At 40.0% G+C, this 72089-nt stretch overlaps 1 protein-coding gene across 1 annotated transcript; it reads right to left on the reverse strand.

The window, feature by feature from the left end:
• Positions 1–4485: 4485 nt before the first annotated feature.
• Positions 4486–58418, reverse strand: LRRC38 (leucine rich repeat containing 38). The gene is made up of 2 exons (XM_063437054.1): positions 57715–58418; positions 4486–4924 (listed from the first exon to the last, which is right to left on the reverse strand). Exons 1-2 carry the CDS (start codon positions 58340–58342, stop codon positions 4689–4691), a joined length of 864 nt encoding a protein of 287 aa, XP_063293124.1. The 5' UTR covers positions 58343–58418; the 3' UTR covers positions 4486–4688.
• Positions 58419–72089: the final 13671 nt, after the last annotated feature.

Here is a 72089-nt window from a genome sequence, read left to right on the forward strand (position 1 = left end):
AAGAATGGAAAACAAGTTTCTTTTGTTCCCATACCTTGCAGATGCCCCCAGGTATCTACCTAATGTGAGATTTGACCCTGGTGACAGCATAGCTACACGACATGCTCTATTAAATTTTGTTTCCAAGCAGGATCTCTACGGAAGGCAATCATCGGATGTGACCAGCTAAATCAACAAATGCCTCGAGAAAATATTTAATGTAACAATCATTGGAATGTTAGTTGAACCGTGTACTTTCTCTTCAGTATGCAATGAGCACCTTCAAAATATCTGTCAATCTACTGATTTATTTTAAAATAAATTACTTTGAATATCCAAGTGCAGTAACATACTATAAAGTTTTGCCAGAGTTAACAAGTGATGCTAACTTTTAGGGATAACATCGGGAAATGGAATTATATTTATAGTATTCATAATGGAACCTAAAAATATTTTTGCTTTTTTTTATACTAATAAACTCTCAAAGGAAAACTGACGTAATTTTTTATCATTAGTGAAAAATATAGAAACTTATTCAAACTTATTGTCATTTGCTTTTCCTGTATATTTTCAGTGGCATTATCGCCATTAGTTTGCTCCTCCCATCAGTTGCAAGGACGGAATTATCTAAAACCTAATGAATTAGGTATTTTACAAGATACCCTCTACTCATAGCGTTCCCCGGACTATTAAAAAGCTAAAAATCCCCAGATGGAAGGGAGAGTGATGTTGCCATGGAAAATAGCCAGGAAAAGAAAAATATGATCAGTAGAAAAAAAATCTATTTTCTGGGTAACCATGGCATCATTACCATTGGGCAATATCCAAGCTAAAAAAAAAAAAAAAAGGCAGGGAAACATGATTTACTGCAAAAATATTCATTTATTTATGAACCAGTCAGAATGTTTCTATCAAAGGAGAATTCTGAGGAAGTATGTGATAGTGTGCAAACATCTTCAAAGAAGTCCAAGTGGCTGCTGTACAAATATCCCCATCCGGTTAAAAGAATGCCCCATCCTGCATTAAGGATAAGGTCAATAGTTCAGCTATGTTCTTAGTGTTATTGGTGGAGCTGATGCCATATTCACAGTAATCATTGCTGTTTGCAACACTGTCTTGAGTGTGAGAAGGTTTCAATATAATCCAAATAGCTAACATGTATTTTTCATATAGTCTGTTTAGGGATTTAAACTAATGTTAACATTTTTTGCATCAAGCAAGAGGATTAAAAAATGTGTTTTCAGGACCCGTGGCAGCCATTAATAATTAGGGTTAGAAACCAGTCAGGAACCAGTCACTAATTATTGGTTAGCACCTCCCATAGAGAATAATGGAAGCGGTTAGCCAATACTTAGTGACTGTTTTTAAGTAGTGTCATCCAGTTTCCTGATATAAGATATAAGACTTACTTGTATCTTGGAGAACACTGTTGGTGCCTGGCTAAACCCAAACCGTGGACCTCAGAATTGGTAGTGCTTCCCAAAGACAACAAAAATCTTAGGAACTAGGAACACTGTGGAATATTTGGCACATGACAATATCTGTCCCTGAGATATGCTGATGAATAGCCATGAGGATGGCTGCCATGGGCTCCATCTTGAAGTTTTCTTTTATCAGGAATTGTTTTGATTCACTTGAGATCCAGAATTAAGCTCAATTTTCCCTGGGGATATGACATCTTTCTGAAAGATTTTCATGTTCCTCTGGTTCCTCTTCCTCTCCATCTAAAGGTTAAAGAGAACTGTCCTGATCACCATAGATTTAATTTAGAAAATGCCTTCCCTGTATGATAAACATTTTTGATCTGTCTCAAAAACCTTTGTCTCTAGGATTACACATTCTTTCATTTTCTTTCCTGAAATAGAAACACCTTCTTTTCATTCTCCATTTTCATTATGGCCTCATCTAAAACTTTGCCAAAAAATAAGTCTTCCTGGAAAGTCATCTTTTTGGTTATCTTTTTGTAGCCACATGACCCTTCTGACAAAGCCATTTCTCTTCAAAAGATCCTGGAGAGATCAAGTTCGGCAAATAACTTAATAGCAAGTTTGATTTTTTTTAATGGTTTCTGCTAATCATGCTTTTTTTCACTCCTTCAACAATGTCCTTCTTCAGGTTTGGGTTCCATATTATTAGTGCCCTGGAAAGAAAAGAGAGGCCATAGCAAATGCTGGATGAAGTTTAGGGAAGGATCAGCCATTACGTGACTTTAGGCAGATGCTTAGGGCCTGGGGGGTTACACAAGCCCAGGAACCATGAAATTTCTTGGACCTATTCACCATCTCTATGTGAATAATGAAGTGGGCCCAAACTGGTAACCTGCCTAAGTTTTAACCCTTATCTGCTGTAGTCCAACATGTGTAGCTATGTAAGTCTTGCTTAAGTTATTATCTAGTCCCTTTGATATAGGCTCGCTGAGCAAAATGACACAATCTATCGGTAGAGCAATCTATTTGACCATCTAAAAAGCAGCAGCATCCACCTTTAGTGTGGAGACCCAAGGTTTGGTTTCTTTATTATAAAAAGGGGCTCTCACCACTATTTTGACCACTCTTCTAGGATAAGACCATTCGTATTGTCATGTGAAGGAAAAGATGACCTATTTTACTTAAGGTCTTCAGAAATATATCAAAAGATGAACTAAAGCAACTAGGTCTAAAAAAATCTGAGTACTCACTCTCAGAAACTGAAAAATCCCAGTAATGAGTTTAATCATACTCTATAGGTATTGAATGCATCCTTTGAAGATGGAATCTCTTTACTCAGCAGACCCTACGTCTTATTATTTCATCCTGTTACATCTACTTAAGCAGCCTGTGTACTACATCCCTCAAAAACAACGGGCCTAAAGTTTGCTGGAATTTCTTTGTTATAGATGGCAGTTGATTCATTAAAACAAAATATAAAAAAATATATAAAATAAATCTAAATCTAAAAAAAAAAAAAATCTTACTCTATGACATCTGTCTTTATACCTGAGGCTTCATGATAAAGGGTTGTATTTGAGCACAAATGTGATTGTTCTTTTCCAATAAATCTGCCTTGAACTACATTCCTGATTCCAAACACAGTCCTTTCTACTGTGAGGAACACATAGCTTGGACTGTTGCACCCAGGAAGTCCTCACTGAGAGTGCCTTTTCATTTTTGTATGTTCTTAGCTGAGAGGAAAAAGATAGGGGATCTCACAGAGTTTAGGGAATCTTACAGAATACTAAATTCATTATCTTTAGGCAAAAACAGTCTTTGCAAATGAATGGAGGGGCCAACCCACGGGAGCATGCATTGGCAATAATTAAAATATTACATGCATTATATGTGAAAATTATTTTGGGATGCATACATGTAAGTAAATGCTTATTTTCTGTGCTTTTCGTGGCCTGCTCTGCAATGAGTACTTCTGTTTTTAAAACCAGCTCAGGGTGCATTTTTGAAATGCCCATCATTTGTGTGAAACATCTGGATTTGTAAATGGGGACAACCTCTGATTTTTCACATGGTCTTTAGTTGGACAAGTGGTGTTTCTGCTCAAAAGTATTTAAAGTTTGCTGCCCACATTTGTAAGCTAGGAGAAGCACTGCAATAAGGTTTATGTATGCATTCTAAAATAATACACAAGGAGGCTACATGTTATATCATTTTGTTATTCTAAATTATAAAATAAAATATGCTGAATACAATACTCCAACTGTAATCAATTGAGCATGACTAAAAAATACTTTTGAAAACTCTGCGACATAATTTTCCAGTGTGATGGTACTAAAACAACAATAGATGTGAAAATGCTTATATTCAAAGTACTGGAATTTTTAAGACTGGTCAGTACCTTATTTATACTTGACTATTAACAATTCTTTAGCATCTTAGCAGATGAACCTATTTCAGTAACACAATATTTTTTTTTTTAATTATACGGAATCTCTTTATAATTCTCATAATCACATTTAGAATTACCGTTCTTAAAAGTTAGGTACATTTCTCACTCTACGTTATACATTTTTGGATATTGCTTCAATACTCAGAGAAGAGACTATTATGCCAGTTACTTAACTATGTATAGCAGAAATTTAAAACTTTAATGTATCCCATAACACCAAATGCTTTCCATTTAAATGGCTTGAATATGGAATGGCACACTGAGACAAGTTCAAATTTTTATGGAAAAGTTGACACGTCTATTATATTTTGCAATGCTGCAAAAAATGATTAACATTCTAGAAAAAGCACGTAATAATGGTTTTACGGCGAGATCGGAATAAAATGCACTAATTAAATAAATTAAACTATGGTTGTATTTTGATTGGCCTCAATTTCCTCTAGGCCAATTAGAATCCAGCTATCATTCAAATTATGATGAGTGACTTAAAAAATACACAGATGGAAATAAATTAATGGCAGCATTAATTTTAATATAAAATACAGACTTCATGGAGCAATAAATATGCAAAGCAGACACGTTCTATAACTTTTACACATCCATTTGAATTTCTCTTTGTGAGCCCTTGAATGTGAATTGAACTTAGGATAAAGTACAATAAGGAACCTAAAAAGCTTTTCTATAATAAAAAAAAAATTCAATTGTAAAAGTTTGGTCATTCGTATAAACTTAAGGTATAATTTAACCTAAAAGCTCCTTTAAGAAAATCTATTGCACGTTAACACTTTCGTAAATGCTGTGTCCATTTGACTACTTAGGATACAATGAGATCCTCATTCATCTTCATCATCTTCCTCTTTGCTGGGTGCACATCGATGGAAACAATGAACTGTTGTAGCCAAGAAGAAGCTCGAGAATATAGCAGCAATGGAAACAGCGACTCCGGAAAAGATGATAATTAAAAAGTCTGTCAATGACAAGCTGAATTTGCATTCGCTGAAACTGATGTCAGACAGCTCGTGTAGGAAGATTTTCCGTTCATCTAAGGTGCACTGAATTTCTTCTACGCCTAGGGGAAAAAATAAAAATAAGGCCAGCAATGTCAGTTTGATTTTATCCAGAAATGATTGATTGTCAAAGATGACTACTAAAGGGACTGTTAAGCCATGAATGTTAGCAATAGAAATGAAGTATTTGAGATGTAAATTTTGCACACTTAGGGATTTATTATTCACAAAAATCCATGGTTTATTCACAAAATTGCAAGTTCTAGTGAATGGAATACCGAATTCCAAATCTAAGGAAATAGAGCCAAGCTGAGACAGACAATTTACCCATATCAGCTGTTTTATCTGAAATTTTGCTTTCAGGGTTTTAATTTTTTATAATTTTGCATTTAGTGAATAAACCAATATGAAATATATTGATCAAAGTGATGTATTATGAAAAATTCTATAAAATGTATAGATAACTTTTAAAAAGGTGTATATATATATATATATATATATATATATATATATATATATATATATATATATATATATATATATATAAAACAAACACAAAATAATTATATTGATTAAAAATAATTTGAATAAAAATAAGTTTGCATAATATAGGCCAAAGTATTCACGTTGGCAAAATAACAGAGATGGCGAATTTTCTCATTCATTCTGGAAACTTTGTTTAATCATCAAGGAATCTTACAAAGAAAGGGAGAAACGTTGTAAAAAGAATACTTTAAATCAAGTAAGTTGAGTATTCTAAGAGTTATATTTACTCCTGATATTGATATTATACGTCTTGTTTTTATTTTATGGAATGCAATGTGAAGAAATACATACAGTCAGTGGTTTGGTATCTCTTTCACATCCCCACAAACATATTTCAGAATTATATACTGAAGTGTGGACCATCTGGAATTCAAAGTGACTTCAAAGTGAGTTTAACATTTTAGAACAAAACATGAAATTGAACTAAAATATGAAATTGACTTTGTATCACCAGCAATTCGCACTTAAGTAAGTAACCCTGAAAAGACTCTTCCCAAACGTTTCTGTACTATGAAACTGCACTGAACAAACTTTTGTTTATCATTCTGTAGTCCAGTTGCTAATTCCTATCACTAATGCACTAATACCATAAATGGTGAAATAACAATCAAGACTGACCTCAGGAAAGTAGGGTCACTCTGGAACCCAAGTGTTGTTCAGTGTTATCATCTCTTTAGTTTACAAAAAAAAGGGTTTGTTAACAAATGATAACATATATTCCCCTTCTATTGTCCCATAAACACCTTTTTATGCGTAGAACTCTGATAATAGATAATCAATGCAATGCGTCATTTAAATACAGATAATTCAAATCAGTAATTCAAAGTGCAATGCAAATTTCGGACCAAATTAACTCGCTTTAGAACTATTTTCATTTTTGCTATGTTGTCCTATCACTGGAAATTCACTCTTAATTCCTAAGAATTCATAGTAATCTTGCCAAACTTGAATCATCAGTAAAAGCAAAAAAAAAAAAGTGTTTATAAACAAATGAAAAATATATATTTGGGATTTTAAATTTTTGACCAGGATAACAGAGCTGCAGTATATCATAGGTGAGTAGTTTTGGCCTAAACTCTGACATTCCTCCTTCATCAATTTCCAGATTACTGAATTACATTGGATCAGTGGTGTTCAGACTTAAGTGTAATATGTTACATCATTTGTATACCATACATACTCCATTTGAACAAACCGTAACTAGTCCATGTGGTGTGATAAATTAGAATCGCTTCCTGTGCCGTAATCTGCTTTATAGTTTACAAGATTTAAACTGGTAAAAAAAAAATACTACCAATGATTGGGTGATTCTACTGTTTAGTGAGGCTGCCTGTATCTGCAGACAGAAGTGACACTGGAGCCACACTCAAGCATTTCATTGTGGTCTGTTGGTTGTTATTATAATTATTGCCATTTAGATAGCGCCAACAGATTCCGTAGGGATTTACAATATTATAAGAGTGTGGATTTAACTATAAATAGGACAATTACAAGAAAACGTACAGGAACGATAGGTTGAAGAGGACCCTGCTCAAACGGGCTTACAGTCTATAGGATTCTATTCTTATCCCATACACTCTCGTGTAGCAAGGATTTATCCCCCAAGAGAAGATCAACTCAGCATAAGTGAGCAACTCTGTAAACTGATAAAAGTCAGACAGAAGCTGCGTTGTGGCTGCATCAGTTTGCACAAAACCTATGTCACTATTTAGTGAACTGGGCTGTGTGCAGCAACTGGCAGCGTATCTTGGCAGTAGATAGAGCCTAACATAAAGAGTGAGTGTGGTGTGTCCATGACATATTCACTAATTTGATATTAGGCAGACAGAATTATCCTCATCAAAAGCTCTAAGAGGATAGTTGCAATTCTGGCCCATAGAGGGTCCAGGTGGGTCTATGGTATCCATACATCACAAACCGCTCAATGATCCAAACTGGCATGGTGGACATAACTGCACCCTTCGTAATGGTCCATCTCTATGGTCCGTCATTATTATGAGCAGGCCTTTTCTAATACTGGCAAATGAAAAAATAAAAAAAGTTATAGCTGGATTACATCCTTGTGTTCTCCTACTATCAATTAACTTGTAAAAAAAAAAAAAAAAAGTCTTTAAATGTTGTTCAAAAAAGTTTGAAGGCCAAAGTAGGTGTAGCATGAAATTCTGGTTGTTGGCTGGCAGAGAATACAATTAATATATAATATAATATAAGAGCTCCTATTTATAATAAGGTCATTAAACGACAGAATGAACCAATATATTCTTTCTGGAGCAGATCAGTCTAAAAAGAGAAATGATGCATAGTTTTATGAAATAATGCAAGTTCTATTACTAGTAATGGAGCACTACCCCCACCTAAGAGCAGGAAGAGATGCATGAATATGTTTACAATAGAATCAGTAGTGTATTTAGGGTAGGGGAGATCATCCCTTCGTGACATCTGGGAGGGGGTGGATTGTATTGTAGTAAAGCGGAACTGTGACAGAGGCTGTACATACTTATGGTAGACTGGGCCAAGGATCATGCATAGTCTTTGCTGTGATCCCGTTTGCCCACGCTACAATTTGGATAGGTGAGGGTATAACAAGGCACATAACAAGTAGGGAGTAGAGAGATAAATTTGGGACGAGAATAAGTATAAAAAAAACATATAAGTGAGCAGGGTGGATTTAATTAAAATCAGGTGGCTTTAGATAATAATTTAAATCACTAGTCAGTGAGTCTCGATTTAAATCTTGATTTGACAATGTAAAGACCTGATAAAGATTTCATATTTAGAATAACTTCTCAGATTAGTTTAATAGTGAGATCAGAACTGATTTTGTTATATAGCATCATAAATGTATTTATTTATTAATTAAATATTTTACCAGGAAGGATGCATTGAGATTTATCTTGTTTTCAAGCATGTTAATACATAGATAAGTAATGATGAAAGTATTGCAAGGTAAATTATTTCCAGTTTAATAATTTGATTACCCCACTCCCCCCTCCATTAATTAAAGGTGATTTTACTCACCTTTTTTCAATCAATGTGCCGGTCTCGCCGTGGTTGGCTCTGCCTCCATGGCTGAGATCAGGAAAACACAGCCCTGGCCAATCAACATCTCCTCATAGAGATGCATTGAATCAATGCATCTCTATGGTGGACCTTTAGCACCTCCATGAACACCAATGCTACACATTGTGCAGTACTGAAATAGGTAGCACTGCCACTAGAGGTGTTACTAGCTATCAATGTAAACACTGTCATTTCTATAAAAAGGCAATGTTTACAGTGCTAAGGCTGCAGGGACATGCTATAGACACCAGAACTACTACATTAAGCTGTAGTGGTTCTGGTGACTATAACGTCCCTTTAAGTAAAACCATTTTGTATGTGGATATCTTTTTGCCTTCACTGATGCTGGGTAATGCGCATCTGGCTTCTGCCGGTCACTTGTTGGCTGAGAGCGTAAATTCTGAATGACACTCTGTGCAAGGAATATGCACAGTACTTACATTGGCCAACCTGGAATGACGCAATAATGACGCTGTCAGAGGTGGGATTACACCTCTGACAGCAATATAAAATATCTTAATATGTGTGGAGCTGCTAATAGAGACTCCAAGCAACATGACTATTTCAAATCACTGAAGTGGTCATGGTCTTAGAGTAACCCTTTAGGGCAAGGTGTTCATTGTGTGTATATAGATTTACAGAATAACAATGGGATTAAGGACTTTTCCTGAACGTAGCAGGTTTATTTTCTAACATTTTCATTGAGAAAAAGTGCATGTTATCGAGGCAGACAGAAGTTCAATTAACTTGGATTAACGGAATTAATTTAACAATAATGTACATATTGTATGAATACACCGGTCCCTTGGTACTTAAGCAATCCCTATTTCATGCTGAAGAACCTTTGGACAACAAAAAATCTTATATAGAAAACAATATTTTGATAAATGTTTTCTGCCACAAGCTTTTTATTGAAAAAAAATCTAATTTAAATAAAAATATAAAAACTTGCTCAAATCAGAAAAATACAATTTAAATATATTTTAAAAACATATTTGTTATTTATTAATTCATCACTTGGGGATTGAAGAGACACACATAGGGATGGTGAAATTAGGACAAAATAGACAAATGTAAAGGGAATAGACATAGGTGGGTTATGAGGGACACATGTGGACTGGAGAGATGGAGCACAAAACATAACTGAGGTGAGAGAGAGCACAGTATTATGGGGAGAAAAAAAGAGAAGAAAGACATAGATGGCAGACACAAGTGGGGTTCAGGACACGGAAAGGGACACATGGGGGATAAAAAGGTATGAAGCCACAAAAGGGGGTCAGAAAGAGGAAAGAAACACTAATGAGGGAGAGTGAGAGATATACAGCAGCAGGGTGCAGACCAGGAAGGACAAAAATACATTCAGACTCACATACAAAATTCACATATGCATTCACACACTTCACCCAATCCATCTATATTCACACACTAATGCAACAAATTAAGAGACCCTGTGTCAAGTCAGTGACACTAACAAAAATTAAAGGCATTTTTCCTGTCACTCTAAAATGTAATGGGGTTGATAGCAGAGAAATCGGCCAAATATTGTAAGTACGCCTCTAAGTAGGATCAATAACAAAGGGAAAACAGATTTATTCTTTAAGAATTTCCCTTTTGATCACTCGCTGAAAGGTGTTCAGATCAGTAAATAATTTCATAAGTGCCGCAACAGTTACTTCACTGCTGTAATGAAGACGGAGCCCGTAGCAGGTGGTAATTAGATTTTGTAATTATGGATTTCAAATGGCAAATTATTATTTTTACTCAGGCTTGTAACCCATTATAGGATTGCCACATTAATTTAATTAGGGGTCAGATGATGAGGTAATGGGTACTTTCATTGATTTAATTTAACGCAATCTCGGTAGGAAGTGATTATTTTAAAATAGTCTAGACCAGAATATAGAGACTTAATAGAATTACTAACATAAAATACATACAATAAACCAAACATCAAGGCAAGACTACCACTGTCAAATGAAGTCTATGTAGCAAATTAATAATAAAATTGAATTAGTGTATACTTTACTAGAATGCACTCAAATTGATAAGACATAAATTTCCATTATTTATTTATTTTATCTCTGACATTTACACCGAGGAAGGGGAGGGGACAAAAAACAGAGTTTATGTATTTTTCTTTATCACTAAAGAGTTTCCCCCTGGAACAACTAAGAAAGGGGGAGCATGACTGCTGCCCAAGATTGTGGGCTGGGTCAATAAGGCAACAAATGTTATCAAAGTTGGGGTTCTTAAGGAAAGGGAGAGGGAGGGGACTTACCAGTCGGCAGGATCAGTTGAGAGCACCTGACTGTTTTCCCACCCTCCCAGCCCGTTTTTGGTGTTGTGGCTTGTGTCTTGTTTTGTTTTTGTGTTGTCACAGCTTGGTGGGTTTTTCCTGGACAGCACAGCTGGAAAAAGGCACTTTGGGGAGATGACAGCCTGCACGGAGCTGATGGTGAGTAGCCGGCTGTTGAGACTCATGGAACACAATTTGGGAGAACTGTCTGTTGGGCAACCACCCAACAGCTGACAGAGTTGGACAGCGTTTTAAAACTGGTTATGTTAAATAAAGCTATGGCCGTTGCCCTTATCCACTATAATAATGTGTCATGTGTGTTATTGGGGGGCAACGGTTGGGGGGACTGGTATGGGTCAGCAGTCAAATTAAATTGACTGTGTGTTGAGCAACAGGACTTATGACGCTCTGTATAACTTCCAGATGGAGTTGACAGCCAACATGTCAACTTTAAGCCAGTAAAATTACGTGTTTATGGTGTTTATAATGTCCATTCAACTACATTTTTCCCTCTGATTTTCCATCGTATCCCCAGCCTTACCCTCCATACAGTTTCTTAACTATCCCTTCCCACTTTCTTTGCAGAGAACACTTTCTTTGGTCTGCAAGTACATTAACATCTTTCATGCCAAATAGTTTATATTTTGTTGGTCAGAGGGAATGGGCAATCCTCTGCACTGCAATAGTTAAACTTGATATCAAAAACACGATTTAATAGAGGATCTGCAATGGAACTCCCACTAACTGTTTGAGATATATGAATGGCTGCTGTTCAAATAAATGATTTCCCGTGTAAACCCTTTAGCAGCAGTCAAATAGACTGTGAGGACACATCTAATATTTCTAAAACCTCTCTTAAGGCAAGCCTGTTAGAGTGTATATATATATTTACACTTGCGTTGAAAATATAACAAACAAAGAAAGGGGTGCACTCCGAGGTCTTCTAATCAAAGTTTGTGTTTAATCTGGTTTTAAATCAAATTAAAAATCATCTGTGTAACAAAATTGACGTTTCGACCCGATAGGGTCTCTATCAAGATAAAGATACAATTCTTCATAAAGAACTTATTTCTAGTGTTGGTAGGTGGGGAGCCTAACATTGCAAATTGCTGTGGATTACTTCACCAAGATAAAAGGTAACAGAAAGGACACCGGGGGCAGTTATTAATTAAAGTAGCTCGATTTAGGTAAAGGATACATTTCTAAAGCATCATTCATGCATAGAACACCCTTTCATTGCAAAAGGTTTCCAATTTTTCATCTAATTTTTCTACTCTCTGACACGAGACTCTGACCTCTAGCTATGGATATGATAGCCTGTAAAAAGGCTCCCTTCCCCGTATGAAATAAGCAAGATTCAATGATTAATATTCAGTTGCAGCTTAATCAGGGTAAACTATTGATATACAGGAAAGAGGAGACTGCGTGCGACCAAAAGTAAAGTTTTTTTCTAGATCCTCAAATGTCTATTTACAATAAAAGAGGAGAAACGTGAGCAATGTGTGTTTAACCTGACCTGATCATGTATTTTTTGCAGTTCCCAATGGACGTGAAGTCCTAGAAGACATCACGAGGTCAAGAGTGGATATGTCTGTGTTTTCTAGGAATTATTATTTATTAACAACAACATAAGCCGGTGTTTAAATACCAGATAAGGACAGCTGGAAAAAGCTGTCACTCTCAATATCCTCTCTCAGTTGTGGTTGCTCTTTTAAAAGTAAAAATCCAACAAGTTTTACAATAGAATTAATTATAAGCAGAGTGCTGTTTACGAGAGTCAATAGATAAAATTTCTCTTTTAAGGAAAAAAGCGTATTAACAAAATATCAGTTATATGTAACAATATTGATTTTAAAGCATAGTTATAGAATTTGGTTTCATTCTTTGACCTAATCAGATCACCCTAGATGGAATTATGCATTCATGAAAATCAGACTATGGCTGTTTAATGAAAGGACAAGTAACACCTCAACGCTATTTTTAACATAATGATCTTTATCAAGTTTTGAAAGGAAATAGATTCTTCGTTAAATTAAATATAGGTAAAAAAAATACGAGGGTTGTTGGGCTGATATTAGGAGGGGCTTAAGTCCATATATGTAGGAGGGCCAATAAAAATGTACCCTTTGTTAAATTAAATATAGGTAAAAGAAAATACGAGGGAAAACTCAACCTTATATTTAGTATATGACAGGATCCTTCAGCCATGTACATACAGAACACCCTGGGATCAGAAATTGTACAATATAGGAAATATTTTAAGAAATATTTTTTAAGAAAAGCTACTCTTTACCATATGTATATCAGCCGTTTAGTCGTGATTAATTAATCCTTGCTAAATCTCAAGGCATTCATGAAAAACTGTCATCTTAAAAAAAAATGTAGATCTGACTAATAAAGCATGTATTTGTCAGAGATTTTTTTTTTTTTTTTTTTATAAAGGGATTGAATTGTGATAATTGCCAATGGCATAGTTTGCTATAAGTGTAAATTTACATTTCTAAAAGTGGAATAATAAATGTTGCACTTCATGAAAAACAAATTTCTAATATGAACAATCAAAGCATTATTGTTAATGAAATGCCGCTGATTTGAGATGACTGAAGGAAAAAAATAAGGAAAGAGAAAGAAAGTGTATAACACACAATCAGCAATCGAGTTATTAATCTTATAGATTTAAAAGGACAATCAAGGCTGGAATAGACAATATATATGTAATGTATTTAAATGTGAAAAAACAATAAAGAAAAATAATGATAAGGGAAAAACATATTAAGATTTGACGTTCCTGAAGAAATATAAGATCTTAACTATAACTCGTGGAAATGTAGGTATTGGCATTCATATCAATTCACTGGTTGGCATTGAAACCGCTGTAGCTGAGGGAATGAGTTACGATCCTAAGTTTAAAGATCCATCATGTTTGCTATTACAGCTTGCAGGCTGGATTCTATGCATATGGAGCAAATAACCAACTCCTTAAAAGAGCTTTTGCGTTTCTCATCTGTATTAAACAGTCCACCCATTATTTTATTAGAAATCAAATCTTACATACAGCCTTACAATCCATATTGTTGTAAACCCAATACAACCTATTGTTATGAATTTCATACTGGTTACAGTTACCAATTCAATAAATTCTACTATTAAAAGCTTTACTCTGCCTATTAGAAATTCTAAGCTGCCTCTAGCAGGGCTGCCATCAGGGGATGACAACCATGACTGTTGCCACGGGCCCGGCAGTCCTGATCGCTGTATATATGTGCAGCTGCGGGCCCCTGGCTCCCTGTACATGTAAATTACAGCTCCTCACGCTCATTAACTCTCGTGAGTTAACTCTCCCCTGCAAGTACAGGGAGCCGGGAGCCCCACCATGCCACTGGACCACCAGGGAATGGAATCTCCCCCTCCCTAGACCAGGTAAGAAGCAGTGAGGGGGGAATAACATTTATTACATTTAATGTGGAAACATTTACACAACATGCATACACTAGTACAACACACACTCTGCATTCACTACACACTAACACACACTCTGCTTTCATTACACTAACACACACTCTGCATTCATTACACTATCATACTTTGCATTCACTACACCAGCACATACTCTGCATTCACTACACCATCACATATTTTGCATTCACTACACCAGCACATACCCTGCATTCACTACACCAGCACATACCCTGCATTCACTACACCAGCACATACTCTGCATTCACTACACTATACACACACTCTGCATTCACTACACTGATACATACTCTGCATTCAATACACTATACACACACTCTGCAGTCAGTACACTGACACATACTCTGCATTCACTACGCTAGCACACACTCTGCATTAACTATACACACAGCATCCACTACACAAACATCCTGCATTCACTATACACACACTACATCCACCACACATTCAAACACTCTGCATTCACTATACACAGACACTGCGTCTAATACACACAAACACTACATCCATTAGACTTGCACTCTGCATTCATTACACTCATTCTAATTCACATCCACTATACACACCACATTTAGTCCTGCATCAGTGAGCGGACTCGGTAGGAGCCCTGTGGGTGGACTCGTGGGTGCGTCCCAGGAGCCCAGACCGTAAACTTTGACAGGGCCCAGGCCTCTAGATACCATTAGGGGTGTAGCTAGGTTGGGGCTTACAAGAACTGGTGCCTTGAATGGTTTGCTCAAAATCCCTAGGTATACTTTTAACACCATCTCATTGTAAGCTCTACGTTTCAACTACTGAGAGAATAATAACGTCTCTAATAGCATAATTTGTGACTGCCTCTGTGATGTACCATACGAGAGCAAATTATGCAGAACAGTGTGGGGTATTGTTGTGGGTGCAGAGTTTTAATGCAGTGAGGTGAAGGGTTAATACACCAGATATGGACTTTGAAAAGTTTATGCAATACTTATTAGGAGGGGCTTAAGTCAATATATGTTGGAGGGCCAATAAAAATGTACCCTTGGGCTACAGCCCTAGGTATTATTGCCACCTTCCATTGCCCCTGGTTACTAATCTCATAATGCCCATTTTAATAAACCTAATGCTACCATTCTCATACTGCGTATTACTATCACCCCATACTGCCTATACACCCTCTTCTAAATTATTATGCAAATGATATTTTTCTCATTTACCTAAATAATTGATGTAAATAACAGTCAGCATAATTTTCATGTTATCAACTATTAGGAGTACAATTCAAATTTTATTGAACAAACCTCCTAATGATAACAGTATTTTTAAACATAAAAAACGTACAATGCACTGTCAGTGGTGTATCTTGGTTTTGTGCTGCCCTAGGCAGGACAAAACTCAGACACCCCCCCCCCCGCGCGCGCACGCGCGCCACCCCCACCCAACCCTTCCCCCCTGCCCCGCCTTCTAAATACACACACATTCACTGACAGATACGCATACACTAGCTAACAGACACACACAGTCAGACACACACAGTCGGACACACACAGTCGGACACACACAGTCGGACACACACACACACACACACACTAACAAACACACACAGTCGGACACACACACCAACAGACACACACAGTGAGACACACACACCAACAAACACACACAGTCGGACACACACACTAACAAACACACACAGTCGGACACACACACACACACACACTAACAAACACACACAGTCAGACACACACACTAACAAACACACACAGTCGGACACACACACACTAACAGACACACACAGTGAGACACACACACTAACAAACACACACAGTCTGACACACACACTAACAGACACACACAGTGAGACACACACACTAACAAACACACACAGTCGGACACACACACACTAACAGACACACACACTAACAGACACACACTGTCGGACACACAGTCAGACACACACAGTCAGACACACACACTAACAGACACACACACACTAACACACACACTAACAGACACACACACACACTAACAGACACACACACACACACACTAACAGACACACACACTATCAGACACACACACTATCAGACACACACAGTCAGAGACACACACACTCACATTAACACATTTTTTTTTTTTATTATTTACTCCCCCCCCCCCTACCTTTGGGAATGCTGGGGGTGGGGGGGTTCTCCAATTCCCTGGTGGTCCAGTGGCTGCAGGACGGCACTGGCGGGCAGGCTGGGCGGCCGGCGAGGGAGCTCTTCCCCTGAGCTCTCTGCTCAGCTCCCTCGCGCGCCGCCCGCAGAGTGAGGCTGGGAGGCGGAGCCGGAATATGACATCATATTCCGGCTCCCAGTCTCACTCTGCGGGCGGCGCGCGAGGGAGCTGAGCAGAGAGCTCAGGGGAAGAGCTCCCTCGCCGGCCGCCCAGCAACCAGCAACCAGCCCAGCATGTCTGTTAGCCGCAAGGCTAACAAGACATTTGCCTTGGGCATTTGGGGGCGGCGTTTTTTGCCGCCCCCTGGAAAATGCCGCCCAAGGCAAATGCCTTGTTTGCCTCGCGGCTAATACGCCCCTGTGCACTGTTCCAAATTATTACACACAGTAAGTTTCAAAACACTTTATAGGTTGTAAAAAACTGAAAATTGTCATGTGTTGTGTTTGCAGCATATTTACTGAAATCAAAAGCTATTTCAATCAAACTTATAACAACATTTTAACTTTTTATACATTTTAACAGGTCACGTTCCATTTTAACATAGGACCCCTTATTTGATAGCAGCTTCACAAGTCTTGCATCCATTGGACTTGTGAGTTTTTGGACAGTTTCTGCTTGAATTTGTTTGCAAGCTGTCAGAATAGCCTCCCAGAGCTGCTGTTTGGATGTAAACTGCCTCCCACCCTCATAGATATTTTGCTTGAAGATGCTCCAAAGGTTCTCAATAGGATTGAGGTCAGGGGAGGATGGAGGACACACCATGACTTTCTTTCCTTTTTTCCCCATAGCAGCCATTGATGCAGAGGTATTCTTTGCAGCATGAGATGGTGCATTGTAATGCATGAAGATGATTTTATTACGGAAAGCATAGTTCTTCCTTCTGTACGAGGGAAGAAAGTGGTCAGTCAGAAACTCCACATACTTTGCAGAGGTCATCATTACACCTTCAGGGACCCTAAAGGGGCCGACCAGCTCTCTTCCCATGATTCCGGTCCAAAACATGACTCCACCACCGCCTTGCTGACGTCGCAGCCTTGTTGGAACAGGGTGGCCGTCCACCAACCATCCACTAAACCATTCATCTTGACCATCCAGGGTTGCACGGCACTCATCAGTGAACAGGACTGTTTGAAAATTAGTCTTCATGTATTTTTCTGCCCAATGCAGCCGTTTCTGCTTGTGAGCATTGGTTAGTGGTGGCCGAATAGAAGGTTTATGCACAGTTGCAAGACTCTGGAGGACTCTACACCTTGATGTCAGTGGGACTCCAGAGGCACCAGCAGCTTCAAATATCTGTTTGCTGCTATGTAATGGTATTTTAGCAGCTGCTCTCTTGATCCGATGCATGGATCAGGCAGAAATCTTCCTCAATGTGCCTTTATCTGCACAAACCCGTCTGTGCTCTGAATCAGCCACAAATCTCTTAATAGTGCGATGATCACGCTTAAGTTTTTGTGAAATAACTAATGTTTTCATACCTCGTCCAAGGCACTTAACTATTTCACTCTTTTCGGCAGCAGAGAGATCCTTTCTCTTCCCCATATTGCATGAAAATGGTGTTCTGCTTAATAATGTGGAAAACCCTCCTTTAGTAGTTTTTCCTTAAATTGGGCTAACCTGACAATCTAATTATCAAAGGTGTCCAAGATTGTTTTCAGTGATCAAAAGAGCCCTGAGACACAATACCATCCATGAGTTAAACTGAAAAACAAAATATTTAAGCTTTGTGACACTTAAATATAATTTGCATAATCATTTGGAACAGGGTGTAGATACCAGCGTAATATTGCTAATTACTATCACCCCATAATGCCCATTGTTACCAGCCTCATACTGCTTACTACTATCAACCCATAATAGTCCATACTGCCTATTATTACTATCCATATACTGCCTATTATTACTATCCCCATACTGCCTATTATTACCATCCCTATACTGCATATTAGAGATGTCCCGAATAGTTCGCTGGCGAATAGTTCCTGGCGAACATAGCTTGTTCGCGTTCGCCATATGCAATGTTCGGTCCACCCCCTATTCGTCTTCATTGAGTAAACTTTGACCCTGTACCTCACAGTCAGCAGACACATTCCAGCCAATCAGCAGCAGACCCTCCCTCCCAGACCCTCCCACCTCCTGGACAGCATCCATTTTAGATTCATTCGGAAGCTGCATTCTTAGTGAGAGAAGGGACAGTGTAGCTGCTGCTGATTTAATAGGGAAATTGATAGCTAGGCTAGTGTATTCAGTGTCCACTACAGTCCTGAAGGACTCATCTGATCTCTGCTGTAAGGACAGCACCCCTAAAAGCGCATTTTAGGGCTAAAACATCAGTCTGCTTTTTTTTTCTGTTGCCTGACTGCCTGCCAGCGTGTGTGTCAGGCTCACAGCGTATACTGTGCCCACTTGCCCAGTGCCACCACTCATATCTGGTGTCACAATAGCTTGCATTTAAAAAAAACTAACTTTTTTGACTGTAATATAATAGCAGTCAGTTTCCTTCACACGTGTGCGTTTCAGGGCCTGCCAAGGCACAGTGTCACACCAGTGCAACTCATATCTGGTGTAACAGTAGTGTACATTATAACAGTAGTGTATTATTTCACAGTCAAATTTCTAGTTTTTTTTTTTAAATGTACACTACTGTTACACCGGATATGAGTTGCACTGGTGTGACACTGTGCCCTGGCAGGCCCTGAAACGCACACGCATGAAGGAAACTGACTGCTATTATTTCACAGTCAAATTTCTATTTTTTTTTTTTAATGTACACTACTGTTACACCAGATATGAGTTGCACTGGTGTGACACTGTGCTCTGGCAGGACCTGAAACGCACACGCGTGAAGGAAACTGACTGCTATTATTTCACAGTCAAAAAAGTGTTGTTTTTTTTAAATGTACACTACTGTTACACCAGATATGAGTTGCACTGGTGTGACACTGTGCCCTGGCAGGCCCTGAAACGCACACGTGTGAAGGAAACTGACTGCTATTATTTCACAGTCAAATTTCTAGTTTTTTTTTTTTTTTATGTACACTACTGTTACACCAGATATGAGTTGCACTGGTGTGACACTGTGCCCTGGCAGGCCCTGAAACGCACACGTGTGAAGGAAACTGTAGATGAGCGTGAAGAGGAAGAGGAAGAGTTGTGGTCACTATCACCACCAGAAACAGCCTTATCAGCATCGCTTGCTGGACCTGCGGCAACGCTGGAAGAGGATTGTGAGAAAGAGGAATCAGAGGAGGAATGTGGCTTTGAGGAGGAGGAGGAAGACCAACCACAACAGGCATCCCAGGGTGCTCGTTGTCACCTATCTGGTACCCGTGGTGTTGTACGTGGCTGGGGGGAAGAACATACCTTCAGTGAGATCACTGAGGACGAGGAACGGGACATGAGTAGCTCGGCATCCAACCTTGTGCAAATGGGGTCTTTCATGCTGTCGTGCCTGTTGAGGGACCCTCGTATAAAAAGGCTGAAGGAGAACGACCTGTACTGGGTGTCCACGCTACTAGACCCCCTCGGTATAAGCAGAAAGTGCCTGAAATGTTACCGAATTACCGTAAGTCGGAAAGGATGCAGCAGTTCCAAAATAAATTAAAAAGTATGCTTTACACAGCGTATAAGGGTGATATCAAAGCACAATGAGAATTTAACAGGGGAAGAGGTGAATGTAATCCTCCTCCTCCCACGACCACGCCGGCAAGGACAGGACGCTTTACAGACGTGTTGTTGATGGAGGACATGTGGAGCTTTTTAAGTCCTACGCATCGCCACAGCCCTTCGGGGTCCACCCTCAGAGAACGACTCGACCGACAGGTAGCAGACTACCTCGCCTTAACTGCAGATATTGACACTCTGAGGAGCGATGAACCCCTTGACTACTGGGTGTGCAGGCTTGACCTGTGGCCTGAGCTATCCCAATTTGCAATAGAACTTCTGGCCTGCCCCGCTTCAAGGGTCCTGTCAGAAAGGACCTTCAGTGCAGGAGGAGGTATTGTCACTGAGAAGAGAAGTCGCCTAGGTCAAAAAAGTCTAGATTACCTCACCTTTATTAAGATGAATGAGGGATGGATCCCGAAGGGACTGACAGTGGGCGATACATTCGACTAAACAAGGCCTGATGAGGGGGGCGTAACAGGGGTGAAACTGATAAGAATAGTACTACTTAACACACCACTCCTATCTGGTGGCACATTAGATTGCACGCGCAGTGCCCCAAATTTGAAATAGGAGGACCGACCAATCTTATTCCATCTCCCGGTTCCTAAAATCGATGCCATATACACGTCCCCTGATAGTAGATGTAACAGGGATTAAACTGATAGGAATAGTACTACTTAACACACCTTATAATAACGCAGAGAGAGGCAACGCAGAGAGAGGAGTCTGAAGAAGAGGAGTCAAAGGAGGAAGGTGGCTTTGAGGAGGTGGAAGACCAAACACAGCAGGCGTCCCAGGGGGGTTGTTGTCACCTTTATATAAAGGTGTTGGTGTTGTACATGGCTGGGTGAAGGAAGAGACCTTCAATGACATCAGTGAGGACAAGGAACAGGACATGGCTAGCTTGGTATCCAACCTTGTGCAAATGGGGAGTTTGCGGTTGTGCAAATGGACTGTTTGCGGTTGTCTGCGGTGCGTTAAACGGGGAGTTTGGTCTGTCACTGTGAAGCGGGCATAACCCTTACACTACCTGATCGATACAACATCATACCTGATGTTTTAAAGCACGTTATTCCAAACAATTTAGGAATGTTAGGTGATTTATGCCCTTTATGGATTAAAACCAGACTCTGCATCAACTATGTAATTTTCCATGGGAGTTTCGCCGGTTCGCCCGTTCGCGAACATTTGTGGAAATTTGCGTTCGCCATTCGCGAACGGAAAATTTTATGTTCGTGACATCTCTACTGCATATTATTACCATCCCTATACTGCCTATTATTACTATCCCTATACTGCCTATTATTACTAACCCTATACTGCCTATTATTACTATCCATATACTGCTTCGCGTCATGACCGCATTACCACCTCAGGTGTGCATTATTTTTCTAATAATTCAATGGCCTGCCATCAATTATTCCTTACACATTTGATGTCCAGTCCATTAGAGCTTTGATATATGGAATAATGCTGGTGTATTGGCCTTCTTGTTACTCATAACAATCAGTATGTGAAGGGACCTGGAAGCACTTTATGTATCATGTACACTATGTTCACTTTCATACAAAGTACATGCATGCAGTCACATAACTGACAGTATTATGACTGAGTAGGGGAATAAATGAAAACGGAGATGATTGTAAAGAAAGTGGCCGTGCTGAGGAAGGGGTCAGAGTATTGACGAATGGGCTTGACTAGGAAGAGGAGGAAGGATTCATGAAGAGTATAAAGTTAATCGGATGTATGGGCATTAATGACATGAGTTAACAGCAAGGTAGAATGGGCATGACTAGGTAAGGGAAATATCTGGCAAGACTAAGAAGGAAAGAGCAGAGGAGTATGTGTATAACTGGAAGATATATGGGGAATTCATTGTGAGATATATCATTGGAAAGGATGAATTGGAGAAAAAATGTTTGGGAGGGATGCATTTGGAGTAATATGGCACGTGTGATATACATGCAGAATGGAAAAGGGAGATAGCTGGAGAAATGTAATGTGACTCATAAGAGATGAATTTGAGGAATATGTCTCAGAGTAATACATAATAGGTGAAATTAATATTGAACAAAACATGGAAATGTGGGAGAATTTGAGGGAACTGTACCAGGGATATAAGAGGTTGAGAGCAGTAGTCTATTCAATGAACTGCAGGTCAGTGACCATTGATATTAATTGAATCTAGAGTTAAGGGGCTGGTAGGCTATATCATTAGAGAGGAGCATTGGAGAGGAGCAGCACAGAAAGTGAAGTATGAAAGATTAAAGAGTGCAAAGGACATGTTTCATTATATTGTAACAGTTTTTTTATAGTGCACTGTGTGGGTGTGGAGGGGGTTGGGATTTTATGGAAGGTCATGGGCATCACTATGTCCTTGGATCCAGGCAGCACAACGTTTTGGGTAAGTGTGGTGCTAAAGGTAGTATCCCATAAAAATCTGGTACATGATACATACTGGCTGAAGAAGGTTGCTGGATAAGCAAGGTAACAAAAGCAAGGGTTACAGTAAGCTTTAGGGTTAGGGGGTGCTTTGCAGAACATAAATTTAGGGAATTTAGGGTAAAGGTTAGATTTAAAATTAGGGTTAGATTTAGAGAGGAGATTTATAGTTGGAGATTCATGACACTTATAGTTATAGTTACGGTTATAATAACAATTCATTTCAGTGCTACATATGGGTTTGGGTTAGAATTTAGGGATAAGCTAAATGAAACCATAATTTTGAACCTCGCCTTAACTTTATTATTTTTCAATTTTTATTTATAGGAATTTTCAATGTTTATACAAAGACTCTATCAGGAATACAGACAGAAAAGAAATGAGGAACTGCTTTTTTTGTCTCAATAAAATCAGTGGTAGGACGGCGAGATTCAATGTAATACACAAAGTCATGTTCGAGTCATGTTCAGTTTAACAAGTCAGAGTAGCAGTACAGTTAAATCCACCAAAGGTAAGAGTCTAATTGACCTGTCATCAGTGAGGAGACCATCAGACAATTATTTCTGCTTTGAAGCGGCATCATTGGAGGTCATACTAAACAGAGGCTGCTATCATGTTTGCGGTCTGAGACAAGTGATTACTTCTAAAGGAAGAAGAATATAAGTAGGAGAGAAGTCATGTCCAGATATGAGAAGATGGGAGGAAGAAAAAGAGAGAAAAAAAAGAGGTGGAGAAAGAGACCCTGTTAGCTGTGGGTGGGCACACAAAGGATCCCGCAGCCACATACTCCCATGCTGCCCATCACTCAAGACAGCAGATGTAGAACTGACAAGTTCTCCATATCTCATTGTGGCATTCCAGGTGCCCTTTGAGCATAGCAGTGTTTTCCTCCAGCCTCCAAATCTTATCTATCCTCCCCATTCAATCCTGGAATGGGGGGAGGGGGGAAGCTGAACTTCCTCTTAACACTACATTTCACAAGTCCTTGTTGGAACATTTTAAATAAAGTATATGATATTCAGTTGTTCCTTCACTTGACGCAGGGCACAAGCTGAAGATTATTAGCTTTAGCTTACTTTATAATGCTAATTGAATGTTAAATGTGGATAACGCACATGTTTAACACTGTTTAAACACGACACCTGCATGTAATACCAGGCACTGCAAACAGCACAAAGCATAATTTGAAAGATGTTATACCGTGAGCTCTGTCAACCACAGAGGACACTGCAACCTAAAGTTCACCTACGGGCACCTTCCAATGCATAACACAAAGCAATGAACATGCACAGAGTTACAGCCATGACAACAGAGACACCAAGAGAACAAACTAAACAAAACGAAACAGCAAAGAGAACAAAAGCCAGGTTCGGACAGGTTTAGTTGTCCTTGCTACAACAGATACAGGCGACATCCCAACTTCTAACCCTGTATAGAACATTACACATTTTTCAAAAACTATAGTCATACTCTCTACCTCCCAATAACCTTACATACTCATTTTCCCCATTGTTATTGATCCAATGTGCATCTTTTTATTTTTCAGCTTTAATTTTCTTAGTTGTGTTTGCACTTTAAAACCCCTTAAGGACCAAACTTCTGGAACAAAAGGTAATCATGACATGTCACACATGTCATGTGTCCTTAAGGGGTTAAAACAGCACTGAGAAGATTGCAGTCACCACAATACTAGATTTCAATGGACGAGATTTGCCAGCCTTCTGTCAGCAGTGTCTGTGGAATTCTGATTCAGCTATTAGGCTAGGCATTTAACAGTATCCGTGTAACTGACAGCCAGATCCCTGCCAACACCTGAAATGAAGCTGGCGTGCAAGTCATGTGCGCAACGAGAGGACTTTCACAATTGTTTTCTATTATGTTTCCACACAACACAGAGTAAGGATGGAATAGGGCCAGAATCAACTTAATGGGCCTGATTTTAAGCATTAAAATAGCATAGATAAAGATTTAGAGGCAACTCTTTCTGACGTATCAGAAAATGTTTAACTATCAAGTCAGTTTTAAAAAGATCAAAAAAGATTTTTAGTTACGTAAACATACTGTCATATTCATCTAAAAGACAAGACGACTGTAGTTCTGTTTATACATAGACGTGAAGACTAATCATTTAAATTGTGTAGCAAACAGTACGAACATTATTCAACTAAAATAATAAACACAGATCCTACTACTGTGGCAAAGCAAACAGATATATAATTATGAGGCTAAGGAAGAAAATAAACAAACAAATTAATGGAGTAACTAATTTAAAAAGAGAGCACATACCAGAAAGAAGGTGCATAGTATTTAAGACCCTCTAAATTTACAAATATATTTTTTAGTTATAAGTTATATTTACACAATTATAAATAATTCTCCTAAAATATTACCGAGAGTCCATAAAATGCATATAATAATCAGTCTCCTAATCCTTTGGGAATCCTTGTTTTCAATAAGCTTTTCTTTTGAAGAAGTATGGAGGAGAAGTTATCATTATGACTTGGTGGGGGCACATGATCAATCGCCTTGAAATGTGACAGTTGGAGTTGATGTCAGTGAGGAAATGCTTGACAACAGGTGTATCTTTGTTACCATCCCAGCAAACTCTGACTGAACTCCCATCAGGTTCAGCCACCACTGAACCTTAGGGAAGTCACCCACCTGCATCTAAAATGTAGGAAACAGGAGGGTGGCTTAAAAATGTTGCATGTGTGTGTCTGTCTGTATGTGTGTCTGTATGTATGTGTCCCTGTGTATGTGTGTGTGTCTGTATATGTGTGTATGTGTCTCTGTGTATGTGTGTGTCTGTGTCTGTGTCTGTGTGTATGTGCCTGTATGTATGTGTGTGTCTCTGTGTGTGTTTGTTTGTCTGTATGTATGTTTGTTTGTCTGTATGTATGTGTGTGTTTGTGTGTCTGTGTGTATGTATGTAGGTACACACAGGCCACATGGAGCCCAGTCACACTGTTAAATAGTTGCAGCACCTATTGGCAGGCCCCATGTGTGAGAACCATCTAATGGGCTCCCTGCAGTTTGGGAACTCTGGCGCATCCACACCAGTGGTTGTTCCAGCACTGTCTGCATTGTATTGTTATCAGTCCTCTTTTTGGTATAAAGTAGAGTTCAATTGTAAATCTGTAATATTAAATTCAAAGTAAAGAAAATATCAGACAAACATAAAACTAATTGCAAATAAATAAACATAGTGTTAAATTCAAGTAAGGAGAGACCAAGATCCAAGACTTTATTTCTCATTGCCTGATCACAGCATGAACAAGTCGTCAATAAATGTTGTATACAAGATTAAAGGGACACTGAGCACCATAACTGCTCATCTCATTTAAATAATTATATTGTCTGGAGTCCGCAGGTGATGCCTTTCCATCCAGCATTAGATCATTTTTAATGTTTAAATGCTGAACAAGAGTCCCCAGCAGCCTATACTCTCTGTGGGTCTTGGACTAATTTAGAAGCAGCAATATGTGGAGGGTGATTGGCTGAGAGTGTCAGCTGACCTAATTTTGCCTGTCAGAGTGCCATTGCAGGTATGAATCGGTATGACTACAAGGAAGTGTATAATCTATGCCTTAGACACACTGCCAGTGAGGGAGGGCCTATGGGAAGCCAGGGTCCCTCATTCATTGTTGGACTGCTCAAAAATGGTGTTTTAACACTGAATGGAGGAACAGTGCCGTGGAACTCGGGTGCCTGCAGTGTCCTTTTAAATTCTCTAAACACCTATCCAGAATGTGTTTTTCTTGAAAGCATTTAGAAAATCTTTTGCATAAACTGTTGTCATGGTGCCCCTCTAAAGTCTCAACATTTTGCCACCCCAAAAATCATTTTGAAGAAAATATATAATGTCAGAGTAAGCTTCAGAATCTCAGCTGCCTTTTGGATTGTATAAGAACATTACGTACTACCTCTATTTCCAGTATGTGAGGTATAACAGTGTGTAAATTGATTACATCAGTGGTAATTTTTAGGAAGACAATATGTTTTAAGTATCCAAATCCCTTTCACCCTCTTTCCTGCCATGGGACTGGTTGCCAACCAAATGAGTTTACAGATGCTGCACTGGAATATGCAAATATGCATTTTCATCAGACATTTGTCACCACCATACTGATGTGAGTGAAGAGCCCAAACACTAAAATATAGAGATAGGTTGACTGAGAGGAGATTCTTTTTTTTTTTTTTTTTTTAGGGTAAAATGCAATTTACTAACTGGAATAATTAAACGGTGCCAGTGGAAATAAAATAACTAGAGCAGTGCTCCATAAGAATGTAAACTTACCTTGAGACTATTCTGCACTTTCAGGTACCAATGTGCCCTGAGCTGAGCATTTTTGTTATTTTGCCAGATATTCCGAGACATTCTAGATTTATTCAAATGGTGTTAACAGTTGCCAGGAAGTCCATTCTACATACCTGGATTTTCTTGGACAAGCCAACCCTGGCTTGTCCAAGAAAATCCAGAACTAAATTAGACTATTTGTGTAAAATGGAGTAGGTGGAGGCCTCCCACCATAAGGAGCGAGTGGTTTCTAATGTCTTTTCTTATTGGGTGCCTTACGTTCAACCATTGGATACACCAATAAAGAGCTTAACCCTCAAACCTTTCAATTTACTAACTTGTATTTTTTAAGAGCTCTTTGGGGACAATTTCCAGTTTGACTTATTTAATGAGGAGGGAAGGGTACTCCTGACGTAACTTTTATTTTTATTTTTTTTATTTCTGACAAAAGGGTACTTTCGTATAGAACCAATTATCAATTGTTTTGTTTGTTTAGTCTTATTTTTCTTGTTTCACAAGGGATGTTCAATCATGTAATCCAGACACACATTTTGTTCTCAGTAATATGCTTAAAATCTAAAAAATGTTTTTTGGGGAAAAAAAGGATGGAAACTGAAGCTACATAAGACATTCAGCAGACTACATATATTTGGGTGTACAAACATATATGTCGGAAAAGTGAGATATACTGTTAAATAGCTGTGAAGTGAATGCAAGTAATGTTATGTGATATATTGGTTTCTGCAAGTAAATTGAGCTCATTCTGTCTGAAACTTCAACTTGTATTCTATACATCTACTGACCTGGCTTCCACCCGCAAATACACATCTAGCACACATTCATTATACACAGATACAAAGTTAAACTGCATTCTCTGTGTAGATTATTTTTTCTGAATTGTACAAGAAGGTTTATAAATTTGTATGGGCATCGAGAATATATGAGGCATAGTGATGTCGCGAACATAACATTTACGGTTCGCGAACGGCGAACGCGAACTTCCGCAAATGTTCGTGAACAGGCGAACCGCCATAGACTTCAATAGGCAGGCGAATTTTAAAACCCACAGGGACTCTTTCTGGCCACAATAGTGATGGAAAAGTTGTTTCAAGGGGACTAACACCTGGACTGTGGCATGCCGGAGGGGGATCCATGGCAAAACTCCCATGGAAAATTACATAGTTGATGCAGAGTCTGGTTTTAATCCATAAAGGGCATAAATCACCTAACATTCCTAAATTGTTTGGAATAATGTGCTTTAAAACATCAGGTATGATGTTGTATCGATCAGGTAGTGTAAGGGTTACGCCCGCTTCACAGTGACAGACCAAACTCCCCGTTTAACGCACCGCAAACAACCGCAAACAGTCCATTTGCACAAATGCAAACTCCCCATTTGCACAAGGTTGGATACAAGCTAGCCATGTCCTGTTCCTTGTCCTCACTGATGTCATTGAAGGTCTCTTACTCCACCCAGCCACGTACAACACCAAGGGTCCCCGAAAGGTGACAACAAGCCCCCTGGGACGCCTGCTGTGTTTGGTCTTCCACCTCCTCAAAACCACCTTCCTCCTCTGACTCCTCTTCATCAGACTCTTCTCTCTTTGCGTTGCCTCTCTCTGCGTTATTATAAGGTGTGTTAAGTAGTACTATTCCTATCAGTTTAATCCCTGTTATGTCCCCTATCAGAAGACAACCCTGGAGAAGGTCCCAGCGGGACTTCACCAACTAATGATAAAGAAGAAGCTACAGGTTCCAGCCCTGACAGAGACTGGCGGACAGCTCCAGAAACACAGTTGGTCCCTTCTATCTCTGCTCCTTCTCCTTCTTCCCCCTCATCTGGATTGAATCCTGAAAGTCCCAGCTTTGTCCCTCATTCACCAGTTAGGGACTCTAACTCTATACGAGGATCTGGACCTCTGTCTACCAGATCCCTCTCCAATGGTGTGGGCGAAAGACCCTGTAATTAAGAAATTAGTGGACAACCACCAAGCAACCTAGGTAGAGGCAGAAGAAATCGGAGGGCCCCGAGATTCTTGACCTATGACAACATTGGGGAACCCACATATTCTCAGAAACCCCACACGTGTACTAAGTTAATCAATGTATTGCATACTTTGACTGAAATATTGAGTGATAGAATTTCCCTGTATTAGATTGTATTGTACCATCTTGTTAAACGGTTATAAACCAGATGGACTGCTCTTGCCAGTGGAAGGCAAAGATTCTACAGAGGGGAGGATGTAACAGACTGCTATATTTTACTGTTTTTACTTTAAGTTTTGAGATATTGAACTTTGCCCTGTCTTGTGAGGAGGAGGGGCTAGGATGGCAGGAAGAAGAGGACAGGGGAGAAGACATGTTCTCTGAGTCTGCTATAAAGAAAGTGTGTTCCTACCTGTTTATATGGTCTATTACTGCTGGGACAGTGAGATAATAACAGGGGAAGGCTAATGCACTGCAACTACAAGAAGTTGGAGACGGTCTACTGCTCTGCTAGGAGAATTAGAAGACTGTCATTTTATGTTCAACTCCCTGCAGATTCTGGAACTTTCTGCAGGAGTGTGAATGAGCTCTTGCATCCTGCCAGCAGAAGGAAGAGAAAGGATTGCCATTGCTGTTCTGCTGCTGTCCTACATTCTGCTGGATCTCTCTGGAAATATCTGCAGTTACAGAAGTCACTCAAAGGTACTGTCTCCAGAGATTGCTTCAGGATTCTCCCTTATAACTGTACCTGGGTAGTGCTACCTACACCTAAGGGCCCCAACGTTGTGCACATAATTTACCTGCAGGTACCTAGAAGCTTAACTGTTCAGATGTAGTTATTAATGTTATTAAGAGAAGTTTGTTGTCTGCATTCCTGCTGCTAAAGACTCTTGTGACTATGTTTAACATTAGCCAGGAACTGCATTGTTATATGTGGCTGTTATATGTGTATCCCTTTGACCACAATACAGTGTTTATTCCCATGTCTGTATTTATTTCATGTCTCTAAGGTATTAAGTGGAGGGTACTCATCTACTCAGTGGGGTGGGTTCCCCATAAATAGAAGTTGCACTGAGTGGAGGCACTGCGTCAGAACAAGATGTCCCGATCTCCCAACTATGTCAGCCACAGAAGAAGGTGTAACTGCTGCTAGCTACGGCTTGTTGCCAGGAGCAGGGCAAAAAAGGGTTACAGGGTTACAATGGCATCGATTTTAGGAACCGGGAGATGGAAAAAGATGCTTGGTCGGTCCTCCTACTTCAAATTTGGGGCACTGCGCGTGCAATCTAATGTGCCACCAGATAGGAGTGGTGTGTTAAGTAGTACTATTCTTATCAGTTTAATCCCAATGTCACGACTACTAGTGTGGTCCAGCACGCAGAAACTATGTAAATATATACATAGGCAAGAAAAGGAAAATAAAAGGACAGAGCGTAAACCGGACCTTAGAATGGCCGGACTAATACGCTAGAGACAGAGAATGGTCAAAGGGAAAGCGGAGGTCAAGGAAGCCAGAAAATACACAATACCGTTTACACAAGCCAAGTCAGGGAAACCAGAATTCAGAATAAACAGGGAAAAGCCAAGATCAGGATACCAGGAAATCAGATTCACAATGATAAAGCACTCTCAGGAAACCAGGAACAGGAAACCACGACAGGGCAAGGTACTGGGGTGAGCTAGGGATTTAAATATCACGCGGCGGGCTGGCAGCCGCGACACCCTGTTACGTCCCCCTCATCAGGCCTTTTTTAGTCGAATGTATCGCCCACTGTCAGTTCCTTTGGGATCCATCCCTCATTCATCTTAATAAAGGTGAGGTAATCTAGACTTTTTTGACCTAGGCGACTTCTCTTCTCAGTGACAATACCTCCTGCTGCACTGAAGGTCCTTTCTGACAGGACACTTGAAGCGGGGCAGGCCAGAAGTTCTATCGCAAATTGGGATAGCTCAGGCCACAGGTCAAGCCTGCACACCCAGTAGTCAAGGGGTTCATCGCTCCTCAGTGTGTCGATATCTGCAGTTAAGGCGAGGTAGTCTGCAACCTGTCGGTCGAGTCGTTCTCTGAGGGTGGACCCCGAAGGGCTGTGGCGACAAAAATATTTTTTTCAGATTAGTGGTACTATTCGTTCAAGCTACTGTGACAACAGATATGAGTGGCACTGTGCAGTGGCCGAAGTTGGCAGAGTAGATGCTGTAGGCCTGACACACATGCTTGCAGACAACTAACTGCTATTCAATCTATTACAGTCAAAATTGTAAAAAAAAATTTAAACTGTACACTACTATTACACCAGATATGAGTTGCACTGGTGTGACACTGTGCCCTGGCAGGCCCTGAACCGCACACGCGTGAAGGAAACTGACTGCTATTATATTACAGTCCAAAAAGGTTTTTTTTTTTTTTTTTTTAAATGCAAGCTATTGTGACACCAGATATGAGTGGTGGCACTGGGCAAGTGGGCACAGTATGCGCTGTGAGCCTGACAAACAGGCTGGCAGGCAGGCAACTGCAATTACATTACACAGAAAAAAAAAAGCAGAGTGATGTTCTAGCCCTAAAAAGGGCTTTTTGGGGGTGCTGTCCTTACAGCAGAGATCAAATGAGTCCTTCAGGACTGTAGTGGACACTGAATACACTAGCCTAGCTATCAATTTCCCTATCAAATCAGCAGCAGCTACACTGTCCCTCCTCTCACTAAGAATGCAGCTTTACAATGAATGTAAAATGGATGCTGTCCAGGAGGTGGGAGGGTCTGGGAGGGAGGGTCTGCTGCTGATTGACTGGAATGTGTCTGCTGACTGTGAGGTACAGGGTCAAAGTTTACTCAATGATGACGAATAGGGGGCGGACCGAACAGCGCATATGATCGTCGTCCGTGGCGAACGCGAACAAGCGATGTTCTCTGGGAACTATTCGCCAGTGAACCGTTTGGGACATCACTAATGAGGTAATTTATGGACCCCAAAATAAATACAGAGTCCAATTTCAAAAAGAGATTCCTGGAACACATAATGAACCATGACTATCTAGGAATAATGTATAGAGAGACACTAAGCTTCATGCATGTGACAAGAACATTCCAGGAAATGTCACTGTGGGACCATTATGCTATTAAATACTAAAGGCACAACATTAGATCATCTGAAAGACTGAGGATATAATTATCTGTCTCAGTGCAGGAACGAATTGAGAATCAGAGTCTTGACAAGCGGCTCACAAAACCCAAGAGAGGTAAATGTTTTTAGTTACATTGCTAAGCAAGCACTTCCCGTGCACAGAAATGCTCCAAATAATGCATGCAGATCCAATCTAAGGAGGCTCCCCTTACTGCTAGACGTAAACAATAGAGAAAGGAAGGTCTGCTAGCACTCCATTGAAAGTGATACAGAGACCTATTGCTTTAATACCAAGATCACTCAACAGAAAGAGCAAGCTGCAGAACAAAAGGAAGTAAAGAATTTGTGTTCATTAAACACGTGGAGATCAGTGACACAGAAGCTCAGAACTCCAAGACTAATAGAAAATCTCAGAAAATCAATCTACGTGTTTCCAGCCTAATGAAGCTGAATGACAATATATATATTTACAGTAAAAGATTCCAAACAGAATTAAATGATACAGATCATTGAACAGGACAAATACCTTACTGAGCTATCACCTTGTAGTCAAAAACACCAAATAGAAACAAATGTAGACTAACAATATGAAGAGAGAAGCAACTCTGGCCTGGGAACAGGAAAGAATAAATGATACATACATACATACATACAATAACTAACAGCGTGACATGCTAATAAGAGCAGACAGGCACTCGTAGTAACAAACACTGTTTTAATCACACATTTTAAACCATTAAACCAATGCATAGGTATGATCCAAAATGACCAGTGACCAGAAGCCACCTGGGATAGTATGGTTTCGGACCTTTGGATATCATCAGCATGGTCCTTTTTCTGAGGATTCTGGGAAAATTATGGAAACGTGACCAAGTTGATATTCTTAGACTATCACTGCCCACTATCCCTGGTATGATTTGGTATGGCCTAGGGAGGAGCGTAAAATTTTCTAAGCCTTTCTTACAGAGGAGGAATGATTTTAAAATAAATGTTTTCCACTGACTTGCATCTCCTATGTACCATTAATTTATTCTGGTTTTCATTGACTCGAACAAAACCTAAGTATTGACTTTACAATTACATTATTTTGTGTAGTGCAATATCTTATGTGGGTCTGCCTGACATTTGAAAAAAAAATTTTTTTTTGTAGTCTTGAAGGCCTGTTTTGCTCAACAGAAACACTAGCAAGGCAATGAGCAATTCATTATTTTTCTGCCCAAGATCCACTATATGATGTTTTCTTTTACTTGTCACAAGACGACATTGTGCATGTATATATAATATAACAGACTGAAAGGAATGAAACTCATAGATCTGCTCTCTTCAAAAGATAAAATATATACTCATTACATGTATGAAACCTGAGAGATGACAGAACAAATGTCCTTGACCCTGAAGATTGGAAGGTCCTGCAATAAACTTTGCATTATCATTTAATTTACTCTTCCCATGTAGAAGCTTTTTCAGCCACTGTGCTCTGTGTAAACTATTTTAAATGAGATGAAAAGAAACAATATCATGTATAGAAAATGCTTTTTGTATATTTTAATGTATTACCATGCACAGTCTAAATTGAGAAGACAACATACCTTAATAGTATGTATGCTAAGTGGTCATTCATTTTATGAAGCTAATGTGCGAAAATTGCATTTAAATGACATATGTAAAAATATTTTAGCTTCATATTTTAATCTCTATTAGTTCAGTTTTAGTCATCATTATTATTTTTCATTTTTCTTTTAGTCCATAAACACAGTGATTTCCAGTGGTCCATACATGAAGAAAACATGCAATAGACAAAGGTCAAAATTAACTTAGCCCAACAGTTGAGTAGGTATGTCATAGATAGTTCACGGACTGATTTTAAAATAAAAGATGACATGCGGTAGTCAAAGACTCCATCTGGGTTGTGTAATTATACAAATACAGTTGTAGTGCACCACCAAGTGGAGAAAAAGGTATGTAAAATAGGGTTAGGGTAAATGTGGTAGTTAATCACTGAAGTGGTGTGGCACGATAACCCCCAAACATGGGGAGGAGGGAGATAGAAGAAGGGGTTTCCTTATACAATAGGTATGTAGTTTTCAAGCAAAATTAAAACAACACAATTAAAATGAGTAAAGGACCTAGGACTGTCCTTAAGATCAGAGAGAATGCTTGTTCAGTGGTTTGTGGTGCCTGACCACAGAGCTGCGTGCTGGACCACCAAAAGGCTTATTGTGTCCCACAACTATGTAAAGGGCAGTATCAGCCATGTCAGAGTATGCATGTCTAAATAAAAAGTAAGGGTGTGTAAAATATATCTGGTTAATATGTGGTGGTGTACTACCATATCCCTAACTATGGGCTTGGCAAATAACCATATAGTTAAGTAACCATAACCATATAGACTCATCGGGTAGGATTAGGTGGGTGATGTGGTGTGTAAACCACTCTCTCTCCTGATTTATGCTCACATACCTAAAATAATAGGTATGTGAGCATAAATCATTCAGAATAATATTTTTATTTTTTTTTTAAACAGAAAATGCAAACAATAAACAGTAGGTAGCAGAGGCCTGGCCTGGCCCAGCAGATCAACATCCAGGGCTCTGGTAATGACAGAAGCATATGTGACCTAAGGGGACCCCTGGTGTACAAATGGAGTGATGTTTGCCAGGTCCCAGACATGGGATTTTCAGGCGGGGGTCGGTGTCGTAGAAGATAGAGAGTCTTGCGGGAGACCCATGTCACAAAGAGTGCTGATGCACCCTGAAGGTCTTGGATTGGATAAGTAGTGGCTCCATGCTGTACCATCAGCATGCGGGACATTCACCATCTGTATTTGATGTTGTGCGTACGAAGAAGGTAAGTGAAGGGTTGGAGGGACCTCCGCCATGCCAAAGTACTCCGGGATAAATCAGTGTAGAAGGTAAGAGATAACTTCTCAAATGTGTAGGACGAGTAGCCCTGGGTTGTCTCCATGACAGCGGCCTTGTCCTGTTCATTTAGAAATTAAACAACCAAGTTACTTGGTATTGTGGCGGGTGCTTTACGTGGCCTGGGAATGTGGAACATGCCGTCAAATCCCACTATCTTCACCTGTCTAGGTGACAGTACTGCAGCCATTATGCGCCGCACAAAGTGCGGGAGCTCCACATCTGGGTTGTCTTCTGCAATGTCTTGGAACTTTAGGTTCTTGCTGTATCTTGAATCTTCAAGTGCCACAAATTTCTGTTCAAATGTATTGTGCTGTATCCACAGAGTCTGCAATACTTGTTGTAGGTATGAGACTTGTTGAGAGGTAATGTGGGAGGTTTGCTATAGAGCCCGTCATGCCCTGGAGATCCTTATAGATTTTGACCATTTCAAACTGAGTGGTTCGCTGAAGGTCTGCCAGTAATTACTGCATGAAGGCGTTTATCACTGGAGCCAAGTCAGGCGTATGGAGATTCGGAGTAGGCAACAGTGGGGCAGGTAAGTGTAGGTCTTTGTCTCCCAGGGTCTGTTCATCCGACAGGTCAGAGCTTTCATCAATGTAGGAGGCCATCTTAGGCCTGAGGGATCCATGCACTTGCCAAAGAACCAAAGATCCCCAATGCGTATGCCCAGTCTCGGCTTTTCTGCATTCTGTTTCTTGGTGTTCCAGCTCTTGTTGTTATAGCTTGTCTGAGGGTCCAGTTGTTTGCAGCAAGTTTAAGGCAAAAGTGGGATATTTTAGGGGAAAATAGGCTAAATGATACGTAGCACAGAGAACATTCGACTGTCCTGATCAGTAGCTTAGCTCCCTACTTTAGTCAACATTATTTACAATAGACTCCTAAATCTAATGTCACTGAAAGTAAAACCAGGCATTTTCATGAGCTATTTTTTTTAAATGTTATGGTTACGGTGTTAACACACTGTGCAACAGCCAATAGAGGCACTTCCACTCAAACTTGGTTCTCAATCGAATACTGATCCTAGAGCATGTGCACTTGCCTCCCAATAATTCCCTATGGTAAAGCATTGGATTGGCTGAGATCTTTAAGTGCCTATTATGCCTATTATGCCTATTAAATAGGGGGGATTACAGTGGTCTTGTCCAATCCCCATTATGTGTTTTAAAGCATCCCACCTGATGCCCATGGATCGGGACAAGTTAGTAGTTATACCCCCAACTGGCAGTAATATAGGGGTCTTATTGATCCCCATAGAATATTAATTTATTTATTTTTTACTTTTTTTAATGTGGTGGTTGGCAAGTGCTGCCTATCCGCAACCCTCGCATTGCCGCTAGCAGACAACGGGCAAATAGTTCCAATTTTTAATTTATTTATTTTTTATCCAGGCCCACATTTGAAGCATTTCAGATTTCAGCCATCTGGCAGCGTTCAGAAATCTGGAATGCAATCCGGACCAAATTCAGGCCCGTTGAAGACCTGAATTGCAAAATCCAGGCATTGTCCAATAGTGTAAACACTGTCCGGATTTTGCATTCCGAATGTATGCCGTCGAATGTGTTTTGTCCTATTCAGTACAGGGACATGTGGACCTCAGTGAATAACCTCACTAGTGTAATATGTTGGAGATTTTTAAAACACGCTGTTTCCACACTCCACATATAAATTGGAAAAAAAGATTACACTCCTGTGGATAGAGTAATGGAAGCTATAGCTATCTGCCATAATACAAATTAAAAAGCTTATATTCTCTTATTTTAAACAATGATTCCTGAAAAGGCAAAGAAAAATATTAAATGAATAACTCATAACTATGGCAGTTTAAACAATCTGTTTCAAGTTTATGGAGAGAAATAAAATGATCCCAATGAAATCTCAAGTTATAGAACAAACAGAATATTAAAAATAACCAGAACAAGAATTTATGTAATTCTCCAAAACTAATATGAGCCCCCTGGGTAAAAAGCAATTTTATATGGCGTGGAATATATTATGTTAGTCCGCGTTCTTTAATTATCTTCCTTACATTAACATTAATTAAAATAATTTTTTAAAAAAAGCTAATCGAGCATTCGCTATGATTTATTATTCATTTTAAAAATATTTTTTAGTGGCTAAAACAGATAAACAGCATGGTACAGTAGAATCACACTGACTGCAGACATTAAAGTATATCACATATGTCTAATTTTAACCCCTTAGTGACCAGACCGTTTTTCAATTTTCTTACCGTTAAGGACCAAGGTTGCTTTAATATTTCTGCTGTGTTTGTGTTTAGCTGTAATTTTCCTCTTACTCATTTACTGTACCCACACATATTATTTACCCTCTGTCTCGCCATTAAATGGTCTTTCTAAATATACCATTTTTTTATCATATTATAGAATTTACTATAAAGAAATTATAAAATATGATTTTTTTAAATGTTTAAAAAAAACACATTTTCTAACTTTGTTCCCAAAATCTGTTGTGCATCTACAACCGCCAAACAAAAACCTGTGCTAAATAGTTTCTACATTTTGTCCTGAGTTTAGAAATACCCAATGTTAACATGTTCTTAGCTTTTTTTTTTTTTTTTTTAAGTTATAGGGCAATAAGCACAAGTAGCACTTTGCTATTTCCCAACAATTTAAAAAAATTAATGCAAGTTACATTGTAACACTGGTATCTGTCAGGAATCCCTAAATAACCCTTCACATGTATATATTTTTTAAAACAAGACAACCTAAGATATTAAACTTGGGGTATTTTACTCTTTTAATGCTCTTTTCATGCAAAAAAAAAATTGGTGATTTTTTTGACACACATAGCAATTTAAGAATACATCTTCCTGTTATGTGTTACTGACAAAGAACGCCCCAATATGTATTCAGCAACATCTTCTGAGTACAACATGGATCCCCAATGTATATGTTTTATGGGTTTTTGCAAACTTACAGGAGTCAAATGTAGGGCTTTCCCCTTTTCCATGTTTGCACATTGAAATTTGCCAGACTGGTTTGCTGGACCTATGTTGCCTTTGAGACCATATAGCAGCCCAGGAATGAAAAATAACCCCATCATGGCATACCATTTGTAAAAGTAGACAACCAACGGTATTGAAAATGGGGTATGTCCAATCTTTTTTAGTAGCCACTTAGTCACAAACCCTGGCCAAAATTAGCATTTATATTTGTTTTTCTGCAGTTTCAACACATAAACTGCAATTTCCCCGATGATATTATCAGTATTATACATTTTACTGCTCTAAAACACTCATATTTGTGTAGAGTAATGTCTCACGAGTACAACAGTACCCCTTGAGTACAGGTTTTATGTGGATTTGGAAAGTTACTTCTGTTTTTCTAAATTGCTATTTGCCAGATTGGCTATGTTGCCTTTGAGACAGTATGGCAGACCAGAAATGAAAATTAACCCCATCATGGCATATTATTTTCAAATGTAGACAACCCAGGGTACTCAATATGGGATATGTCCAGTCTTTTGTAGTAGCCACTTAGTCACAAACGCTGGCCAAAGTTAGCGTTTTTATTAGTTTTTTTAATAAATATTTTGTTTCCAATTTATATTATATATATATATATATATATATATATATATATATATAATGTGTATGTACATATAATATGTGTGTATGTATGTATATATGTGTGTATATAATACGTGTGTGTTTATGTGTATGTGTATATATATATATATATATATATATACACACACACACACACACACTTTTATTTCCTATATATGTATAATATATTATAATTAAAGCATTTTATAATATATTATACATATATAATGCATATATATGATTTCATTATAAGTGTATTTCGAGATATATGTGTATATATCTCAAAGTACACTCAAAATGAAATTGTATATGTATAATATATTATATTATAAAATACTTTAATTGTTTTATAATGTATTAAACATATATACAATATTGTTTTATGTATTATTTTATTCTTTTTTTTTACTTTTTAGCAGCCTGGGGACTCCTACTGCTAAGTACTTTTATTTACTTTTTGAAACTTTATTTAACTTTTAAAACTTTTTTTCAGGCACTGCACAAGCTAGCTATTCCGGCCATGTGATCGCGAGGACCCCGCAATCACATGGACCGGGAGGGCCGGATCGGTGGCTTTGAGGAGGAGGAGGAAGACCAACCACAACAGGCATCCCAGGGTGCTCATTGTCACCTATCTGGTACCCGTGGTGTTGTACGTGGCTGGGGGGAAGAACATACCTTCAGTGAGATCACTGAGGACGAGGAACAGGACATGAGTAGCTCGGCATCCAACCTTGTGCAAATGGGGTCTTTCATGCTGTCGTGCCTGTTGAGGGACCCTCGTATAAAAAGGCTGAAGGAGAACGACCTGTACTGGGTGTCCACGCTACTAGACCCCCGGTATAAGCAGAAACGAATGCACGGCACATGTGTCAACTTGCCCAAATGCAATGCCGCCAACAAATTTTTTCCGTTGTCACAAACCACTTTGCCGATCTCCAGTTGGTGCGGAGTCAGCCACTGATCCACTTGTGAGTTCAGGGAGGACAGGAGTGCTGGTCCGGTGTGACTCTCTGCTTTCAGGCAAGTAAACCCCAGGACGGCATGACACTGCCGTATCCGGGATGTGGAACAGTACCTGGGGAGCTAGGGGGGTGCCGTTGATGTGGAGCAAGATGCAGCAGCAGAAGAGGACTCAGTCGAGGAGGTTATGGAAGAGGATGGAGTAGGAGGAGTAGAGGAGGTGGCAGCAGGCCTGCCTGCAAGTCGTGGCGGTGTCACCAACTCCTCTGCAGAGCCACGCATTCCATGCTTGGCAGCCATCAGCAGGTTTACCCAATGCGCAGTGTAGGTGATATACCTGCCCTGACCATGCTTTGCAGACCAGGTATCAGTGGTCAGATGGACCCTTGCCCCAACACTGTGTGCCAGACATGCCATTAATTCCTTTTGCACAATCAAGTACAGGTTGGGGATTGCTTTTTGTGCAAAGAAATTTCGGCCGGGTACCTTCCACTGTGGTGTCCCAATAGCTACAAATTTTTTGAACGCCTCAGACTCGACCAGCTTGTATGGTAAAAGCTGGCGGGCTAAGAGTTCAGTCAAGCCAGCTGTCAGACGCCGGGCAAGGGGGTCACTTTGTGACATTGGCTTCTTACGCTCAAACATGTCTTTGACAGACACCTGACTGTGGGCAGATGAGCAGGAACTGCTCAAGGCGAGAGACGGAGGGGCGGATGGTTGAGAGGGGGCAAGGAGGACAGCAGTGGTTAACGTGGCTGAAGATGCTGGACCAGGAGGAGGATGGCGGCGTTGAGTTTGTGTGCTGCTTGTACTCATGTGTTGATCCCAAAGGCGTTTGTGATGTGCGATCATGTGCCTTCGCTTCAAGCAGTTGTACCTAGGTGGGTGTTGGACTTCCCATGACTCAGTTTCTTTTGGCACAGGTTGCAAATGGCATCGCTGTTGTCAGAGGCAGACACACAAACAATAAGCCACACTGCTGAGCTCTGCAATGACGGCATTCTGGTGGTTGCAATAGCATGCGTTGATTGGTGTGCTGTCTGGCTGAACCCGGGTGCCGATGCATGCTGTCTGACTGTGCCACTAGCTCCTTGCGACAACCTCCCCCTGCTTCCAACTCGTCTCCTCCTCCTCCTCTCTGTCTCCCCATCTGAACTTTCCCCCTGTTCTTCTTCTCTTCTAGCGGGCACCCACGTGACATCCACGGACGCCTCGTCATCATCAACCGCTTCACTTGTATCTTACAATTCAGCAAAGGAAGCAGCAGTGGGTACAAGATCATCATCATCATCATCACACCGTACGTGTGTAATGCTGCCTGACTGAGACATATCCCTGTTATCTACATCCTCTGGCAATAATGGTTGCGCATCACTCATTTCTTCCAACTGATGTGTAAATAACTCCTCTGACATACCAAGTGAAGTGACTGTGGTGCTAGTGTTGGTGGTGGCGGCAGGCGGGTGAGTGGTAACTTGAGAGGTGCCCGAAGCTAGGCTGGAGGAGGATGGTGCGTCGAGGTTCCGAGCGGAAGCTGTAGAAGATTGGGTGTCCTGTGTTAGCCAGTCAACTATGTCCTCAGAACATTTCAAGTTCAGGGTACGTGGCCTCTGAACACTGGGCATTATTCTAGGGCCAAAAGGAATCACAGCACCACGACGGCCCCTGCGGTGTGGCCTGCCTCTGTCTGTCATTTTTTTTTGATTAGTGGTACTATGCGTGCAAGCTACTGTGACAACAGATATGAGTGGCACTGGTGTGACACTGTGCCCTGGCAGGCCCTGAAACGCACACTCGTGAAGGAAACTGACTGCTATTATATTACAGTCCAAAAAGTTGTTGTTTTTTTTTTTAAATGCAAGCTATTGTGACACCAGATATGAGTGGTGGCACTGGGCGAGTGGGCACAGTATACGCTGTGAGCCTGACACACACGCTGGCAGACAACTAACTGCTATTCAATCTACAGTCCAAATTTTTCTATTTTTTTTTAAATGTACACTACTGTTACACCAGATATGAGTTGCACTGGTTTGACACTGTGCCCTGGCAAGCCCTGAAACGCACACGCGTGAAGGAAACTGACTGCTATTATTTCACAATCAAAAAAGTGTTGTTTGTTTTAAATGTACACTACTGTTACACCAGATATGAGTTGCACTGGTTTGACACTGTGCCCTGGCAGGCCCTGAAACGCACACTAGTGAAGGAAACTGACTGCTATTATATTACAGACCAAAATTATTTTTTTTGTGAAATGCAAGCTATTATGACACCAGTGAGTGAGTGGTGGCACTGGGCAGGCCCTGAAACACACACTAGTGAAGGAAACTGACTGCTATTATTTTACAGTCAAAAAAGTGTTTTTTGTTTTTTTTATGCAAGCTATTGTGACACCAGTGAGTGAGTGGTGGCACTGGGCAAGTGGGCACAGTATATGCTGTGAGCCTGACACACAGGCTGGCAGGCGGGCAACTGCAATTACATTACACACAAAAAAACTGACTGATATTCTAGCCCTAAAAAGAGCTTTTTGGGGTGCTGTCCTTACAGCAGAGATCAGATGAGTCCTTCAGGACAGTAGTGGACATTGAATACACTAGCCTAGCTATCAATTTCCCTATCAAATCAGCAGCAGCTACACTGTCCCTACTCTCACTAAGAATACAGCTTCACAATGAATGTAAAATGGATGCTGTCCAGGAGGTGGGAGGGTCTGGGAGGGAGGGTCTGCTGCTGATTGGCTGGAATGTGTCTGCTGACTGTGAGGTACAGGCAGGGTCAAAGTTTACTCAATGATGACGAATAGGGGGCGGACCGAACAGCGCATGTGTTCGCCGTCCGTGGCGAACGCGAACAAGCGATGTTCGCCAGGAACTATTCGCCTGCGAACAGTTCGGGACATCACTATATTTGGAATATTTCCCAGAGTTCTTCACACCGATTGCACTTTTTTCCATTGATATAGATTGATTCTCTTTCTCTGTATATTAATTTGACAATTATTAAGATGCACAGCACCATAAAAGATATATTGTTACAGAGACATTTATCATTCCAATTATTTTTCTTTCCATGTCGTAAATGCCATCTGCTTTTTTTACATATGCATCATTATGAAAAGTCTTCCAGTAAAATTTGTATTTGAATATAAAGGGACATGTAAATAATAGGAATGATCTGGGAAGTGTGAAATAGAATGTCGAGTAAAGCAGAACCCTAGAGACATTTAACAGGTTAACAGGTTAAAGGAACACTATAGGGTCAGGAACACAAACATGTATTCCTGACCCTATAGTGGTAAACGAATATGCCTTAACCCCCTTGAAAGCATGAAAAATTTGGCACTGGCCCTGCCCCCTTGGAGACATCATCAGAATTGCTGATTTTTTTGCCAATCGAATGCAAAGCATTGGATTGACTAAAATCGACAAGGGGCGGAGCAAGCGCCATTTAGGCCGATCAGTACCTCCTCATAGAGATGCATTGAATCAATGCATCTCTAAGAGGAAAACTCAGCATCCCCATGCAGAGCTGCCTACTGTGCAGCACTGAGCCAGGAAGCATCTCCAGTGGTCATCTGAGAGTGGCCACTTGGAGGTGTCCCTATGGGCAATGTAAACACTGCCTTTTCTCTGAATGAAAATGAAATGCCTGAAGGCAATACTTATACTCACCATAACAACTACATTAAGCTGTAGTTGTTCTGGTGACTATAATGCCCTTTACCAGGTAGAATGCACACCATTTATGATGTTTTGAACTGATGGGACCAGACTTCTATTCTATTCTAAGTCGTAACAGCAATAATACTCAAAGTATTGTGAAACTACAATAAATGTGTTTAGAAATCAGTCTGTTGAAATAGGATGGATTGCTCGTGTTCTAAATTGCATTGCTGAAGCATAAATTACTAAATCAACTAAAATGTCTCAGAACAGCCTACCCCTGGCCAAAGCACACATGGATAACGCTAAAATTAAAGTGTTTCTCTTAGTCCATTTAAAAGGTTGGGAGTTATGTAAACAGGTAATATCACCTGGGACAAATTTTTACAACGGCAAGTTCAGGGGATTTAGAGGTCAAGTGTGGTACGGATAAGGGGTAGCACACACCTCAGTAAGCTAGATTACACCTCTAAAAAACAATCCCGAGAGGAATGGATCAATATATTGTATTTGAACTCGATAAGGGTGCCAGTCACATGTCTGTTAGAATCAACAAGCTATCATCCCACATACAAACTATTATTTCCTTGAATATTCTGTTTTTACAAACACATATCCAGACAGAAAAAGTTGAATAGTAGGCAATGGGAATGTCTCAAAATGCCTAAAATGCCCAAATAGTATGTAGATTAGTAACATAGAAACATAGAATGTGACGGCAGATAAGAACCATTCAGCCCATCTAGTATGCCGAACTAGCTATGCAAGATTTTCCTCAAAGTCCATCAACATGCAAATAATCAGCTTGCTTTGCTGATGTATATTGACCAAAACATTGTGAACTTAAATGCAATTGACTATTTAGGCAAATACTTACACATATTTATTGTTCTTACTGTAAAGAAACCTTTGATTTGTCATAGGTGAAATCTCATATTTGCAAGTCTATATGAGTGACCTCTTGTTATTTGTGCAGTTCTAATGTCCTATACTCCTACAGTCAATAGCTTTTCTTTAAAACAAAGTTGAATAGTAGGCACTGGGAATGTCTCAAAATGCCTAAAATTCCCAAATAGTATGTAGACTAGAAACATAGAATGTGACAGCAGATTATTATTATTATTATGATATTTATAGAGCGCCGTCAAATTCCGCAGTGCTTTACAATGGGTGGACGATAAGAACCATTCGGCCCATCTATTCTGCCGAACTAGCCGTGAAAGATTTTTTATCAAAGTCCATCAACATGCAAATAATCAGCTTGCTTTGCTGATGAATATTGACCAAAACATTGTGAACTTAAATGCAATAGCATACCCGTAAATGCAATAGCATACCCCTAAAAGAAAACATTTATACTTACAAAGCTTATTCAACAGATTTTTAAAAAATCAATTAAAGACTTTAATTATCTTTGAAATCTCACAACATTTTAGTCTCTTTTTAAAGTATAATCTTGATGAACAATCATCTCTAAATTGATTGCACCCCCTTCAAACAAATCAATCACTGAAACTCAATATTTAATTTTGAGAAAACAATCACATTCCCATCAATCCCAAAAGCATAACACATAGCTCCGTTTTAATATAATCTGGACACTATTATCTGCCAACTACAGATCCACAGAATTAAAAGTTCTATTCTTCAAAATATATAATTGTGAAAGCAAACACTAGAAATCTTACAGAGTTTAGCACAAACCCATAATATAGATCAAAATAGTAGAGATAGGAAAAAAATTAACTCAACCCAGATGGATATTTGTTCTTGTCATGCCAAAAGCATGAGTTCTTGTTTGATGTGTGTTTATATTTGTTAAGAGTTGTTTTTTTGTAAACCTTGGGATGGCATTTATTGTGGTCTTTGATCTTGCACCAGGCCTAGACCATAAAACATCTAGATAGCCATCACCAGAGCTGGACACAAGGAATTTCATAGAATGGGCAATAGACTGCCAGACCAACCCCCTCTGATTCCCCCAGGGGTCTGCCCAGTGAGAAATAACTAGTTTTAGATATATAATGAGGGTGCTGGACTATCCAGAGTGGAGTTATTCATTTTTCTTTTGTCAGTAACTTCTAGGAGATCAATACCATCTAAGACTCCCACAAGAATTCTATATGGGGTAAATATATATATAATCTGCAGAGAGGCTAGCCGAAAGGGAGGCGCAACGGCAGGCTGCAGAAAGGGAATCTGCAGAGAGGCTAGCCGAAAGGGAGGCGCAAATGAGACATGAGATGGAACTTGCTAAACTGCAATTTACCCTTCAGTCCTCACTGAACAGCAATGCATCAGAGTCCAGCACACGTAGGCTCCGTAAGGATGATTTTCCTTCCCTCGAAGAAGGGACAGATTTGGATGTATTTTTAAAAAGTTTTGAGAAAGTATGCAGGCAGCATCAACTACCCTCAGACCAGTGGGGCAGATATTTAACTCCACAATTGAAAGGGAAAGCCTTGGATGTGTTTGTGTCCCTTCCCCCAGAGACTGATAACAACTATGAGGCAATCAAATCTGCATTGCAAAAAACTTTTAACCTTACTCCTGAGTCTTACAGGAAAAAGTTTAGGAGTATGCAGCAATGCCCATCAGGGCCGCCACAAGAAATTTTGGGGCCCCTAACTCAGCTCAGGGTCTGGGCCCCCTGAGGCCCGCCTCCAAATACCGCTCACTGGGTCCACACACAGACACAAACGCACACACTGATACATACTAAGACACACATACTGAAACAGACATACACGCATACAGGCATACATACTGACACACACATACTGAGACATACACACAGGCATACATAGTGACAGACAGACACACATACATACAGACACCGACATACATACATACACACACACACACACACACACACACACACATTCATACATACAGACACTGACATCCATACACACATACATTCATAATGGCATACAGACTGACATACATGCATACAGACATCCATACACACATACACACAGACCTACGTTCATAATAATATGCAGACATACATTCATACTGACATACAGACATACATATATACATATATAATGACATACAGAAATACATATACACATACATAGACATACATACAGACATACATGCATACAGACATACATGTATGCATACAGACATACACAAACATACATAGACAGACATACATACGTAGACATACGTGCATGCAGTCAGACAGACATAGACATACACACAGACATGCATCCAGACATACATACATACATACACACAGACCTACGTTCATAATAATATGCAGACATACATTCATACTGACATACAGACATACATATATACATATATAATGACATACATATACACATACATAGACATACATACATGCATACAGACATATACATACATACAGACAGACATACATACATAGACATACACACAGACATACATACATACACACATAGACATACAGACAGACAGACATACATACATGCATACAGACATACACGCATACAGACAGACAGACAGAGACATACAGACAGACAGGCATGCATCCAGACAGACATACATACATAGACATACATGCATACAGACATGCAGACAGACATACATACACATACATGCATCCAGACACACAGACACACACGCATACAGACAGACATAGACAGACAGACAGACATGCATGCATCCAGACAGACCTACATACATAGACATACATGCATACAGACATACACATACAGACAGACATACATGCATACAGACATACATTCAGACAGACATACATACATACAGACATACACGTACATGCATACAGACACACAGACATGCATACAGACACACAGACATGCATACAGACACACAGACATACACATACATGCATACAGACATGCATACAGACAGACAGACATACACAAACATGCATACAGACATACATACAGACAGACACACATACACATACATGCATACAGACACACAGACATACATACAGACACACACACACACATACATACACGCATACATACAGATACATACATTGCTGCTTGCACATCTTATGGGACATGTTTTACATTACCCAACTTTTATCAAGGAGCACAGTTTATGCTGGTGACACACCTCACCCCATAACAGCTCTATAATTACCAGCACTACCACCAGCACCCCCAGGTAATGGTCAAGGTCTAAGTTTTTGTCAAACTGCCCCAAAGTTGTTTAGGAGATGGCACCATAAAAGCCATCTCACAAACAGACAGACAGACATACACATACATGCATACAGACACAGACAGACATACAGACAGACACAGACATACATACATACATGCACACACACACACAGCTCATTTTCCAGCCACCCTTCTGTCTCTTACCTTTTCTTTGCAGGAGGGTGGCTGGGGATGATGGGAGTCGGCGCTGCTCCCTCTTCATTGCCGGGCTCTCCCTCTTTACGGCTGGGCGGGCGGGCGCGCTCCTCCCGCGCGGAGTGAGCTGGGAGGAAGTGAGCACTTCCTCCCAGCAGCACTTGCGGCTGCTTTTTTTTTTTTTAAACGGGCCCGGTCGCGCTATACAACGGCCATAGCGCTGACCGGGCCCCTGAAGGAGGGGGCTCATCGGGTGGCCCTAAGTGTGTGGGCCACCCGATGGGCCCCACACGTGGGGCCCGGGCGGCCGGGCCCCCCAGGGCCGCCGGGCCCATGACAACTGTTATGGTTGTCATGCCCTGATGGCGGCCCTGATGCCCATCATCCAGCTGCATTCTATATGTTGCACAATTAGAAACCACGTTCCGGCAATGGGTAACAGGAGTACAAGCTACTACCTATGAAGCCCTTAATGAGTTAATGGTCCTGGAGCAGTTCTTGCAGACCCGGAGCCCTAATGTACGAGAGTGGATTTTGGAAAGAAAGCCAAAAAATGCTAGGGCTGCTGCAGAACTGGCAGATGACTATGCCGACATCCATGCACCCACATCCAGGCGTGGACTGGTGTCAGCTGCTACTTCGACCTGGAGAGAAGCTACAGTTCAATCACCACCTGTAAGATCTGCAGTGAGAACTTCACTGCCAACTGCCAGCGTAGCCGGGGCTATGTCAAGTGAGTCAGATGCCCGCCGTTGTTTTCGATGCAACCAGATTGGTCATCTGAGCAGGACTTGCCCCACTAGGAATATACCCTCACCAGCCCGTGGAGGGGCACCATCAGTTTTGCTTGTGGGTGGGTCCGTGGGGAAACAAGACGATAACCTGCAGAGTGTAATTGTGGGTGACCGAGTGACCATGGGACTGAGAGATTCTGGAGCTTCATTCACCCTGGTGCGCCCTGAAGTGGTGAATACGGAGGACATAATCCCTGGAAGAACCATGTCCATCAAAGGAATTGGGGGTGTGCGCCCCGCTGTGCCCCTGGCATGTGTGTACCTTGATTGGGGTGCAGGCAAAGGTTTGCGGGAAGTGGGGATTTCAGAGGATATCCCTGTTAATGTTCTGTTGGGGAATGATTTGGGCAGGATGCTCTGTCACTATGCTCCACAGGACACTGTTTGTGAGCCAGAAGGGCTGACTGCTCAACCTAAGGTATTGTGTGAGACTTTGGGAGACATTGTGAACTGTGATGGCTGGGAGGGAGAGCCGGGTGTGGATAAATATCTACCTGTTACTGAACCAGTGATGTCTACCAAATGTGAGATAGGGGTGAGTAGTGATATGCCTGTATCAAAATACTGTGTGGCTGGGATGTCAGAGAGTAAGGGAGAGGAGGAAGGTAAGAGCAAGGGATGTGTACCACTAGTCGCAGTGGTACCAAGTCAGCAGTGGGTCAGGGCTGCAGCAGGAGAGTCTGAGGGGCTATGTGAGATTGTGAGAGGATGGCCTGCCTTGGAGAAGAAATTATGTGAGTGTGTGCAAAATTCTGTATCTGATCAAGGGGGGTCAAATGTGTCCTGTGAAAATGTATGGGAAAAGCCTTCCAGCGAGAGGGGGCTGAATGAATATATGTGCCAATATGTGCCTGAAGCAGATGTATGTGATGCGCTGGGTGAAACTGTGAAGGGACAGCAAGGCTATGAGGGAGGGCAGAGGGTGTGTGAGCCAGACTTAGCCAGTTTCCAAAGTTCGGTATGTGTGATGACCTGGAGTGAAAGTGAGGGGCACGGACAGACTCAGCCTGTGGGTCCAGGAAGGATGGCTGCAGGGAAACATACTGTTAGAGGAACCAGGAACCTTGTCAGTTTATCACAACTCACGCATACACCTAAGCAAATTTCTGATTGTGAACAAGCCCAGCCAATAGACCCCAAAATGAAAGAGATGATGGGTGGTGATAGAGCACATCTATCCTGGGAGTGTTCTCTTTCTGCTTTTTTGTGTGCTTACCGGGGAGTGCTGCATAAATCCATTGGTTTCTTCCCCTTACAACTACTACATGAGCGCAATGGGTGTGGTTTAAGGGATGTTACCAGAGATCGATGGGAAATTGAAACAGGCAAATCAGGCATGTTTGTTGAGGATGTAGCAGTGGTATGGACTGATCACAACCTGCTGCAGGTTGGAGCCTTATCCTCCAACAGAATAATTTCACTGCCCAGCACAAAAAGGGCAGCTTGCATGGGAATGCAGATGGTCTGTCTCGGCAACTAGAAGGTTAATGGTTGACAGATAAATCAGCCTGTGGCTGAATTTTTCTGTCCACCATCTTAAGGGGGAGGTGTCATGCCAAAAGCATGAGTTCTTGTTTGATGTGTGTTTATATTTGTTAAGAGTTGTTTTTTTGTAAACCTTGGGATGGCATTTATTGTGGTCTTTGATCTTGCACCAGGCCTAGACCATAAAACATCTAGATAGCCATCACCAGAGCTGGACACAAGGAATTTCATAGAGTGGGCAATAGACTGCCAGACCAACCCCCTCTGATTCCCCCAGGGGTCTGCCCACTGAGAAATAACTAGTTTAGATATATAATGAGGGTGCTGGACTATCCAGAGTCAGTATTCATTTTTCTTTTGTCAGTAACTTCTAGGAGATCAATACCATCTAAGACTCCCACAAGAATTCTATATGGGGTAAATATATTTAAGGAATATCTTGTGTTTTCTCCTATTTTATTTTATGTACTGTTTTGCAATTTGTTATCTGTATGTCATTTATTTCTGTATTTTGTACTCAGCACTGTGAATCTTTTTTGTCAGATTAAATGTTTAATTAATCAGCTTGTGTCTCTGTTTTCTACGAGCTCCACTCTCCAGAGAGCTCAGGTAAACACGTTACCAAAAAGGGTTAATTATAAGTGTTTGATTAGCGAAAGTAGAACTGTGATCCTATAATTCTCCTGTGTGTGGGGTAACCTAAGACGCCCGGGTTTAAAAGTCTTGGTGGTGGCAGTAAAGTGTGTACTAGGTTAGTGTAGAAGGGATTGCAGGGGTTAATTGAGTGGTTGCTGGGACTAGCAACAGGTAACCAGGGGTCTGGTGTCATTAACCCTGTCACTTCCACGCTCTCCCCACTGTCTCGGCTGGGCCTATAGCCCACGCTCGTGACAGTTCTCCTAAATTTTGCAAGTTGAATTCAACTCCCCACATCTCACCACCTAGTAGGCTTGTGCATTTGTTTTCGGACAAAATGCAATTTGTCTGAATTTAGGGAATCTAAAGTTCTGTAACTCCAAATCGCCATATGGACCTATGACCGAACAAACGACTTGTGATTCAGAGATCTGACCATGTCACCAGAAAAAGATGATTGATTGATAGGAAAAAAGATGATTGATGGGAAAAAAGATGATTGATGGTTAAGGGAAAGCCATTAAATGTTATTTTTATTCACTGATCAAGTGGGAAGTGACAAAAAGAGGGAAAAAATATATAATATATAAATGTAGAGGTTTTTCTTACTGTTCCTTCGATTTTTTCCATATATTGGTTACTTTTTCTCACGTGATCTGTGAACCAGAGGGCAGGAAAATGCACCTATCAGTGTACTGCAAAATAATATTTATATCATGTATATATTTTCCAAAACACTGACACTTTTTTGGTCCATTTCGGCTTGTCCAAATAATCATTTTCCTGAATATTTTTGCGAGGATGATATTCTGAAGAGCCAAACCACCACATGGGCGGCTGTCTGACTACCTGAACTTCATTTTTTTCATTCCTTCAAAATGATTTCCTATTTAAGAAAGCTAACAATTATTTGGTTTTATTTCCTTTCAAACTTGCAATGCCAGTTGGCAGAAGAATATGGGTACATATGGTGCTCATCTGACACACTTTGTGTTATCATGTATTTAATTACAGACAGGATTCTCTTAAATGGAAAAATAATTAATCTAGTTAATGCTTGTGTCTAGTATTCGTAATGGAACAACCAGTAAAAACATGGATTTGCCATATATAGATTGGTTATATTTTGTGATAAATGCAGAAGAATGCCTCAAAAATAGATAATGCCTTTCCCCTTCAATTTCCCTTTTTGTTTTCCATTAAATATGTGGGCAGTGAGCTCATATCTTATGTAAAAAATTGACAGAGCCGAGTGTTTTTGCTTGATGTTTGCCAAGATCAAGTGCTGATCAAAACTATTTATGCTGTAAATACTTTTATTTGACATGCCTGTTCTAAAATAAAGAATAAAAAAAAAACATCCTGTAACAGACGAGAGCGCTTTATCATGAAAGAGAAACCATCACTTTTCTGGACTTTTAATATAAACCTTGAAAATCACCTATAACTTGTGTTAACCTTTTTGTCATGAGAGGCTCAGTTTTCTTTTAAATTCATATTAGAGAATTCGCTAACGACATCCTCATCCAGTTCAGACAAGGCAAAGCCAGGGTACACATTGCAAATGAAGAGGACAAACAGAAACATTGTTCATATCTCCTCTCCTCTCCTCTGTAGGCTTTATTTAAGCTGACTACCAGCTACAAAGGGCACAGCCTATAACAATGACTGACAGGGAATAAAGATGGTGGCACCCAGTTGCCGAATAAAGATGTCTGCTGTTAATTTTATATTTCACACCTCACAAATAAATATCTGTTAAATATGGGTAAATGCAATTTCAGGCAGCATATTAATGGCATTTGTGAAGAGGCAGCATCCTCAATTTACCATCATCCCAATTACCAGCAGAATGTCAATAATAGTATGGGAGAAACTGTAACATCCATATCTAACTACCATTCCACTACCATTGGAGGCAGGTTGCTATCATGGTGCAAAGACAGAATCCTCACTACTTATTGCAAGAAGCAGAGGTTATCATTAGTCTATGCATTGCTCATAGCTAACCATGTCACAGGTAGCCACATGTTACGTCAAGTCATGAATGGCAAAATGTTGGAGTATATACAAAATAAAGGTGGCTCCGAGGACCACTATAGCTTGAGGTCACTCTGCATCACCCTCCAAAAGTTAATGCTCCCCACTACAGGATAACCAATCAGTAAATGATGACTGTAACTACATATATGTGGAAGTACAAGCTTATGTAACCTAATGACAGAAATAAATGTGCCACACTCTATACACTGTATATTAGTTATATATTTTCTTCTTCTTTTTTTTTTTTTTTTTACAAACTGCAAAATGTCAATGTAATTTTAATATATTCTAAAAAAGATAAAGTAAATTTCCAGAACTCATAAAAAGCTTAATTTCAGTTTTTGATATTGCCATTTATAAAATACCAGCACATTTTGACACATGCATTTCAATGAGATTGTGATAGTGGGAGCCAAAGGACATTGATGTTAAATAATTTATTAGAGAGTTTGTTCACTAAACAATAAATTGTAATGAAATGGCAACCAACTTGCAAAATTTAGACCAAAGCTACAAAGTTACAACAATATAAATATCCCATTATCTAAGCAGAATATTTGACCAAAATGGATATTTTTGCTTAATTGAACACTAAATTATATCATTCATCATTGTTCCTTTATCATTTTAGATGATGGTTTTCTTGTTAAAAATTAACTTTATATTCAAATGCTGCAACGGACTCCTCACAGCAGACCGATCCTCCCTCACTGAAGTCATCAAGACTAATGCCTCTCCTCCAATTACATGCATCACATATACATTCACCCAACATCAGCATACTTTGCGTACTAATGCCAGATGTTAAGATATATATTCATTTATTGAATATATTTACCGGTAGTCCGAAGCTCCTAATGACAGTCCGAATGGTAACCACTGAAAGCATCTCAGTAGCAAAACATAAGTTTTGCAAAAATGTATTTGCAGCAGCAGCATCTAGGCCCCAAAATCTATTCTTTAATATATATTTTGGTGCTTAAAGTGTATTTGTAAATTTTGCTAGACAGCTGTGAACTGATCACATCATCCTGCTAATTAAATGAACTCTAAATAAACTCTAAATAAACTATACTGTTTTTATTTGATCAATGGCACAACCTGAGAAACTGTCACTCATGGTGCAAATCATGTCTGGTACTCATCAATTTTTAATTAAACAGGAATAATCGCTTCAGCAAAAATGAAGATCAAATATTTCACATTGCAGCAGACACTGAGCACTTAATGGTTAGCGATTTGCCAGGTGTCATAGTGTCGCAGCAAGCCATGTCTCTAAGGAAATATCCATAGTGGTCATTGTTTTATAAATAAATGTTCCTTTGTGTCTTATTTAACTATAGGCCATGCATTTAAACAGTTCTCTAAACATTCCATAACAGGAATTAGTTATAGAGCATCTGTATTAGGTGCAATGAGAATTGAAACTGAATTGGAGCTGAAATGCATGTAATGACAGGGTTAACTAATGTTTTCCAGGAATCCAAAGTGAATTTAAATGTAAGGTCAAAATAGCTGATTTAAAAATATTCTCCAAGTCGCTCTTCTTCCAGCTCAGCTATTTTGGTCTAAAATGTCAAATTCACTTAAAATTCCTAAAAACAGTGGAGTAGCGTGGATTGCAAGTGCCCGGGGCAAGGCCAGTATTGCATCCCCTAATCTGTGAAGCGTTAGCACTCCTCTTAACTGAGGACTAGATACCCTCGCTCTTACTTCCCTACACTCCTCATCTCCGAGATGTGTGTGACACTGATAGTTGCATTGCGTAATTGTTAAAATCCACCTCACACCTAAAGTAATTTGTATATTCCAACTACATTACTTTAGGTGGGAAGTGGATATTGAAAATTACGCAATGCAACAACCTGTGTCACAGACATCATGGAGACGAGGCGTGTAGCGAAGGAAGAGTGAGGCTATCTAGTCACCCGTCATCCGGTGTACAGGTATGGTACCATTTAATGGGAAATTACATCATGCCTATTAATAGTGTGATTTCCTGAAGCATCTTCAAACGGTAAGCTATTAATAGGCATTATGTAATTCACCGATAAGGATTACATGAGGATACTATGGTTGTTATTAGCAAGAAACATACTGCAAAATGTTACGAAGCAGCGTTTATTTGTTCCATCCTGTTGAAAAACGATAATATGTTCGAACATTGTGAGATTTCATGTGTTAGAGGGATTGTGTGCTATTTTTTTTATATTTTTTACTTATTATTGTTAATTTATTTTTCTTTCTTTTGAAATTGTGTGCCCCCCACGCTACACCACTACATGAGAATGCCCACTTTAGTCAATAGCCATGTAATCGTTTGGAGCAATGGGATGAGGCTGAACAAAGAAATGAGTACAGAGATCAAACCTTTACTACAAAAAAAGCTAAAACCTGATATTTTCTTTACATGATAGCCTCTGATTTTATAAAAAGAGGCTGCTATTAGAATTTATTGGCAGTTGACAATCAAAAGTCCAATGTGTTAACATTCTTTAAAAAAAAAAAATATCTGCATGTGCTGATTCAAAATGTCCCATGAGGTCTGTCCCGTAATATGGGAATCACAGGAAGAAGAATCCCAGCACACAGGAGCATGCAAAGTGTCATGTTCCATAAAATGCTCCATTGGTTTATAAATTGGCAATGCTACATGTGCTTGTCATCTCCTGTAAAATATGCAAATCAGCTAGAATCACAGACAGGGAAGATTACCCATTAGGCACGTGTCCTGTAGGGGGTGCTGGTTTACAGTAATTATAATGGGCCTTTTTGAGCTTAAAAGAACTCTATAGCGCTAAGAATACAAAGAGGTGTTCCAAACGCTATAGTGTCATACACACTATTTAGGAGACCAGGCCAGCGCTGCCATTGTTATAAAAGTTGCACCACTGGTCTCCTTGTGAAAGATCTGCCTCTTTGGCTGATGATTTCAGCCAATTCAATGCTTTCCCATAGGAATGCATTGAGAGGCTTGTGCACATGGGTGGCAATGTTGAGATAATCAGATGGTCTCTCTGAGCACCTGCCTTGCAAAGACTTCTCACCAACCTGCACTGGGAAGTCTGTGATTGGACAATCACATAAAGTCTGGGCAGAATTAGAGTGGCAAGGTTTGTAAAGGCAGCAGACAAGAGATCTGCAGGTTTTGCAAGCTAGTTCTATATATACCCCCAATAAAAATTATAATTAAATATATACATGCTTTCATTGGGGATATATCTACTAAACAGGTGTTTTTTGTTTTGTTTTTTTGCACAGTGGATGTTTAGCGCTTAGATATTTAGACGTAAATTTTACATTTTCTTTCATTCACAATTATTGACACTTTAGTGAATATTTAGGAGCCCATTCATTTGCAGCTTTTTCCAGTAGGCAGTGCTATTTGTTGCCATGGTTATAATCAATATATGCCTCTGGACATGAAACATGCCAACCCAAGACATACTTGAAAACGAGAGAAATCTATCTTTCCTGGTAAAATATTTTATAAATAAAATAAAATAAATAAATAGCAGTATATAGTATTCATATGCTGCAATACTGAGCACAAGTAATCATTGCTCTTGGCTCAGGAACTCTGACATTATTAGTTAATTTAATTTCTCCTAAAACATATAAATGATACATAATGCAAGAAGTATTTTTCATGAAAAGACCCACAGCATGAAGAATCAATTCGTGCCCCGTAGTAGCATAGTGAACTTACTAACTACCTTTCAGATGTGCATGTACAAGCAGTAAATATACACAATTCAATGCAGTTAGATTTTATCTGAGGCTTCTAGCAATAAAACCGAACAATTCTAACATTGGTGCAGTGAGAATTCCAGAACATTTGAGATTTGACTGTATTTATTTACTGTGGGAAGCAGAAATTAAAATGGTTGTAACATTGTACTGTTTTAATTCAATTCATTTTCTTAACAACGAGAGTAGGGGTAGGCAACCTTCAGCACTCCAGATGTTGTGTACAACATCCCCCATAATGCGCTTACACCCATAATGCTGGCAAAGCATCAAGGGAGGTGTAGTCCAAAACATCTGGAGTGCCAAAGGTTGCCTATGCCTGATCTTGGCTAATAAATGCATTTTTTTGTTATCTAATGTCAAATATTTGAATATCTTAAGTCCAGCATTCAAGGTCTGTAAAACAGTCGTTGGATTGCATTCAAAAAGGCTCATTATTAAATGCATGAAGTATTTTTGACACTTGTACATTTGCAAACTCCATTTAGAATAATCCACAGTTCTCTGGTTCTAACTGCCATATAGATCTCTTGCTGTGACCAGGGCCTGCAAGGAATCTATAGGCCTGTATGGACTATTTTATGCAAAAATAAATTTTTGAATCCAGCACATATTGCTAGCAGCTAATTAAAAGACACAGGGGTTTAGGTGAAAATAGTTTGCACCTTTACATTCTTGAATGTCTTCTGAAGCAGTAAATGCTGTTCGTCTAAACAAATGGTAACACCTGCTGTGAAAAAATAAATAAAAAATTGTGTAAGACAATTAGCATTCTGCCTTATTGTCCTTTTGTTTGGCACAATGAAAATGGAATATTTGCGCCTATAAATGACCCACAATTTTCAATGTTTTTGACAACACTTGACAATACTTAGGGCTAAAATACAAGCATGAAATTTGTTCATCAGGTGTGGACATTTCTAAACACATGGCAAAAATTATTTCCTGGTGTTTGTACATTAATTGTTTTTTGTTCTGTACTGTTTTCTGCAATATTTGAATTACCATTGTTTAATAGAAGCCCACAGTATATTAATATTGGTCCTTTGAAACATTATTAAGATGCAAAATATTTGATACAATCTTTGTATGGTCCATGATTGTTTATTGATTATGTAATTTTACATGTCAACATACAACAGCTAACTCTGCTATTCAAAATCTGGTGGATTACAATTCCCATCATGCACAGCCAACCAACCTTCAAATAACGTGACTAGATGGGTGTCATGTGCAAGGAGACACTCTGGGGCAATGTTCTAGAAATGAACCATTCAGCAGGAACATTACAGGCTGATTGCCTCACATTTACGATTTGTACCCAACGTGCTCTTACATACACAGTCATCAACATCTAACGTCTCAAGTCATTTATTAACTCATTGTATTTTGTGCAGAGATATGTAAATGTATGTTGTTCCATTACCAGCTGCCTAAGAGTAATGTGAGTTTATGCCTTTGTGACGATAACCAGTCTGTGAGTAAAGTGAGTTGCAGAAAATGACAGGTGGAGGATGTTCTTGAACCTTAAAGCAAAAATATCAAATTTTTAACAAATTATTATAAATTTTAAAACAAAATCTTCGTAAAACATGGCATGGTTAACATACCTTTTTGAAGCTTATTTGAATTTTCATCAATCCAAAAAAAGAGATTGGCAAAGTCACAGTCACATGTCCAAGGGTTACCCTCCAAACGGATAGTCCGAAGCGACGTAAGGGCTTCTAGGGCTGCAACACTTAAACTTTGTAAGTTATTGTCATTCAACTCCAAAACTTGGAGTAATTCCAAGTTTGCAAAGGCAGCTTCATGCACATCGGAAAGGTTATTATTCCCTAGGTTTAACTTAATGAGTTTTTCTGCAGATTTAAAAATCCCAGCATCAAGTTGCGTCAAGTTGTTGTAGCTTAAATCTAAAAACACCAACCTGGAAGAAGTGCTGAAGGTGCCTTCTTCGAGTGCGGTCAATGAGTTATTCCTGAGGTCCAAGTATACAAGATCTCCATAATATAAAAACAGATCTGCTGGTATGCTTTGAATATGATTGTTGGCGGCCAGGAGTTTCCGTACGTCTAAAGGAAACGAGTTAGGAAGACTTGGGAGCCCTTGGTCCCTGCAGTCTATTGTATGGTGGTCTACACATACACAAACTGAAGGGCACAAAAATCCGAGAGGCAACATCAGAAAACAGCACAAACAAAACAATGGTGATATACAGAAAAGAAAGCATGGCAACATTGTAAAGAATCTAAAGCAAATATCAACCCTAGGAGACGGACATTGTGTGAGTCTGAGCAGGAGCAGCAATGCCTGATACATGTGTATGTGTGTTAGTATCCAAGAGATCACATATCATCATAGATCAGATAGCAGCAGACTTGGGGGAGGGGAGACAAATGGTCTAATCAGAGGGAATGCTCTGTGCTGGGAGAGTATCTCCACGCTGTTGTCAGAGCAAGAAAAGGCAATCTCAGGCTGCATCCATTTACCGATTCTTTGCTGTGCCAATCTTAGCAGGAAATCAAATTTATTTACAACTATACAAATTCCCTGATATCGCCCGTTTTCTGAGCCTTTCAACAAATCGAACTGCAATTACGTCCCTCGCTGCCAGTCTGTATGCCTTGCAGCTCGATGTATGATGTGGTGAATATAAAGTCGTGCACGTTTGCAGACACAAGCAAGATTCAATCATGCCTGTTATGCTACATGTATGTGGAGAGACGACAAAATGACAGATTTCAGATTGCACTGTTGACAAATGCATGCAGACTCAGAGAGATCCTTTCTTCCATAATCACAAAAAATACAATAGTTTCAGATGACAAAAAAGAAAAAAAAAAACACTCACGTCCAAGTGTAACCTTTTTACGGATTCCTGTTGCTGCTGTTGATTCAGTAAAACAGCAGAAAGTGCAAATTGAAAGAATTGTCTGTGCTTCAAAAAGGGAAGAAATGACTTCACAATACAATTTAGGATTCTTGCACACCCAATAAAGAACCCCTCCAAGCACCATAACCACTACAGGTTGCTGTAGTCCAAATTAGATGGAAGTGTCTTCAATAATGCTAAGGGTCATTTCTGTATTGTCAGCATATCTAAAGAGGGTGGGTGATATGGGAGAATCTTGGTTTTGTAAAAAATCTACAAATCAGCCTGATAACAATCAATGGATGAATGACGTCCACAGACAATGAGCTGCATTAGATATGGTGCTCTTTACATGTTACTGCTTTCTTGTGCAAACATATGTATATTAACGTTTCAGTCCTTTTGCAGGACTTTTTTAAGCACCATAATAGACCCTTAACTCGATATTAAATAGAGGCAAAAAACAGATGTGATGGGGAAAGGAGTAGAAATGAGGCTAATGATGTATTTAACTACATGGAAAAACTATACACCCACCTACCACAGGTAAACAAACTATTGTGAAAACGTTAATGTGTAAATTAAATAGGCGCATCAAATGAAATGATGGAAGGAAAGACACCAGAGGAGAGAAATGCAGAGAGATATAGAGATATTTTACATAATATGTAAGACTTGTGCTTGGTAGAATTAAATTAATGAAAATAAATACATTTATTTTTGCTTCGTACAAAATTAATTTTGTCCATTAGACAGTTCGTTTCGGAAGAAATTTGTCTGATATTTTCAGTTTGGAATTTCCATTCAGTTGAAGAGAACGCCGCAATTACCAGCAAATCTTTATTTTGTTTAGAAAGTAGATAAGCCCATAATTTGAGACCCTTATGTGGGACTGCCATACTTAAGGTTATTAAATTAAAGTGGGAGCTGTGTTTGGTAAAAAGCTCTTTATTTTTTTAGTTTTTTAAATATATCAAATTAGGGAGCTGTCTACTAAGCAGGTGAAAGATCCAAATTAAGAAACGTCATTATCTTAATTTGGGTCTTTCAATTGTTTAGTAGATTATTCCCTAATGTGGTATCCTTATGTGGGATTATTATATTAAAGGATACCAAATTGCGGAGCTATTGACTAAACACAACAGCTCCCACATTTTGGAGTGGTACCCTTAAATATGGATTGGTAATCCTGCATAAGGGTACCAATTTTACATGAATTAACTAAATAATTAATCAAATGAAAATTTTGTTTTGAGAGATTCATTCATTAGTTCACTCTTCCATTTGGCATTCCGACGAATGGATAAATGAGCCAATTTTCGTCTAAATTGCATTTCTTCTGAATATAAATGCCCAAATCTTCAAAATATACATTGCATGTACATAGTTTTACACAATACACCAAAAGCAATGCACTTATATTCGGCAGAATGCGAAGCCTAAACATAGCAGAAGATACAATGTATCCAGATGAACAAGCAATGTAGTACACAAACGTTGCAAGAAGAAACACAATTACCTGTGCTGAAAATTTAAAATGTTATTTCAAGACACAGAGGCTCATATTGGGCACATCTCTTTCTTTAGTTTAAAGGTACACTTTAGGGACAGGCACACAAACATGTATTATTCACCCTAAAGTGTTAAAACTACCATCTAGCCCCCCTTGCCCACACTTGTCCCCCTAAATATAGCAAAATCTTATCTTTTATTCCAGTCTGCTGCTGGCTCTGCCCCTGAACTGCCTTCTTGGCTGACATCATCAGAAGTGTTTATCAAAGCTAATCACAATGCTTTCACATTGTGGGTGGAGACACTAAATGTCAGTGCTGAACATTGTACAGCACTGCCTCAGGAAGCACCTCTAGTAGCCATCTGAGGAGTGGCCAGTGGAGTTATCCATAGGCTGTAATGTAAACACTGCCTTTTCTATGAAAATACAGTGTTTACTTAAAAAAGACTGAAGGGACTGATTATACCCACCAGAAAAAATACAATAAGCTGTAGTTGTTCTGGTGACCATAGTGTCCCTTTAACACAGCAGCAAAGAAAAACCAATAAGAAAAAAAGGATACTTCACATGTGACCTCCCAAACCCGTCCCCTCATGAATATCCATCCCTATATTAACTTGGATCACACTCCTAAGTGCCTCTTCTTTGCTGCTCCTAGATGCAAGTTAGGTATTTAAGACCTCCCTTATATTCTTTATAGTTTATGGTTCTGCTTTAGTGTTATTGTCCTTCTTGTTTGCCTTTCTGTTAGGCATCTAGCCCAGGGTTAGCCCAGAGATGATACCACTATTGCCCCAGGGGATGTTGCTGTAGCATTTCATCATTCTCTGTTTGATGTCATCTTATCTGCAATGGGAAACATGTCATCCACTATTTCCTAGTTCATTGCCCAGGTGCAGATGCAGGGTCACCCTGTCCCCCCATAGGGACCTATCCATGCCAACAAAGGCTGGTCGTTCAGGCAATCGCCCCATGTCCCCAAAAACTATGGTCAAGAAGGGGATTGTTAAATCACGCCACTTGCCAGCACTTGACTCCAGAACCTGCGTTATTGATAGTCCTAAAGCCATCCTTGATATGTTTAATATAAACTGTGGTGACATTCTGTCATCAAACTAATATGGTGACCAGGGGTCATGTGACCAAGCTCATGTATGCCTTTCTCACACTGGGATAAGCTGTATCCTTTGATATGGTAATTCAATACCTTTACAGGTCAGGAAAGAGATAACCACTCCCCCCTACCCCCATTCCTTCCTGTTCCTTCTTGGCTGTGCTACTGAGCAGACCCTCAAGCAGACATGGGCTAATTTTTATCATGGTGAACTGTGAGTGGGATCTGGTGATTTTATAAGATTTAGTTGTTATTGTTAGTTAGGTTGTTGTTGCTGTTGTTGTTGGTATAGTTAGTTAGATTGTGTGTCATTATTTGTATGTTGTTGTTGTTTTGTCTCTGAATAAATATTTGTTAAAGTAGACGGACCCGAGTTTATATGTGTATGCGTACATAATAATTTATAGAGTTTGGTAATACACCACATAAGCCTCCATGTCTTTCATAAAATCATGACTTTTCTTCCTTAAAGGAACACTATAGTCATCTAAATTACTTTAGCTAAATAAAGCAGTTTTAGTGTATAGATCATTCCCCTGCAATTTCACTGCTCAATTCACTGTCATTTAGGAGTTAAATCACTTTGTTTCTGTTTATGCAGCCCTAGCCACACCTCCCCTGGCTATGATTGACAGAGCCTGCATGAAATAAAAACTGGTTTCACTTTCAAACAGATGTAATTTACCTTAAATAATTGTATCTCAATCTCTAAATTGAACTTTAATCACATACAGGAGGCTCTTGCAGGGTCTAGCAAGCTATTAACATAGCAGGGGATAAGAAAATCTTAATTAAACAGAACTTGCAATAAAGAAAGCCTAAATAGGGCTCTCTTTACAGGAAGTGTTTATGGAAGGCTGTGCAAGTCACATGCAGGGAGGTGTGACTAGGGTTCATAAACAAAGGGATTTAACTCCTAAATGGCAGAGGATTGAGCAGTGAGGCTGCAGGGGCATGTTCTATACACCAAAACTGCTTCATTAACCTAAAGTTGTTCAGGTGACTTCAAATTAACATTAGACCTGATACAGTGGTCCTTAAATAGTAACCATTTAGAACAGTGTTTCCCAACCCAGTCCTCAAGGCACACCTACCAGTCCAGGATTTAAGGATTACCCAGTTTTGTCTAAGGTGTTTTTAGAAAAAAAAGAAAAAACACCTTAGACAAAACTGGTTAATCCTTAAATCCTGGACTGGTAGGTGTGCCTTGAGGACTGGGTTGGGAAACACTGATTTAGAAGATACATGTACAGCCACTACTTTGTGGATTTTGTCTGCGAGTACTAGAGTGTTACAGCCTATTTGTAGAGTGACTCCAGCAGTGATAACAACAGGAGCCTTCTGATATAAGCTGATACATTTAGACACTCTTTATATCACTTCTAGAGAAATGTTGTATTTATCTTTTGGAACCATATCTACAAAGGACTGAAACTGCCTATTCTCCTAAAGGGACACTGTAGTCACCAAAACAACTTTAGCTTAATGAAGCAGTTTCCCAGTCTTTTTCTGCTTTCGGGGCTGTGTTCACGCGTGTTTTTCACGTTTTTATGTTTGGTCGGCATTCGACTTGAATTCAATCAGCATTTGAAAATCATTCTGAGCTTTTTCGATGCTGAATTCAGTCATTCCGACATTGCAGCTCTCACAAGATTGCGATCGAGGTCCCGATTGCCATTTTCCCTGCTTCTTACCTCTGTAATGTGCTGGGCCCTGGTGAGCTCTCTGTTATTCCTTTTTTTATTTGCATGATTTGTACAATGACGAACATTTTTCCTGTGGAAAAGAAGGGTGGTCAGATGCGTCCGGTCATCAACCTGCGGGCTCTCAACGCCATCCACTGCCATTTCAAGATGAAGGTCATACATCTATTGGGAGATGTGCTCCTCTGAGATGATTGGTTTACAAAGTTAGACTTGAAGAATGCATACTGGTCTTTTCTGATAGGCGTGGAGTAATGGGATCTTCTGAGATGCCATTGAAAGGATCAAATTTGGTGTTTCACGTGTCGTACCTTTGGGCTCTCGACAGCACCTTGGTGCTTCACCAAACTGCTTTGGCCAGTCATGGCTTATTTAAATAGTCAGTGCATGCGGTTGGTCATCTATCTAGATAACATTCTAGTAATGGCCCAGGATTGCATCAATCTGTTGCAGCACATGCAGTGGACAGTAGACCTCCTGTCCCGACTGTGATTTCTCATCAAATGGGATAAGTCATCCCTGATCGCATCAAGATGGTTAGAGTTTCCGGGGTTGTTTATGAACTTCAGGGCAGAGACTCTGTGCTACTCAGCATCCAAGGAACTTTGCCGGGGGCTTGCCATCCAAGATGGTCGGACGTGTCCATTTGCAGTTCATACCTAACTGAGCTAAAATAGCTAATATCAAGCTATTATTCTGACTACCTAAAGTCCGAAGCTGCAGGACGACATATCTTACCGACTGGTGCATCTTACAGGCACTAGATCAGAACTTCTAGCTTAACGGAGGTCCTACCTGATCTTGAGTCCTACCGAGCTTGCTGTACCGGTGCAGTGGAGATGCGACTGATCTCCTGACGCTGAATCTGCAACTCAAGGCTGAAACTAGCTCCCCCATTGCCCCCCTCCCCCCTTTTGAACGGTGGGGGATATCCCGGTTCAAAAGCTGAACCCCCTTAACAGTGTTCTCGATAACTGCGTGGCATGACCAAGATGGCCGCCGCATCAGAGCTACAGTCCAGCAGAGGGAATTAATTTCTGTGCCTGCAGTTAGAAGTACTCTCCTGCAAATATCCACACTAGTGGATTCACTTCTCTGGAACTTTGACTGAATATGCTCAACATTCTGGGCAATACTACAAGAACAGGAATCTGCCTCCACTCCTGTGGGCTGAACTACGACACCAGGTGCCTGTCTTGTGGGCCGGCATCACTTGAGTCGGTGTACCCCGCATGTTCCCAGAACAGTGCTGAGGAGACAGCATAAGAGACCAAGGCGACAGAGGTCTATACACCATCGCTCTGGCCCCCAAACCGACTACAAACCAACCCGACATCGCGCAAATGAGAAAGCCTACTCCCGACATGGCCTACATGTTCTGGAGGTCTATTACTCTGCGCCAACTTACAGGATAAGCAGTCAGTTACCATGAGCTCCAGCTGAGAATCGAGATAACACCAGGAGGAAGCATCTGCTGGCCTGTATGAGTGCATGGATTGGGTGGATGAGCTCCATCATGGTGGCTGGTGGAGACGGAGGCTAGGACTCTCCATCAATAGGCATTGGATGACGGGCCCTCTGGTCTTTCCTGCTGTTAATCCGTTCCACTCATGACCACTACCTGAAATGTTTCTGTTGTTATATTTGACATGGCATAGATAAACCTAACCCAGTGGTTCATATGCCTTGACATTAGCTACAGTTCTCTGATATAGCGTATGTTCTTGTATGTTTGCTTAACACACATAGAGTTGTTTTCCTGATGCTCAGTCTCAATTTAAACAAAAAGTGCAGTTTCCTAGACATTTCATGATCTGCCACACCTTTTATTGACGTGTATACTCTTAAGAATTGTTTTAACAATGTTATTGTTATGTTGTCTGTTATTCCTTGCACTACAAAAATAAAGAATTACAAAACCTTTTTTTGAAGGAACTTTGTCATTAATTATTATTTATAAAGCACCAACAAATTCTGTAGCGCTGTACAATTGGTGGACTAGCAAACGCATATTTATAACCAGACGAGTTGGACACAAAGGAACAGAGGGGTTGAGGGCCCTGCTAAATTACCTTACATGCTAGAGGGAGTGGGGTATAGTTACACAAAAGGTAAGGGTAGAGTAGAAAAGTAGGTTGCTGGAAAGTATTCACTGAGGGCTTAGTGTTTTGTTTTGATGACAGTTGCAGGAGAGGAATCAGGGTGCGGGGAGAGAAAGCTGTTGACATGAAGAAGTAATTTTTTAAAGATTTATTTGAAGGAGTGGGAACTGGGTGAAAGTCTAACAGAGAGGGGAAGTGGGCATTAAATAGTGGTGCAGACCTAGAGAAGTCTTTATGGTGAGTATCAGAGGTAGGAGTACGAACAGAGGTTAGACGTAGGTCTTCGGCAGAGCGTGGGGACCTAGACTAGACATATTTGTGTATTAGTGAGGATAGGTAGGTCAGAGCAGCATTGTGTAGAGATTTGTAAGCTAGTACCAGGGTCTTAAATTGAGCCCTATATCTTACAGGAAGCCAATGTAGGGACTGACATTCGTTATAGACCGTAATGGAGCAAGTTGGGAACACGTAAGACCACTGAGAAGCAGATTACAGTAGTCAAGAAGGAAGAAGACTGCGGCATGGACAAGCACCTTAGCTGTATCAGGATTTAAATAGGGGCAGATGCATATTATGTTTTTGAAATGGAAGCAGCAGGATTTGTCGATTGACTGTACATGAGGGGTGAAGGAGAGGTCGGAGAACACATCGGTGTAACGGATCACCTGGCACCCCGACTGAGTACCTCCGTTGATGGATGCTCCTAGTGCTTCCCGAGGGCTACAAGCACTCCACCAGACACCATAAGCACCGCAGACCCCACAAACCGCCGCAGCTTGGTTGGGGTCTCGCCGTCTCCTGCCCACCCTGGACCTACGACCAGGCTCCAGGGGGTAAACCTCTCCTCCAAGATAGTGAAGCAGGAACAAGCTCTTACAAGAGCTTAGTAGTGATTACAGCAAGGGAATATGCAGAGCATAGCAATCCCTTGTAGCAGATTCCCCCAATAAGAGACAACACTTCAAATTGAGGGTGAAGAAGAACTGACTGTGCTGGCACACCCAGCCTGGTTTTTATTACGGTCTTGCACATACAGGGCCGCCCACAGGGAGGTATAAAATAACCAATAAAGTAACAGTTACAACCCACAGTAAAGTCCTTCCCTCTGCCTGTGATACAATTATCTTACACAATGGGAAATGTAATTATCACAAGCAGAGAAATACAGTTTTTACAAATATACTATAACTTTAAAACTATACATTACATTCACATAAAAATTACATATTCACAATCAATCCATTCAGAGGAACAACATATTAAAAAATGGCACGAATCAGACCAGGGGTTCAAAAGTTAGCAAAAGTATTTTTAAAACCCACTGCCAGCATGGCTTTCCGGCCCAAACCAGTTTCACAAGAGTCCTCTATCCTGGAGACAATGGAGAGGTAATCCAATTATATCCAGGGATAAAGGCAGACTTCATTGAGCACATGTTAGCAAAAGACACAAAAAGACACAAACATACATAACTCCTATCATACTGAACAGAACCCCCACATTCAACCCATCCCCAGATGGCTTGGATCTGAGCGCTCAATATATCCGAACAGCGCTCAGATGCCACGAACACAGTCAAATTACCATGGGCTGATGAGAGGGCCATAGTCTTAAAGGGACATACACAGTCCTATAGAATTCCATATGCTGCTTAAAGGGCCAGTGGCAGCATAATAAAATACAGTATGCCCAAATGTTGCACTTGAAGGGCCAAATCTCCCAGGGACCATAATCACAGGGCAGGAGGTGGGCAAGCAGCCCCCTCCAAAAGCTCATGGCAACCTCTGTTAAAGGGGTGAGTTTGCTACATTCGGCAACGAGTCTGTGAGGTAGAGCTGATGGTAGTGCCATTGACTTGGAGGGAAACAAACAAGGGAGTAGCACTTGAGGGAAGGAAGACTAGAAGTTCTGTTTTGGACAGGTTAGATTTAAGGAAATGAGCAGCCATCCAGTTGGAAATAGCAGAGAGGCAGTCAGGGACACGAGTCAAGAGGGGTGGTGAAAAATCAGGAGAGGACAGGTAAATTTGAGTGTCATCCACATAGAAATGATACTGGAAGCCGAAGGAGCTAATGAGTTTACCAAGGGAGGCAGTATTGATTGAGAACATTAGGACAGAACCTTGGGGAACACCAACAGAGAGGGATTGGGGAGAAGAGGCAGAGCCAGAGAAATAAAAACTGAAAGAGCGCTGGGAGAGGTAGGAAGAGCAGTAGGAGAGAGTGTTATCTCTTAGACCGAGATTACGGAGGATGAGAAGAAGCTGTTGATGATCAACAGTGTCAAAAGCAGCAGAAAGGTAAGGAGAATTAGGATAGAGTAGTGACCAAGGGACTTTGCAGCAATAAAATCATTGGATACTTTGGTCACAGCTGTTTTAACAGAGTGACGAGTGCAGAATCCAGGTTGAAGTGGGTCAAGCAGAGAGTTGAATTCGAGGATCTGTCAATCTTGAATACAGAACTCTTTTAAGGATCTTGGCGGCAAACAGCAGTAGTGAGATAGAGCGGTAGTTGGATGCGGAATTAGGGTCAAGGTTGTGCTTTTTCAGAATCGGTGTTATGGTTGCATGTTTGAAGGGTAGAGGAAATATGCCAGAGGAGTGGGAGAGATTGAAAATTTTAGTGAGAGGCAGAGTAAAAGAAAGAGACAAAGTGCGGATGAGATACGAGAGAATAGGATCGAGGGAACAGTGGTGGGGTCTGGAGGACCAGAGCAGAACAGAACCACTTATGCTGTAGCGGGTGCAAATAAGCATAGGACAGCAGAGGGAGTGTGGTTAGGGGAAAAAGTGGTAGGGAATGGAGAGATCTTCTCAGTAAAGTGAGTTGCAAAGTTTGTGGCAGTTAGGTTGGTAGGAGGAGGAGGCACAACAGAGTTGAAATAATGAAATAGGTGTTTGGGTTCGTGGGAGAGTGTGGTTATGAGCATATTGAAGTAGTTTTCTTTTGCGGAGAAGAGCCAGACTGTAGGAGCGCAGCATAAATTTATAGTGAAGGAAGTAATACGCGGAGTGAGCCTTTCTCCAGAAAATACTGTTAAAATTTGGTTATTTCAACCAAATAAGGACATCTCATTCGGTACCACCTGGTGTTTGTTTTAAAATTATTCATTCTCACATATAAATCCTATAGGTTATAAAAAGACTTAGCATATTTATCAAACACTGAAATGCACCCCTAACAAATCTATTAGAAGGCAAATTCGCTAAATAAATTTCTGCAAGTAAACCTAGAAAAATCTGCAATACATAGCAAATAATGCAGCCGATTGAAAAGATATAAAAATACGTTTTAAAAAAAGAAAAATTTTGATGATAATAATAACCTACTGCTCTATGGAGTTAAGATTTATTTAAATGGTGTCAATAAGAGATTTTCGACAGATGACACATGGTGTTAATGACACATTTTTTACATTTGGCGTTAATGACAGTTTTTTGTGTAAATGTGGTTGAATTGAATTTGCAGGCAAAGAGTGGCAGATTCTGATGAACTGTTATAGATGATGAGCATTCAGTTGTGTTTCCAGAATTCAATTTCAGATTTTAGCCATTAGACTACATCGAAATGAGCTGAAATCCAGACTACCTAATCAGTTTAATCATAAACTTTTCTTCAGCAATCTTGTGATCAATGGTTTCTAAATGCTCGTAGATGGTACATTTTTCTTAAAGCTGGCCATGGACATTCAGTCTGTAGAATATAAAACCCTCACTGAACAACCCTTAAAGGACCACTATAGTGCCAGGAAAACAAACTCGTTTTCCTGGCAGTCTAGTGCCCTGAGGGTGCCCCCACCCTCAGGGCCCCACTCCCGCCGGGCTCTAGGATGAGGAAGGGGTTAAATTCTTACCTTTCTCCAGTGCCGGGCTCCCTCGGCGCTGGGGACTCTCCTCCTCCTTCCGACGCCATTGGCTGAAAGCGCATGCGCGGCAAGAGACGCGCGCGCATTCAGCCAGTCCATAGGAAAGCATTCTCAATGTTTTCCTATGGACGCTGGTGTCTTCTCACTGTGAAAATCACTGTGAGAAGCGCGGAAGCACCTCTAGCGGCTGTCAATGAGACAGCCACTAGAGGCTGGATTAACCCATATGTAAACATAGCAGTTTCTCTGATTAAGATTTTACAGAAAATCTAGTAAAGAGTGAAAATCTATCTGCACAAAAAGGACTATACTGGTAGCACTAGCTCACAGTAATAGTGAACAGAGACAAGTACGCTCTACACAACAAGGACACTCGTAAACAAATCCATCATTCTTTTTCTGTGTCTGTTAAATTGAGTTTCACAAGACCCCTTCAAGCACTGTTCTATCGTTGTGCTAAAGTGTTGGCCTGTTATAAATTAGTAATAACACTATAATGTGCAATATATCCTTTATTTAATCCCAGGGACATTTTAAGGTATTCTCTTTCCACACACTTTCACTTCACGTACATTGTAATAAAGGAATAATTTTCCTATTAGAACACGTGACCTACAGTATATTGCCTTGGCAGTAAGTACTTTGCATTGTGGGAGTGAGGTGGAAATCTCATCTGTAGCAGTCATCACTAACATTCTGTACTGCTGTTGGAGTGTAGTACATACTGTATCTGCAGCTGCACAGTCTATGATTAATCATAGCCGATCCGTAGAATGTTACTAAACTGTACTTGAAATTCTGATCACGATGAGAACAATTTGCAGTATCAAGCACATTATAAAGCATCGCGCACACTTGCTTGCTCCTAAATCCATTTCTTCACTTACAATGAGAATGTGCAACAAAGCATACTGTGATGTGTGCTCCGCAGTGTAAATTATATCATAGTGGCAGGCCATTAAAGGAGACATGGATATATGCCAAGCGAGGTAACTATAAAAAGAAGAATGTCATTAACCTACTTGATGCCTAATGCTCACTGGTTCTTCAAAGCTCAGAAGTGATCGATCTTCCTAATACCATATGGAGTATGTGCATCGCAGAATTCTGTGCTCTTATTGGTGAATGCGGTGTGTGTAATGGCTGTGGGTTGTGTTTATGGGAGATGGGGACGTAGAACAACTGTTTCAATATGTAATGGGTTTAATAAGATAAATGAGGTAAATAAAATGCTTTTTTTTTTTTTACTTTTCACATGTGAAATCACATTACAAGAGAGATGTTGACCTGCTCTATCAAATAAATTGGTTTTCTTTGTAGCCAGTGTGGGAATTAAGGACAATGGCTATTTTTTAATGTGTCCTCAGACGCAGTTTGTAATAAGCTTTTTAAACTGTATCAAACATGATTTTGTATGGTAAGTATTTTTCCGGGTTAAGCAATTTCTAAATATAACATGTATGATATCAGAGCATCTTCTCTCTCTCTTGAGCCACCCCAGAACTTATACTGTAGGTGCCACATGGCAACACAAGTCATTTTCATGTGAAAGTAAATACAATTGTATCTCTACACTATGCTATCAAAATTGCTAGAGAATGTATAGATTGTGAGAAAACCTACAATCAATTATTTGGCAAAGAGTTGTCATAGAACTCTATGCTGAAAATTGACTGATAGGGCAGAGCAGGAGAACTCTCCCTCACACATGGTGGACACTCTGTGGTTGCCATGGTTACTCGCAATTAAGCCATAATGTCATTCTCATAGGTGAGGATTCCCCTGCTTGAATTATCCTCAAGCTGGACAGATCATATCAGAGTAGTGGCAGGAGTAACGAGTGTCAAAGGGTGGGTGTTACAATGGTGTAACACCAATGGAGCTGCAAACACAGCAATGCTACACTAAAAGTAAGAAAAATACTTTTTGCAAAACTCAATTGAATTTATCCCTGTGATCAATTACATATTGAATGTCTATAGGGATAGAAGAGCATGACTTGCAAAGGCAGCAGACCAGAGATCTGCAGTTTTTGCATGTGGTTTTTAGATATACCCAGAATAATTGCAGGCTGGGCAGAATTGCTCTCCTGTTAATCACTTATTCTACAAGTCAAAAATTGACTGGCAGGAGAAACATTTCTGGCAAATCAACCAAACGCATGCACAAGGGAGGGCTCTGTGGGGCTAATTGTCCACCTGATTGTGGAACACTTATATTTTATAATCAAAAGGATAAATCTTAATAAACAAGATGATAAACCTCCACTGTTCACTAGTAGCCAATGTAAAGACAAACTAAATGAAATTGCACTTAGGTTGAGCGAAACTGAATTTCCCAGAATCACCTACAACGTTAAGGAATTTCCAATGAATTAATAACTTTAAAAAGCGATCACCTTTGCATATTTTGCAAACACTCCCTAAGGTACCATCCCCGCTTGGGGTGCGGAGGCCTGGTATTACAGCAGATGATAGATATACTTACCTGAAGCTGTCCCTCGCCGGCACCACCATCTTCTGTCTTCAGCTCCTGGTGCTTCATCCATAAGGTGCTGCGTCAGTTCTGTGTTCTCTTTTGTCAACCTCAGGCTTTACCGTAAGATAAAGTAGTACCTACTTTATCTTATGATAATTTTTGGCTGCGTTGGAACTTCAATGAATTTTAACAGGGTCAACATCATTATTTCACAAAGATTCTATTTTTATGATACACTAAAAATTTTAGGGAGGAAGCAGGGCCACTTAAAGGACCACTTCAGCCAAGATAAACAAGCAAATAAAGTTCTTGTTTGTAAATTGAATGTTTAATTCA

The sequence above is a fragment of the Pelobates fuscus genome, chromosome 11 (assembly GCF_036172605.1).
Source record: "Pelobates fuscus isolate aPelFus1 chromosome 11, aPelFus1.pri, whole genome shotgun sequence".
Taxonomy (NCBI): domain Eukaryota; kingdom Metazoa; phylum Chordata; class Amphibia; order Anura; family Pelobatidae; genus Pelobates; species Pelobates fuscus.

Coding starts and splice junctions, on each gene's coding strand:
- LRRC38 (XM_063437054.1), bottom strand. CDS start 58,342: ATGTTGCCATGCTTTCTTTTCTGTATATCACCATTGTTTTGTTTGTGC. Junction 4,925..57,714: donor TTCAAATAAGCTTCAAAAAG/GTATGTTAACCA, acceptor TTTTTCCCCTAG/GCGTAGAAGAAATTCAGTGC.